The sequence below is a fragment of the Homo sapiens genome, chromosome X (genome assembly GCF_000001405.40).
Source record: "Homo sapiens chromosome X, GRCh38.p14 Primary Assembly".
NCBI lineage: Eukaryota > Metazoa > Chordata > Mammalia > Primates > Hominidae > Homo > Homo sapiens.
In genome coordinates, this window is record NC_000023.11 from 120603529 (window position 1) to 120675617 (window position 72089).

Below are 72089 nucleotides of genomic sequence, written 5' to 3' on the forward strand. Positions count from 1 at the left end.
ACAGGATGCTCAATTAAATTCAGCTAAACAAGCGCTGTATATTTTTAGTGTAAGTATATCCAAAATATTAATGAGGTATACTTACACTAAAACAAATATTCATTGTTTACCTGAAATGCAAATTTAAATAGGCATCCTGTATTTTCATTTGCTAAACCTGGCAATCCTACCAGCACTTTAACATGAAGCCATGAGGGTTGCCTGGATTCATGCTGGTAGGTAAGCACCAATCCATTCGGTTGCCTCAGACAGGACAGAAACCATTCCCTCTAAAAAAATCGTTTACTTTGACGATAGGTAGCAACGAAGCACGGAAGAATCTTGACCCTTTGAGGAACCCGTAACTGACGCAAGTGCCATAAATGCTACTTTGATTGATTCTCCGCCCCCTCCATTCTTCTCTTCCTGCAATTGCTCTATCACTTCTTCCCTCTCAAGTCCCGCCCTTTCAGCTACCTCCAACTGCTGAGGAACCGGTTGCCTAAAAGGAGCCGGCAAAAGCGCCTACGTGGAGTCCAGAGGAGCGGAAGTAGTCAGATTTGACTGAGAGCCGTAAAGCGCGGCTGGCTCTCGTTTTCCGGATAACGACTACAGCTCCGACTGTCAGTGCCGGCCTTCCTCGTGTGAGGGGATCTGCCGGACCCCTGCAAATTCAATTTCTTTCCCATTCCGGGCCCTTCCCTATCGTCGCCCCCTTCACCTTGGATCATGTTCAAGAAGTAAGGACATGCTGTGGCCTCCATCGGCTGCTCACAAAGGCGGTGGGGTGGGGGTGGGGAAGAGGGCGAGAGCTAAGATCCTCTTTCTCTCTCCCCCGCCCCTGCCATCCTGACTCCCTAAGGTTTTCTATAGTACTATGCTCTCACTCCCAACTTGAACACTTCTTTAAGCTTTCCATCCGTAGTCCTTAATTGGGTTTCAGTCCCTCCACTCCCATTGTTTTTTCTCCTTACCCCTCTTTCTCTTTTGCCCCCTCCCCCAATTCTGTCTCCATTCCTAGGGTTCTACCAATCACATCCGTGCACTGTGATTTAGAGGCATATTCTCTGTAGCTGAGAGGGGAGCCCTGCGCTCACTGCCATATGTTTATTAGTTATGAACTGAATAAAGGAAGGCTTGACTTCCTGGGTCATGGGAGTGAAGGAGTCTGGGTGACAGGAAGCAAGCGGCCTGTCATGCCTATTGCCTAGCTGCCAGATTAACCTTGCCTTGAAAATAACGATTGCCCCATAGGCTATTCAGTGTAAGGAAGACAAAAATTCCTTGGGAACCTACTAGTGGGTTTGCCTTCCAGATTTGGTAGACGCAAAAAGCAAAGGGGGAACATGGGCAAAGGAAGGTGGGTTTTGTGCATGAAATTTTGAGCAAAAACGAATAGGGATCTTAGAAATCATTATTATCATCACTTAAAAAAAATCTCAGCAGATTACATAGCCTAGCAGGGGCCGATTTTCTATGTTATGCTTGGGTTGGTCTTTTGTATCTCAAGAATTGAGGGTTTTGTTTTCTGATCTCAGGTTTTATTATTGGTGGGAGCCTGTGTTTCTTCCTGGGTAGAATTGAATAAGATTTTCCAGGAAAGGCATTTGTGTAGCTAATTACAGATTATGGTGCAAAGTATGTCTCATATTCCTCCCCCTAACCCCAGCTAATTGCTGTATACTTGACAGTTTATTTCAATATTGTATTAAGACATTGGTTTTGTGCTGGACAGAGTAAAAGGGAGATGGTATTTTTTTTTAAAAGAACAATTTATTTCATAATTAAGTATCTAAATACTTGGTTGGGAATAAATGACTAATTAGAACAGTACCTTTAGGTATTCTGATACCTCTACTTAGAAATGCCTTTTCTTTTCTTGCAAAAATTACTTGGCAGATTTGATGAAAAAGAAAATGTGTCCAACTGCATCCAGTTGAAAACTTCAGTTATTAAGGGTATTAAGAATCAATTGATAGAGCAATTTCCAGGTATTGAACCATGGCTTAATCAAATCATGCCTAAGAAAGATCCTGTCAAAATAGTCCGATGGTAAGTCTTTGTTTTTGTCTGTGTAAAGCTCGGTATAGCTGAATATTTAATGATTAGATTGCACTCATACTAAATGGAATTATTTTCAGATTAACTATTGATAGATTAATAATGGGGTAGACACAGAATAACTCTAAAACTCCAATATTTGTATTTTCAAAGATTTTCTATGTCCCTGAAAAAATGTGGCTTTGTGTATTGATTGTTCTAGTAAAGAGTTAAATGTTTTAGTTCAGAGTTGGATTTAATTTATTTCAGTTTGTTGTTTAGAGAATTGTTTTATTGAATTACCTAACAATGGAATTAATAAAATGTGAAATAAAATTGGTTGTAGCAGGTAATATTTTTCTTTTTTTCTCTACTGGACTTGCATGATAGGAAAAACAATGTAAACAATATTTTTTGGCCAGGATTTTTACTGACTTTTTAAGAAAGTTTATCACTGTATATGCGTGTTTTATATTGTGAATTTTTGAAAGAAAATATCTAACTTGGTACTTTGTGACATTTGTCTTACAGCCATGAACATATAGAAATCCTTACAGTAAATGGAGAATTACTCTTTTTTAGACAAAGAGAAGGGCCTTTTTATCCAACCCTAAGATTACTTCACAAATGTAAGGTTTTTTTATTTTTATTTTTTGAAATTTTACTCCTATTGCAATATTCAAATGTAAAGTCTTGTAAGAAATATGCATTTAATCAGATAAGACACTGCTGGGGGAGAAAAACAGAAATATGCATTTGGGAATACTGAAAGACACAAAAAGAGTTTAGAGTGACTTCTGATAATTGACTCATTATTTATTAGTACTAGGTAATAATGGATGTAAAACTAAAATGAATGCCCATCTTGTGGTAAATCTGAAAAATGCAGATTCTCTCATGCATTCCAGAAAGCCCAAGAAAGATCATTTATTAATTCATTCAACAAATATTTATTGCCGGGCACGGAGGCTCACGCCTGTAATCCCAGCACTTTGGGAGGCCAAGGCGGGTGGATCACCTGAGATCAGGAGTTCGAGACCAGCCTGGCCAACATGGTGAAACCCCGTCTCTACTAAACATACAAAAGTTAGCCGGGCGTGGTCACAGGTGCCTGTAATCCCAGCTACTCGGGAGGCTGAGGCAGGAGAATCACTTCAACCCGCGAGGCGGAGGTTGCAGTGAGCAGAGATCACGCCATTGCACTCTAGCCTGGGGAACAAGAGCGAGACTTAGTCTCAAAAAAAAAAAAAAAAAAAAAAAGACAAATATTTATTGAACTTACTATGTGCTAGGCATTCAGCTAGGTGCTGAGAATACAATGGGAAGCAAAGACATTGTCTCTGTCCTTAAGAAACTAATAGTCTAGTTTGGAGAATAAACAACAATTAGATAATTACGCAAATATGTATTTACAAACTGTGATAAGCATTGTGAGCATTTTCATCTTTTATATTTGTATCTATTTGCCTAATAGAGAAAAGTCTATATATGGGAAAGCATTGACTAAGTGTCCTTCCGTCCAGGTATTTCCTGTGATGTGTGTAAATGCATTTTTTTTTAAAATTGGGCTCTCTGTTACATAGTTTTTAAAAATTGATACGTCATAGCTGTACATTGTCTGCTGTTGTGGTGCCTGTATCCCCCACCACCTATATATATTTATAATAGTTGTACATATTTTAGGGGTACATGTGATATTTGATACCTTTATACAGCGTGTAATGATCAAATCAGGGTAATTAGGGTATCTGTCACCTCAAACGTTTATCTTTGTGTTGAGAAGATTACAATTCTTCTAGCTATTTTGAAATATAGAGTAAATCATTGTTAAATATAATTTCCTTATTGTACTCTCGAATACTAGAACTTATCGACCTGTATTTTTATACCCCTTAACCAACTTCTCCTCATCCCCTTGTAGTTTTTTTTTAAATTAACAGGCTTTTATTTTTTAGAGCAGTTTTAGGTTTCCAGAAAAAGTAAGCAGAAAGAATAGAGTTCCCTCTCCCCAGTTCAGATTCCCCTATGAATAACATCTTGTTTTGGAATGATACATTTGTAACAATTGAACCAGCATTGATACATTATTATTAACGCAAGTCCTTAGTTTACATTAGGGTTTACTCTTTGTATTCTACAGTTTTATGGTTTTTCCCAAATACATGTCAAGTATCTACTGTTAAAGTATCATACAGAATGGTTTTACTGGCCTAACATCCTTTGTGCTCCACCTATTCATCCTTCCTCCCCCCACTTCCCCAACCCCAGGTAACCACTGATCTTTTTAATCGTTTTTTTACTCTGCGTTTTTCACTTAACATTATATCACAAAAATTTCCCAGGGCATATTAAGTAGTCTCCAAAAACCATAGTTTTGAAATTACGGTTTTTGGAGAATACTTGGGATGCTGAGGCGGGAAGATTGCATGAGTCCAAGAGTTCAAGGTTATTGTGAGGTATTGATTGCTCCACTGTACTCCAGCCTGGGTGGCAGAGCAAGACCCTGTCTCAAAAAAACAAACAAAAAAGATTACCAATTTGGTAAACAAATGATAGTGTTTCAGAGTTTTCTTTTGTATCTGTCAGATTAATTTGGGGAAATACTGTTCAGATCCTTTGCCTTTTTCTGTTGAGTCATTAGTCTTATTATTAATATATTGTATATCTTTTCTTACAGATCCTTTTATCCTGCCACACCAGCAGGTTGATAAAGGAGCCATCAAATTTGTACTCAGTGGAGCAAATATCATGTGTCCAGGCTTAACTTCTCCTGGAGCTAAGCTTTACCCTGCTGCAGTAGATACCATTGTTGTATCCTTCCCAGGCTAAAACTGCTGAAAAATGTATTCATTGTGCTCTTATCATTACTGCGAAAGGTGTACCATCCAAGAGAACATTAGATGTACTTTTTTGAAGGTTACTGTTACTCTTATCTCATGCCTTTCTGGTTACATTTGAAGTTGTACAAAGTAATTTTATTTGTTGCTACTAAATTATCTCATCTTAGGTCGTTTCTTAGAAGTTAAATGAGAACAAGTTACAGAAGAGTCTCAGCTGCATTTCAGCCCAGTCAGGGCCTACTGTTATCAGACTTAGGACACAATAGGGAATTCTTGATTACTAGGGGAAAGGATATAGATGATATAATTGGATCAGCTTTTTGGATATCAACTTGCCACTGTAATGTTCATTTTGACTTACTGACATACGTTGGAGTGAAAGCTCTCAAAAGGGAAAAGAATTTAGGCACCAGGTATAGGTATCTCTTACCAAGCAACAATTTTGTGTTAGGAGTGAATAGTGGGAAATATTGGCAACCTCCAACTTTTATTTTGAAAATTAATTATTTGAAAAGTTGAGTTTGGGGGCCTCAGAGCACGTTTTCTCAAAGAGAAATGTCAGAGTCCCAGATGGTCCTTAAAGATCGATTCAACTCATGACATAGCTGAATAATTCTGCATTATTTCCATTTCTACCATGCTGTTTCAGCTATTTTCTGGATTAAATAGATTTTTGTGACTATTCTGGACAGGAGAACATCTTCTCCTTTATCATAGCTAAAGTAGCCATTTGCCTCGGGTATAGAAAAGGAATGGTACTTGGTGGGAATAGGGAAACTACTTTTAGAGTGTGTTTATCTTATTTTAGTTTTTGAGATGGAGTCTCGCTCTGTCGTCCAAGCTGGAGTGCAGTGGCACGATCTTGTCTCACTGCAACATCTGCCTCCTGGGTTCAAGCAATTCTCCTGCCTCAGCCCCTCGAGTAGCTGAGGTTACAGGCACCCACTACCACGCCCGGCTCATTTTTGTATTTTTAGTAGAGACAGGGTTTCACCATGTTGGTCAGGCTAGTCTCAAACTCCTGACCTCAGGTGATCCACCCGCTTTGGCCTCCCAAAGTGCTGGGATTACAGGTGTGAGCCACCACACCTGGCCAGGGGTGTGTTTAAGAAGAATAAGAAAAAAAAATGATATTCTCTGTTGGGGCAGTTATAGCGAAGAGGTAGTATAAGTAGTATGTTTATATTCTAGGAACAGCTTATGTTGACATGCTTTTTGCCTAATAGGTGCTCACATATTTGGAACACTGAGTGAATTGAAAATCAAGGGAGAAAAGTGAGGACGGGTTTTTTGTTGTTGTTGTTTGTTTTTAATATTTATTAAGTGTTGGTAAATTTATAGTTCTGGAGTTAACCTTAAATGGAAAATTTCCTTAGTACCTAGTCTTTACTTTTAAAAATAATTTTTATTTTGAAACAGTTACAGATTTAGAGAAAGTTGTTAAAGAAAATGGTACAGAGAGGTCTTGTGTACCCTGAATCTTGACTTTTTAAAATATGTACTGCAGTGTTTAACATTCCAGAAACTTCATATGTTAACCAAGACCACTCTGGTTTTTCTAGAAAGGTTGAAACTGTTATATCAGGCTCTTAAAGATAGACTGGGAATTTACCTATTATTTTAAAACAGCCTTTACATAAAACCACCATTCAGGCCGGGTGTGGTGGCTCATGCCTGTAATCCCAGCACTTTAGGAGGCTGAGGCGGGCAGATCACCTGAGGTCAGGAGTTCGAGACAAGCCTGGCCAACATGACGAAACCCTGTCTGTACTAAAAATACAAAAATTAGCTGGGTGGGGTGGCATGCGCCTGTAATCCCATCTACTAGGGAGGTTGAGGCAGGAGAATTGCTTGAACTCAGGAGGCAGAAGTTGCAGTGAGCTGAGATCATGCCACTGCACTCCAGCCGGGTGACAAAGCAAGACTCCATCTCAAAAAAACAAACGGCCGGCTATGGTGGCTCACGCCTATAATGCCACCACTTTGGGAGGCTGAGGCAGGCGGATCATGAGGTCAGGAGTTCAAGACCAGCCTGGCCAACATGGTGAAATCCCATCTCTACTAAAAATACAAAAATTAGCTGGGTGTGGTGGCACACGCCTGTAGCACCAGCTACTCGGGAGGCTGAGGCAGGAGAATTGCTTGAACCCGGGAGGCAGAGGTTGCAATGAGCCAAGACTGCGCCATTGCACTCCAGCCTGGGCAACAGAGTGAGACTCTGTCTCAAGAACAAACAAAAATCCCCACTAGTCAGTGATCAGAATAATTAATCAGAACAATTAATATTTATTGATTTCACAGTTTTTAGTATTTATGTGCAAGAAATTTTACTCCTTTTTTGTGTGACTTATTCTGGTTTTGTTAGCATGGGGTTATAGTATTAACATTTGACTTGAAAGAAAAGGGGTTATTAGATTTATTCATTTAGCATTTACTGAGTATTTACAGTGTACCCACAGACTCTGCTAGGTCTCTGCTCTCAAGGAGTTAATGGTCTAGGAGAAGACACAAGAGGGGTTCCAAGTGGCTTAACTAGTAACATGATCATTATTTGACACCCTTCCCTTGATGGGGAGGCCCCAAGGCATTTTGATAAATAGTTTTCTTAGCTGTGTTCTTTCAGGCTATCATGGCAGAAGGAAAACAGCATGCTCTATGTGTTGGAGTCATGAAGATGTCTGCAGAAGACATGTAAGTCTTACTTTAGGCCCCCTTAACTTTTGATATATGGGTAACCAACCCAGGAAGCATCAGAATTACAGGTGAAATTTGCTATCATGCATACCACATTACACAAATATCCAAGCACAGAAGCTTCATTTCTGATATTTCCTAACACTTAGGAAGCCAATGAAACCTATTTTGTCTTCAGGATTGTAGTCTTTCTTAAGCACTGAAAAGAACCCATGTGCCAACACAGCTGTTTTATATGTGTGTACGTGGTACTTTAGGAATCTTATTTAGTATCATTTAAATTGGGGGAGGAGGGAAGATGTTTTACTGCTAGCTTCATTTTATTTATTTTTATTTTTATTTTTTTAAGTTTTTTTGAGATGGAGTCTCACTCTGTTGCCCAGGCTGGAGTGCAGTGGCGCGATCCCGCCTCACTGCAACCTCTGCCTCCCAGGTTCAAGCGATTCTTGTGCCTCAGCCTTCCAAGTAGTTGGGATTACAGGTGTGCGCCATAATGTCCAGCTAATTTTTGTATTTTTAGTAGAGATGGGGTTTCACCATGTTGGCCAGGCCAGTCTCGAACTCCTGACCTCAAGTGATCCACCCACCTCGGCCTCCCAAAGTGTTGGGATTACAGGTGTGAGCCACTGCACCTGGTCATTACTGCTAGTTTTAAAAACAGTGATATATCTCACCACCACACAGTATCTTATATCCTGACCTGGTAATACAAGAAATGTAGAATATTTAGAGAACTAGTAAAGATATATTATCAAAACATAGGCAGTATATTTAAAAATTTTAGAACCCATTTGATGACCAAATTAGTGGTATTAATTTTGTTTCAGGGTTAATGTAGCACTTTGATATTCCCCTAGTCTTGTGACATTGTTACTCTGGTTCTATAGACCCACTAGTTAGATCACTAAAATCACTTTTAGATATGAGCTGCCACAGAGTAATGTAGTTTAATATAAACAACAATGTAATTGTGATGTCAATAAGTTCTTTACTTGTGGCTTAATAATTAAAAAATAACAATATACTTTGAATTATATTTATCACGAGTAAGACTATAAAAATGCATAAAAGTATGTTTATGTGTTTTTTTTCCTTCTACAGTGAGAAAGTCAACAAAGGAATTGGCATTGAAAATATCCATTATTTAAATGATGGGCTGTGGCATATGAAGACATATAAATGAGCCTCAGAAGGAATGCACTTGGGCTAAATATGGATATTGTGCTGTATCTGTGTTTGTGTCTGTGTGTGACAGCATGAAGATAATGCCTGTGGTTATGCTGAATAAATTCACCAGATGCTAAAATTCTGTTAGCTTCAGAAATTATTTTAAGTTTTCTTAAACTCAAGTTAAAATTGGGTAGCAAACTTGGACATTAAAAGGTATCTGGTAAGTAAGCAAACTCATACAACTAATGTCCTTTCTTAGGCTAATGATATAAGAGTGAAGAGCAGGACTTGGTCAATGGATTGCCATTTTATGGTAGACCTCTAGAGAAACTGTCTAGTTAAATGGGGCTAGAAACTAGACTAGGAATTTTATTCTATTACTCCAGGGGACCCAGCAGTGCTCATTCTCGTGTGTGTGTGTGTGTGTGTGTGTGTATGTGTGTGTGTGTGTGTGTGTGTGTTTTGTTGATTGTTTTTTTAAAAAAAACTTCAATGGAAAATTCTAAACATATTAAGAAGTCTGGAGAATAGTATAATGGACCTCTCCATATCCATCACCCAGTTTCAGTTTATGGTCAGTCTTATTTCATCTATACCTCAATTATTTCTCCCCACCCCCCAATTATTTTGAAGCAAATCCCAGACATCCTATCATTTCATCCATAACTACTTTATTCTTTTTTTTTTTTTTTTGAAACAGGGTCTTGCTCTGTTGCCCAGGCTGGAGTGCAGTGGTACGATCTTGGCTCACTGTAACCTCCACCTCCCGGGTTCAAGCGATTCTTGTGCCTCAGCCTCCTGAGTAGCTGGGATTACAGGCACGTGCCACCATGCCCGGCTAATTTTGTATTTTTGGTAGAGATGGGGTTTCGCTATGTTGGCCAGACTGGTCTTGAACTCTTGGCCTCAAGTGATCCGTCCCCCTCTGCCTCCCAAAGTGCTGGGATTACAGGCATGAGCCACCGTGCCCAGCTAATTTTTATATATTTTATAGTTGGCCAGGCTGGTCTTGAACTCCTGGCCTCAAGTGATCAGCCTCCCAAAGTGCTGGGATTATAGGCATGAGTCACCATGCCTGGCGTCATAACTACTTTAGTGTGTATCTTTAAAAATTAGAAAAACCCCACAATACCATTATCACACCTAAAAAGTTGAACTGTTTCTTAATATGATCAACTGTCTAGACTGTTAATTCTCTTTAACTGTTGGTTTGCTTGAAATAGGTACCACACAAGGTTCATACATTGCATTTGGTTGTTATTTATTGAAGTCTGTTTAATTTATAAGTTACCTTTTCTTTTCCCCCTTAAATTATTTAAGAAATCTAGTTGTTTTGTCTTTAAAGTTTCCACACATATTCTGGATTTTGTTGATTGTATCACTGTGAAGTCATTAACTTGTTTTTATGCCTCCTGTATATCCTGTAAACAAATAAGATTGATCAGATTCAGGTTCAGTTTTTTTAGTGCCTTCTTTTGAGTAAAGTCATACCAAACAGATGCCCAGAACATCTGGATTTGGGTCCCCACTAGACTCCTTAAATAATGTATATCTTCTATAAGTGGAATATGAGGGACATGGACCTGCTTTAGTAAGAACAGTAATCTGTTTGGGGAGTTAAAAGAGCAGTTGTGGATTTATTTATTGATAAAGACCATTTTTCTTCCTAATAACCTTGCTGTTATTCTAGTGTCTTAGCCATCTTCATTTGGTTGTTTACCAATATATGACATGTGATTTTATTTTTCAGATGGATACAGACATATACAAGATTGTGGTGACCTGTGTTACAGTTAGAAGTTGGTGAGAAAGGTGAGGGTGGATAGCAAAAAGAGAGAGATCATTTGGCTGGCTGTTCCAGCTGGGTCTCCCAGGATGTAACATAGGTGGACATAGATCCAGGGTCTGACCCTCAGCTTGAGAAACCATTTCCCACTGATGAAACTTGAGAGACTTGGAGATTCCCCAGTTAGAATATAAATGTATTAATTCATAGTGATAGGTCTGCCTATGGTAAACAATTAGGAAACAGGAAGTTACTTGGTAAACACAGGTATGAGCAAAGGAAGATTGATAAATTGGGGTAATATTTCAGTTGTGCTGAGGTAAGACTTGGAGAATTTTTCCTGCTTCATCATTAATTAGAATGCTTATCTCTGCCAAAATCTCATCTCTTTCCTAGCCCATAGAGGTGCCCTGATATTTTATTTCCTATATCCTTTTCAAGTTCCATGTAGTTTTCCTTATGTTATGACAGTTTTATTCTGCAGCTTACCATATTATTTATTCCTGGTCCACGAAAGTATAAATAGTCTCATCAGGAACTCATTTGTAAGTCATCTCCCAGGGGGGTTTCTTCAACAGATAGTTTAATTTTTTGCTGACTTACTGGCTTCAAATTCAGATGTCTCCCTATTTGGGGGAGGAGGCACCCTATTTGAGGCCTGTAGCTCCTTATGTTCTTAAAAAGAATATACAAGTCATTTATGTCAGAATCAAACTTTGAACCTTTATTTTTGTTGCTAAGAGAATGTTTTTTGACCAAGACTGCCTATGGAGTATTAGCAATGAAAAACAAAGCACACATATACATACATTAGAGAAGTAAAAACTTTTAATAGCTTGGTTTTTGAAATAATTCATCTTTGTGTCTAACCACTGTTACAGTGGGTGTAAGGAACACTTTTTAAATATTCAACATCAACATCTGTGCTTGTTTTTCTACTGTGCTGAGGTACACTGTGTTGCCTTGGTGATATGGACTAAATATGTATGTTCTCTGCTTCCCCTGGGTCTGAGGCCTCTGCTCATCACTGTTAATCAGGGATGTCACTCTACATGTGTGATCCTTGTCATTTTCTAAACATTAGGTCATACATGAAAGGCAATTCAAAGAGATTAAACTAGCAGATGTGTCAGCATCTTTAGATACTGTGCTTAATGGAAACTTAGTTTACCTATATTCGTGAGAATAGGAATACAGGGATAGAGAGCCTGCTTCTCTCAGGCAGTGTGTCTTTAGTTCATTTTTAGTTTCAAAATTAAGTTTGTGTCAAACCAACCTACAATCTAGTAACTTGTGTATTGGACTCACTTTTACTCAGACAAGGTCAGTTCAGCTCAATAGGTATTTATTGAGTATCTACTAGGTTCTAAGTGACGTGGCATGAAGATGAATAATACAGAAGTAGCCCTTGCTCTTAAGGAGCTTCCAATCTAGTGAGTAAAGAAAATTTACATTTTAAATAATCTGGGTAATGGTGACAGCCCAATACTAATATGTAAAGCCAGTAGGAATGTACTAATCCTTTTCCAATTTTAGTCATCAAAAATTGTAAATTACAAATGAACTAAATGTAGTAATATTCCATAGATTGTATCCAATGTGAGGGTAAAAAAAAAATCCCAGATGTCTTGGAGTTGCCGTGATTCAGCATCCCAACTCAGATGATTGTCCTGTTGTCCGGTGACATAATGGCCTGATCAGTTCTCTTCTAGCAGACTGTCTGTTATGGTGGTTTGGTAGTGGTCTGTTGGGAAGCTGCATTTTTCCTTTTCTGTTTTTATGCTCTGGACCCCAAACAAAAACAGCTGGATTTATCCCATGGGTAGTCATGAACATTTCCAATTTGAGGGATTTTATATTCCCCAAACAGAAGGTTATATGGCATATATCAAATAATAATGATATCCAGCCAGGTTCCCTGTCGTACCCAAATCAGTAACTGAAGATACGTATTTCTAAGTATAATACTTCAGAGGAAGAGATAAGAATTACAATTCACTAAATTCGTGGAGGTGTTTCATTATAATAAATATGTCACTTATTAATAATGTAGCAATTATATATTAATGGAAATATGAATGTATGCCCAAGCAAAATGTCATAAATATTTTAACTTTGTTTGTCTAGGTTCCTTAATTTTGAGACTATAATTATCAAGGCTCTTCAAGAAACTCAAAATGATTCTAATTTCTAAGTAGTATGCATTAAAACTGATATATAATGAAAGAAAAACAGTGAAAATGTATGCATCAGTTTCTAAAGAAATCATACTTGTCATTGTAGAGATGCATGTAAATTAAATGTATTATACATTTTTATACTTGTATGTATTTTATACTTTGTATGAATACTTTTATTACACTTTTTAAGGCAGGTAAAAGAATGAGTAGATGTTATCAACTATAACAACAATTTGTTGAATACTGTGTTAAAACCAAGTAAAGGACCACAACTCCACGAGATCAGGAATGAATGAAGAAAATTGAGGGCCAGTTTTTAAATCATTGTTGAGACTATTAGGTTCATCTGTCTGTTTAAGAGTCTGGCCTTAGGGAATATAATTTATGCATGTAAAAAAATACAGGAGATGATTCACTGGAATGTCTCTTAATAATACCATGTTCATTAAGAATAGGTCATTGGGAGGAAAAATAAATAAAAACATCTGAACTCATTAGTATAATTAATACTTGCCTCTTAGAATGAAAATTAAAGAACTCCAAATTTTAGCCTTGAATACTTTGAGAAATAAAAGATGAATTAGTGAAATAATTTCTACTTAAAATCTTAGTTGTTACAGAGAATGACATGCCTCACTATTAATGTCCAATTCTAATTAATGGATTGTTTTAGAAATGTATTTGTGAAATATAGCAAACATAGCTAGTAATACTAACAGGTGAAAACTGATATTTCAAATGACTAAATAGACTTAAGATTAGAGGAAGGTAGGAAAAGGTGTGCAACTAACAGAAGCAGTTAACCAAAAAATGAGCTTCAGGCATCAGTCTTATTTGGAAGACTGTAAATCAACAGGCTAACGTTCAAAATATGGCAGACATCTTAATATCAATATATGCTAAATTGGTTTATCTTTAGGCAGAAACAGAAAGCAAAAAATTAAACTCATCCAACTCATACATTTGTTGTTGTTGTTGTTGTTGTTGTTTTTGAGATGGAGTCTTGCTTCATTGCCCAGGCTGGAGTGCAATGGCACGATCTCGGCTCACTGCAACCTCTGTCTTCCGGGTTCAAGCGATTCTCCTGCCTCAGCCTCCCGAGTAGCTGGGATCCCATGCGTGTGCCACCACACCTAGCTAATTTTTGTATTTTTAGTAGAGACAGGGTTTCACCATGTTGGCCAGGCTGGTCTCAAACTCCTGACCTCAGGTGATGCACCCGCCTTGGCCTCCCAAAGTGCTGGGATTACAGGTGTGAACCACCACACCCGACCCAACTAATACATTTTTAAAATCCCATTTTAAAAGTAAAACCACAGTTTTCATATAACAAATGTTATTGCTCTTCATTTCATTCTCCAATTTTAAAATGCTTTACTTTCAGCCAATATGTGAATATAGGAGACTTCAAAAGCATAATCAATTACTCCCTTAAAGTTCATTGTAAGTGTTCTCAGAACTCTACCACCTAGAATTTAAAGACGGGAAGATTTACTTTATAATTTTAATTTCTTATCACAAGACTCGATTGTCAATAACTGTTAACGTCCATTTAATAATCTATGGTGAAATAGGTAATTTCTTCTTATTTTCACAAGCGTGTGAGTAAAAGACTGGGTTTTAAGCAATAAATCATTTGTTCTAACTAAGCACATGCTTGGAAAAAGTGCTATTTTTCCAAACGTATGCCTTGAAAACAAATACAATTCAATTGCCTTTTTGGTTCATGGGAAGCCATACTGCGGTGGCTTCCAAGGTTGGCCAACCTGTTTTTATTCTTACCACCTCTTTCAAAAAGGGATGTTGTCTTTGTCCCCAAATTCTGGTGTTGTCCTATGCTGATGCATAATGAAGCCCTGAGGCTTGGAAACTTGCAAACCAATAAGATGATTTAATGATGAAACGGCATGTCAGTTTGACACTGTCTATTAATAGTCCTTGAGTGAGCTTAAATTTGAGACACTTTTAAAAGCGGCATGTAGTTCCAGTTTTGCTTCCCTTATCAGTGGAGCTTGAGATGTCTGTTCCTGCCGACTGATGTTTTAACAAATTTTTAGTTTCTCATGATGTGAAAGATTTTGTATGCACGTCTTAGTCTGGATACTGTTTTCATTAGTTCTAATGCTGCTGCATGCAAATTTTGTTTAAAACCAAAATTGACTCTTCACATCTGGACTAGATTGGACATGGTGAGGAGGCTGGAAGGAAAGTCCTTTTTGCTCTGTAGGCTCTGGACAGCTTTCTTAGAGTTGACTTATCCAGGATTAAGAAAAAGTTTTCTTTTGCGTGACTAAATTCTTTCCACAGTTTGCTTGTGTAAGCATTTTAGATTTAAGCAAGTTCAACTTGAAATATATTTGAATATGAAGTAGAAACAGCTTCATTTAATGGGATAATAGCAATCTCTAACCCATCAAATTAATATCTACTAAATAGCTTCCAAAAAGCACTGACTGGAAAATATTTTTCACTATCATGGCTTTATTCAGTTTCAAAAACAGTAGGGGCTAAAATGTTTGGACATTTATCCTGCATTTATTTTGTGTTTCACAAGGTTAAAATTTTGTATTTTGTAAAGTGTCTGAAAAGGAGTCCACAAAGTATTTCTGCTTTCTTGCTCCTGAATGCAAAGGTCTGAGAGAAGGCACATCCTCATTAGCTTCTGGGTGTTGTCAAACCCAATCCTCTCTCAAGTACCAAATGCCCAGATACATTTATTGGGATGCAGGAATCTCACTTAAGTAGCGGTTTTTGCTGATATAAAGACAAACATCTTGATTAAAGTGTAGGGAGATAGAAACTATACCAATTTGGGCAATTTTGGCTCTAATGTCTAATTTGTTGTGAAAGGGGAAGATGTTCTAAGCTAATGTTCTTAAAAGTAACTTATGAATTTCTTAAAAATAGTTTTTAAAAAGCTGTTTCAGGAAAAGCTGTTTTATTGCATGGCACAGATTAAATGTACAGATGTTATCTTAAAACAATGAAAGAGTTCCCCTAATTTGAATATTCAATACCAGCTGTTATTCACATCAATATTTTAACATTTTACCATCAAGATATTTAATACAAAGGATTGATACATATTTAACTGTTTAGAATTCTAGTTAAACTTGTCCAGATGAGTAAGAGGGAAGGAGAAATAACATTCTCCAAGTACCTACCATGTGCACAAGCTCTACTTATATATCTTGCTTAATCTTAGCAATGATTCCATGAGGTAGATTTTAACTCTCATTTTACAAACGAGGAGACTAAGGCTCAGAGAGGTCATACAACTTCAGGAAAGTTGTATGACCTCTCTGAGGTAATAAATGGCAGAACTGGAATTTGAACCTAAGTCTCCTTGTCTGCAAATCCTGTGTTTTGCAGAAAACTCTCCTCTTGTATTTCATAAAATGTTAAATCTTGGCCCAAATTCAAATCACCATCTTTATGGGTTATTGGAGAGAGGTATAAGTTGGCAAGACTCTGTTCCACGATGGGAAAAAATGGGTAGGATTTGAATGAGTAAGAGTGGGATACTTGCACAGTATCATATTTGTGTGGCTGGAGTAATGTTTTTCTGTTTCCCTCTTAGCAAAGTGGAGTGGGAGAATCTTGAAATTGAACTCAGTCCTGAGGTCTGATTTTCCTATTATTAGTCACTTTCAAGCCAGGTGATTTGTGACCATTTAAATGTTATGCTATTTCAAAGTCTTCTACATCTTTAGAAAAGGACATGAGGGAGGGTTAGTTAAGTGGGGCAATGAGAATGTAGAGTGTAATGTGCAAAAGCAGGACTAGCAGTTGCTTTGAAGATATCTGGGGAAGGCCGGGCACGGTGGTTCACGCCTGTAATCCCAGTACTTTGGGAGGCCAAGGTGGGCGGATCACGAGGTCAGGAGATCGAGACCATCCTGGCTAACGTGAAACCCCGTCTATACTAAAAATACAAAAAATTAACCGGACGCAGTGGTGGGCGCCTGTAGTCCCAGCTACTCGGGAGGCTGAGGCAGGAGAGTGGCATGAACCCGGGAGGCGGAGCTTGCAGTGAGCTGAGATCGCACCACTGCATTCCAGCCTGGACAACAGAGCGAAACTCCGTCTCAAAAACCAACCAAACAAAAAACAAAAATTAGCTGGGCATGGTGGCGCGTGCCTGTAATCCCAGCACTTTGGGAGCCAAGGTGGGTGGATCATGAGGTCAGAAGATTGAGACCACCCTGGCCAACATGGTGAAATCCTGTCTCTACTAAAAATACAAAAAAAAAAAAAAAAAAAAAAATTAGCCGGGCGTGGTGGCGCGTGCCTGTAATCCCAGCTACACAGGAGGCTGAGGCAGGAGATTTGCTTGAACCTGGGAGGCGGAGGTTGCAGTGAGCCGAGATTGTGCCACTGCACTCCAGCCTGGGCGACAGAGCAAGACTCCGTCTAAAAAAAAAAAAAAGATATTAAAATTAATGACAGGAAGAGTTTGGGTTCAGTTATAATTTAAGGGAAAAAACATTGAGGGGCCTAATCTACATTTTGCTCCGGATCCAATGATTTAATTTTTGGGAAGAAAAATCCAGTGATTAAAGTCATGCAAGGAGATGGCCTGGGGCTTGCTAAAAGTCAGGTTGCAGTTTCCATTGCATTCAAGAAAATCAGAAAAATAAATACAACTTTTAGAAGAAACTAAGTTTTCTCCCATTCATGTTTAGCTATTGGGGGGTCTCATACTTCTGGACTTGCTTAGACCTATGCTATCTAATATGGTAGCCTCTGCCCATCCATATGTGGCCACTGAGAACTTGAAATGTGACTAGTTTGAATTAAGATGTGCTGTAACTAAAATACACCCTGGATTTCAAAGACTTAATAAATAATGTAAATTATCTATTCTTTCCTGTTGATTATATATTGAAATGATAATATTTTGGATATGTTTGGGTTAAATAAAATATATTACTAAAAGTAATTTCACCTGTGTCTTTACTTTTTAAATGTGACTATTAGAAAATGTGAAATTAAAGGCTGGGCGCGGTGGCTCACGCCTGTAATCCCAGCACTTTGAGAGACCGAGGCGGGCGGATCACGAGGTCAGGAGATCGAGACCATCCTGGCTAACACGGTGAAACCCCGTCTCTACTAAAAATACAAAAAATGAGCCGGGCGCGGTGGCGGGTGCCTGTAGTCCCAGCTACTCGGGAGGCTGAGGCAGGAGAATGGCATGAACCCGGGAGGCGGAGCTTGCAGTGAGCCGAGATTGCGCCACTGCACTCCAGCCTGGGCGACAGAGTGAGACTCCATCTCAAAAGAAAGAAAGAATATGTGAAATTATATATGGCTCATGTTTTATCTATTGGACGGCGATGGGTTGGAGAAAAGGCAGTATTCCCTGAAGCTTCGTGCTAGAGGCAAGTGCTTTAAAGTGGTAAGTATGAAAAAGATTCTCAGTGCCAGCATTCAGTCTTCCATCAAGCCAGGAAGTTTTTCCCTCTTCCCCTCAGATGGTACAGGGGTGGTATTTTGACTATTAGAATATTTCCATTAATTCAACACTTTGGGTAACTAGGTGGATGTCTGTATCATTCACTCACTAGATCAAAGCATTTTTTTTTTCTAATGGAAGTCTGTCACTCATTAAAGGCAGTTATCCTATTTATCTCTCTAAAACCTGAGTCTTATTTTTAAGTCCTGCTCTTTCTGCTAGGGTTTTTGCCAAATTTCCAAAGCAATGGCATAACCAATGTGGCTATTCTTGCATGTAATCAGTAGAAACCTAAAGAAATGGGAACTATGTGGGTTAGAAGAAATAGCATTTATCAGGCAGGGCGCAGTGGCTCATGCCTGTATTCCCAGCACTTTGGGAGGCCAAGACGGGTGGATTACTTGAGGTCAGGAGTTTGAGACCAGCCTGGCCAACATGGTGAAATCCCGTCTCTACTAAAAATACAAAAATTAGCCGAGTGTGGTGGTGTATGCCTGTAATCCCAGCTATTTGGGAGGCTGAGGCAGGAGAAACGCTTGAACTCGGGAGGCAGAGGTTGCGGTGAGCCAAGACCGTGCCACTGCACTCCAGCCTGGGCAAAAAAAAAAAAAAAAAAAAGCATTGATCAAATCCAGGAATTTTAAGACAAAAGGGCTGACCACTATATTCTAGTACTACATTATTAAATTACAGTTTGTCTTATTGCTCATGCAAAGCTTATGTGAAATGATTATTTGACTATGATGAATTATGAGTTTGGGCTCTTTCTGCTTTCCACAAAGTACCAGGCCTACTGCCTACTGTTGACCTCATAGATACCCAATATATACAAAGAAAATTATAGTGTATGGATGCCACACTAGTAAAGCTGGATTTTTTTTATTATGGTAGAGACCCTAGAGATACACTATGTCATCATTTTATACTTTCCAAACAAGTCATTTTCCCATTACCCTTTAAATGCTTTATAGTATTCTATTTTTGGTTATATTAGAGTTATTGACTATAGTTATTTTTTGTCATTTTTTTCAAACTTGTAAAAACTGTCAAGTATAGTTATTTTTAAAATTTGGGGCAATATTTTTTTGGGGGGGAGTTGATAAACATTGCTGAATGTCTTTGTATGCCAAAAGAAAGCTAACTTCTATAAACATATGCTTCTCACATAACCACTCAGGCAAGTACTGAGTGCATCAAAGTCAGCCCATACCAAAAGGAACACAATATTGTTTTTTTTTTTTTTGAGATGGAGTCTCGCTCTTGTCCCCCAGGCTGCAGTGCAATGGCACGATTTTGGCTCACTGCAACCTCCACCTCCCAGGTTCAAGCAATTCTTCTGCCTCAGCCTCCCGAGTAGCTGGGATTACAGGTGCCCGCCACCACGCCCAGCTAGTTTTTCTATTTTTAGTAGACACAGGGTTTCACCATGTTGGCCAGGCTGGTCTTGAATTCCTGACCTCAGGTGATCTGCCAGCCTCAGCCTCCCAAAGTGCTGGGATTACAGGCATGAGCCACTGTGCCCAGCCAGAACACAATATTCTTAACAAATGAAAGGGAAATTAGCGGTACATCATCATTAGACTATATTTTCAGCAACTTTTCTATTACAGGTATGCCCTGCTTTAAGAACACCCAATAACTGAGTTTGTTTAAATGCATTATAGAAAAATCTGGGCATTATGAATCAGATTTGATACACAAGCAACCTTTTAGCTTACTCCCCTGCCAGCCCACCGCCCCAGAAAATAGCCAAGGGGTCTAAATCTATATTTTGCTCCAGATCCAATGTTTTACTTTTGAAAAGGAAGATTCAGTGATTGAACTCACACAAGGCAATGGTCTGGGGCCTGCTAAAAGTCATGCTGTGGTTTCCATTGCATTTGAGACAACCAGACAAACAAATACAACTTTTAGAGGAAACTTCAAGTTTTCTCTTATTCACATCTCAGCCAGGAGTGGGATCTTACACTTAGAATTGCTTAGACCTGTGCTGTCCAATATGACAGCCACTAGCCGTATGTAGAGTATATTCACAATCCCGATCAATTTCCATCAGACCTCCATTTTTTCCAACTCTCTCATCATGAGTGGGGTTAGGGTTATTGTTTTCGGTTACTGAATATATTATTTTTCTATGTAAAGCTAACAGACATATATGGTGATCAAATCTGTAACCACAACCTCAGTAGTACTATTTTCTGTTATTGATTCAGATTTTATCTGCAAGACTGGCTGCAAGTAAGTTCAGAGAGACAGCATATTATTTGAGACACCTAACATTTCGTTAAAAAAATACTCAGTATCGGCCGGGCGCAGTGACTCACGCCTGTAATCCCAGTACTTTGGGAGGCCGAGGCGGGCGGATCACCTGAGGCCAGGAGCTTGAGAACAGCCTGATCAACGTGGAGAAACCCTGTCTCTACTAAAAATACAAAATTAGCTGGGCGTGGTGGCACATACCTGTAATCCCAGCTACTCGGGAGGCTGAGGCAGGAGAATTGCTTGAACCCGGGAGGTGGAGGTTGGGATGAGCCGAGATCACGCCATTGCACTCCAACCTGGGCAACAAGAGCGAAACTCCGTCTCAAAAAAAAAAAATATGTATAAAGATACAATCAAGAGCATCAATTTGGCTTAAAAGGCAATGTTACCTTAGTACTCATTAGCAAAACACACAATGCAATGCATTCTGACATGTTTATGATGATACTCTGATGTACTAATGTAAGTGAAGATGATAAATGCAATAGAAAAATTTTAAATATACTGGTGTTGGGGGCAAGGTGACAGATAAGCTGTGTCACACTCTGAGAGATACTGTTTATTACTGTACTCACATTGAACATGATTTGATTGTAGTAATTGCATCTGAGACCACATATTAGGGGGCTTCATAAAGGGGTTTTGTTATTCTTCAAAACTAATAACGCTTCATCTTAACCAAAACCCTCAATGAGAATAATCAGAAATAAAGCAAAGTTTTACACACTACCCTGAGGATCAATAACTTCAAGCCCAAGGCCATCTTAAGGAAATTTTCTTTCTGGTTTGCTAAAGCTGTGGGAGACCATTACCATCATGAGGCCAGTTACAAGAAATATTGATCTCTAAAATGTCATGCTCTAACACTCTATGCGGACTCACAGCATGTGCTGGCCAGATTGCAGAACAAGTCAGCTCTAAGTATTTCACACATTTATCAGTACAGGAGCTATTGCATTTACCACTGGATTAAGTTTCTGAGTAGCCATTGAAATTTGGGAAAAGGTATGGTAATGCAAAGTAGATAGGTTAGGACCTCCACACTGAAAACAGATATGGTACAGCTGTGAACATGGGAAAATTCCCTGAACTTGTACAAGGAAACAAAATCCAGAACAGGCTGGGCGCAGGGACTCATGCCTGTAATCTCAGAACTTTGGGAGGCCGAGGCGGGTGATCACCTGAGGTCAGGAGTTCGAGACCAGCCTGGCCAACATGGCAAAACCCCATCTCTACTAAAAATACAAAAAATTAGCCAGGTGTGGTGGTGGGCACCTGTAATCCCAGCTACTTGGAAGGCTGAGGCAAGGGAACTGCTTGAAACCAGGAGGCAGAGGTTGCAGTGAGCCGAGATTGTGCCATTGCACTCCAGTCTGGGCGACAGAGCAAAACTCTGTGTCAAAAAAACAAAACAAAACAAAACAAAATACAGAACAGATTCAACTCAGGTAAGTGAAACTGCCAGATGGCCAAAACAAGTTCTTCAAATTTCCACAGAACTCATTGACCCAGCAGGACTACATTTTTATCCAAATTGCAGCTGGGAGCTTGATTAACTGAGAAACAACACAATTAAATGACATGACATTCTTCATAGGCACCAATCCAATGTCAGTATCTGCAGGCTGAAGTACAGACAGTTACACTGAAATTGCGTATGCTCTGAGGAATGACACTAAATTCGCTTCCAGGAAAATTACTCAATTTTGTAAGTAATTTTCAGTTTTTTTTCTCAGGGATATTTTTCAACTTTCACTTTAATTTTCTTTAGTTGCTTAGTTGTACATTTTGAGAAGGCAAATCCATTGGAACTTGGGGAGGCTTAGAACATAAATCAGTATTAGAAGTAAAGGGAACACACAGCTAAAAGTTTTACTTTAATCACAAATTCACAACTAGAGATATCATTTGCATATCTTAGAACGCTAAAGACCTGTTAAAATTTTTTAACCAATCAGCAAAAATATGTGCCCCACAGATTTCTAATGTTCATAATTTAGAATTTATCACATATAATATTTATTAATAGTTTATTTGCAAAATTATTATTCTTAAAACACTTCTTTCCAACACATTTACAATGTTCATGTGTTTTAAAGAAAAAAACCACCCTCATTTAAAAATGTACTACTGACTTTAATGTGTGGTTATACCAGTGCCACCAAATTAGAAAAGAAAAAGAAACATACAGCTGTATTGGATATGTAGTTACTACTACAAATAATGACAACACACGTCCTATACAAAGATCATATTCACGCTTTTCTACCACTTCTCAGTCATTGTCAGAACCATTTGGAGGTAAGAAAACCAATGCATCATTGAAAATATGCCCAAATGCCCTAAGGCGGTATACCCCATACATCATCACATGCATCTGATTTGGAGTCAGTCCATTAAAAGTAACAGCCATATCTGAACAACAGCCTTCTACTACCTGGTTGGGGTGATAAGTCATTGCCTCTTTAATAGAAAGCCCAACAGATTTGGTATTAAATACATCTTTTCCATCAGCATCTTCTGCATTTTCTGCAAATACTCCAGCATATTTCAGGCAAACTGCTAGCTGTTTATCTTCAGATATCTTCCAAATCATCCCTCCCTGTTCAGGACACTTTTCTGGGATATTGAGAAGGCTGTTAAGTCTTTTCATTGATTCTACACTTAAGACAATTCCTCCTTCCATACCCACATATTCAAGGTCTCCAGATTTTATAGTGTGGCCTAGATAGAAAGGCTGTGATGGATCCTTTTTTAACAAAAAATACTTTAGGTTTTCAATGATAGCAAACGTAGTGGGGCGTGCAAGGAAGAACCAGTTGTATTGGTCTCTATACTTATCAAAGGCGTATTTGTAAGCTTTTCTCATCATTAACCACATGTCATTTGTGTCCATATTAATTGACTCAAACACTTTAACATTTTCAGAACTGAAGAACTCTGCTTTGTCACAGTGTTTGGTCCAAGTCTCCTTTACTGCAGCCCAAAGACTCACATCTTTGGGTTTTACAAGGATAATACAGTATACTCGAAAGCTCTTACTGAGCTCCATGCGCTCATCCTCTGAAATTTTCAAGATATCTTCTTTGTTAGGAGCTTGTAGGTGATGATGCTCATGGTGGTGCATTCTATTTCCATGACCAATCCTAATGTGTCCTAGCATAGTGATCAAAGCACAGAAAATGCTTCCAAGCATCACACCCTTCAAAAAGGAGCTGCTTTCAGAAAGCATTTTTCCTATAAAGAAGAAAAAGACTCTTAAAATACTTAATAGAAAAAGATTAGTCTATAAATTTGATTTGGTATTCCTTATATACTTACATTTTGCTTTTAATGTTTTTTTTAAAAGGTTCCCAAGCTTGAAATCAAGTTAGTTGCATATAGTACAAAAGGCTCTCAAAATCTTTAGCTTCCAATGGAATCTGATTACTGTTTGGTATAAACTGGAACTTTGCAACAACTCCTCTATGGAGAAGTTTGTTTTGCACTTCATCTATGGGGATTTAATAAACCCTTGAAACCAGTGTTACAGAGGTTATCCATCCACCATTCTCTTTAAAGAATTTCACATCACAAGCTTGCATTATTTAAATACCTCTAAAAATATAGTGAACTTTTACACCAAAACCTTGGGTTGAACAGATAAAACCACCTATAAATGGCAAATCACCAATGGTATTGTGCTGACATTTCTGTTCTCAACATAGTGCTTTCTTTAACTGATGGCTGCTGTCCTTAAGTGTTTTGAGTAAATCTAAACCAAGTTTCTTGAGAATAACACCATATAGGTTAATATTTACCCTTTTGTTCCTAAAACTAAATGGTTTCCAATACAGTATCCCAACTATTGATGTAATAGAAGCCCATAATAAAAAGTTACATCTTTTGGATCAAAAAGGAATATTGATAGATATATCTGGGGCCCATTAATAAACATTTTCATTTCCTCAAAAGGAATTTTCTTCTTCTTTGGGGAAGTAAAAATGGAAAAATTTACACTTTTATTTCAATTAGAAATTAAGAGGCAGGTGCAGTGGCTCATGGCTGTTATCTCAGCACTTTGGGAGGCTGAGGTGGGTGGATCCCTTGAGTTCAGGAGTTCGAGACCAGCCTGGGCAACATGGTGAAACCTTGTCTCTACCCAAAATCCAAAAAATTAGCCAGACGTGGTGGTGGGTGCCTGTAATCCCAGCTACTCGGGAGGCTGAGGCACAAGAGTCTCTTGAACTTGGGAAGCGGAGGCTGTAGTGAGCTGTGATCTCACCACGGCACTCCAGCCAGGGCATCAGAGTGAGACTCTGTCTCAGAAAAAATAAATAAATAAAAGAAATTAAAAGCTGACATTAAATAAACTTGTTGAAAAAAATTGTATGTTAACCATTTATTCTAGTAAAGGCTGAATTTTCCAATCTTCCCTCCATCTTCAGAAAAAAGCAATCTATTGAGCTACTTAGACTTCCCAGTTTTCTCTTATGGTTGAAAGGAGCCTTAGAAAACTACCCAATGTCAGTCACTTCTCTCATTTTACAGAGAGGAAATGGAAGTCCACAGAGGTTAAATAACTGACTCAGTCACACAGTTAGACAGTGGTATAAGTGGACTAGAAACCACATTTCTCAATATCAGTTTAATGGTTTTTTTCCATTACAGAAGAATAATTGCCATAGTGCTTCTACCACATTAGAGTTTAATAAATGGGTTACTGAATATCCTTGTTTTCATACAAATGGGAAAAAAGTGGGATCTGTTGACCATAACTGATATTTTGCACCCAACAGCACCATATTGCTACAAGGAAACCACTCCTGTGGTTTTCTGCTAGAGGAAATGGAATTTTGACTTCTACCAGAAAGACAAGGTGTGGAATAGCTTGGCAGATGTAATTTCTGAGCGGTGGGTGGGGCAAGAGGCAGGAAGACTTTCCTGTGTCACTCACAGAACTTGGTCAATAAACACAGTTCCAAGAAGAGAAGTGACAGAAAACAAGCTCGGCATAATATTAGAATTGTCGGCTGTGTGCGGTGGCTCACGCCTGTAATCCCAGCACTTTGGGAGGCCGAGGCAGGTGGATCACCTGAGGTAGGGAGTTCAAGACCAGCCTGGCCAACATGGTGAGACCCTGTCTCGACTAAAAATACAAAAATTAGCCGGGCATGGTGGCATATGACTGTAATCCCAGCTACTCAGGAGGCTGAGGCAGGAGAATTGCTTGAACCCGGGAGGCGGAGGTTGCAGGCAGTGAGCCAAGATCGCACCACAGCACTCCGGCCTGGGCAACAAGAGCGAGACTCTGTTTCAAAAAAAAAAAAGAAAGAAAGAAAGAAAAAAGAAAAAGAATTGTCAGGTGCACTCTAAGATTAATTTATATAGGATTTTTGTATTTCATGTCACGCAGTTTTCATTATTTCTGGCCAATACATAATTCACATGTTTCTTTGCTCAATTATGGCATATGTGTCAGAATTCTTCCTGATGGTGATCCTACTCCTGGCTGCAAAAATAGTGATCAAAACTCAGTAAGTCTACACATTTTAAATAAAATAATTTGCAAAAATTATTCTAAGGAGATTTTTTCCCCATCACAGAGGCAAAAAATATAACACTAGGGATGCATATGATAGGATACTTTGTGCAGAAGGAAACAAAACTGCACACGAGCACAAATGAAACAGAAACTACCCCAATGGTTTTTAGATGAACCTTTTTGGGTGAAGGTAGTTGGGGTGAAGTACGGAAAACGAAGACGAAATAGGGAAGAGAAGTGAGAGGGAGGACATGGTAACCTCGATATCCCTCTGAGGGACCAAGAGAGCGCCCCCAGGAAGAAGACTCTCGGTCTCCTGTGCTGACAATCCTCCCGCTGCACCTGCCCAAGCATCCCGCGTGGAGCATGCTGGGAGAGGGCTGGGGCCCAGGCCTCCCCCAAGAGAGGGAGGGGAGTCAGGGTGCGCTTGGGGTGGGGGTCGAGGCCCCGCCACTCACCCGCGTCTAGAACGGCTTGGGGACAGGAAAGCGCAGCCGCGCACGGGTTTCCTCTCACGTTGGCGCACCACTCCGTTACGCTCCTGACCAGGCTGTTCTAGCTGCAGGCGGTGTTCTCTCGTTGGTCTCGCTAAAGGTGGGGAGCGCCAGGAAACGAGCGCCGCGAAGGCGGGGGTAGTGGGGCGGGGTAAAGGAGCCGGCGGCTGGGCGGAGCCGTCCGTTTGCCCGCCCGCGCAGGCGTCGGAAGGGCCGGCGCGCCCGCTGCGCGCACACTGCGTGCCCTTTCTCCCCGCCCCCTGCCGAGTTCAGAGACTTGCTATAGGCCTGCGTGACCCGGACGCTCTCCTTTACCCAACGGGCGTCCAGAGAAGAGGCCGTGCGTACGACTCGCTGACACCTCCCATTTCACCTTCCTGGCATGGAAATTGCGAGAGCGAGAGATTCTTGCTCCCGGTGTCGCTTTTTATCAGACCTCTTGATGGTTTCTCTGATGTACCCCTGCGTCCTTGAACCCTCATATTGCCCACCCCCCCAGTACTCCTGGGCTGAGACCAAAACGCAAGCCACTGAAATAGTCACGTAATTATGACACCAACGGTTTCCTATTATTACTGGAATGAGATCTGAAGCCCCACTGCCTGGAATCCAATCCTGTCTTCACCACACCTTTTGATATCCCAGGAAAGTTATTTCACCTCGCTGTGCCTCAGTTCCCTCATTTGTAAAGTACAGAAAATGTCACAGTAGTGCCTATTTCATAGAAAATTAGATGAGATAGTGCATATGACTCCCTTAGCAAAATTTCAAGCCTAGAGTAAGCATTTACTAAAAAGTACTGGCTGTTATTATTCACCCCAGTATTTCTAGTACTTAACCACAGTGCCAGCACGCAGTGGACAGTAAATATTAGTGGAATTAATGAATATTAGAACTACAGCTGAGGAACCAGGCCTAAAAAGGATAAGGAAATTTCAAAAGTCCACACAGCAAGTTAATGGCAGAGGTGGGACTGGAATCCAGGTCTCTTTTTTTTTTTTTTTTGAGACGGAGTTTCACTCTTGTTGCCCAGGCTGGAGTGCAATGGCACGATCTCGGCTCACTGCAACCTCTGCCTCCCGGGTTCAAGCGATTCTTCTACCTCAGCCTCCCTAGCAGCTGGGATTACAGACGCCCGCCACCACGCCCGGCTAATTTTTGTATTATTAGTAGAGACGGGGTTGGCCAGGCTGGTCTTGAATTCCTGACCTCAGGTGATCCACCCGCCTCGGCCTCCCAAAGTGCTGGGATTACAGGCTTGAGCCACTGCGCACGGCCCCCAGGTCTTCTAATTAAGAGTGCAGAGCTCTCTTTCCACGAAATATTTGATGTGTCTCTTTTTTTTTTTTTTTTTTTTGAGACCGAGTTTCGTTCTTTTTGCCCAGGCTGGAGTGCAATGGCGGGATCTCGGTTCACTGCAGCCTCTGCCTCCCGGGTTCAAGTGATTCTCCTGCCTCAGCCTCCCTAGTGGCTAGGATTACAGGTGTGCGCCACCACGTCTGGTTATTATTATTTTTTTTTTTAGTAGAGACGGGGTTTCGCCGTGTTGGCCAGGCTGGTCTCGAACTCCTGACCTCAGGTGTTCCACCCGCCTCGGCCTTCCACAGTGCTGGGATTACAGGTGTGAGCCACCGATCTGTCTTTTAAAATTCATTTTTGGCCAGGCGCAGTGGCTCACGCCTGTAATCCCAAAACTGTGGGAGGCCGAGGCAGGTGGATCACCTGAGGTCAGGAGATCAAGACCATCCTGGCTAACACGGTGAAACCCTGTCTCTACTAAAAATACAAAAAATTAGCCGGGCGCGGTGGCATGCGCCTGTAGTCCCAGCTACTCGGGAGGCTGAGGCAGGAGAATGCCGTGAACCCGGGAGGCGGAGCTTGCAGTGAGCCGAGATAGCGCCACTGCAGTCTGGCCTGGGCGAAAGAGCGAGACTCCGAGGCGGGCGGATCACGAGGTCAGGAGATCGAGACCATCCTGGCTAACACAGTGAAACCCCGTCTCTACTAAAAATACAAAAAATTAGCCGGGCGAGGTGGCGGGCGCCTGTAGTCCCAGCTACTCGGGAGGCTGAGGCAGGAGAATGGCGTGAACCCCGGGGCAGAGCCTGCAGTGAGCCCAGATAGCGCCACTGCACTCCAGCCTGGGCGACAGAACGAGACTCCATCTCAAAAAAAAAAAATAAAATAAAATAAAATAAAATAAAATAAAATAAAATAAAAATTAGTCGGGCGTGGTGGCTCATGCTTGTAATCCCAGCTACTCGGGAGGCTGAGGCAGAAGAATTGCTTGAACCTGGGAGGTGGAGGTTGCAGTGAGCCGAGATCGTGCCACTGCACTCCAGCCTGGGAGAGTGAGCAAGACTCCATCTCAAAAAAAAAAAAAAAATTCATTTTTGTGGCAGAAGGCTTTTTGCTAAAAAGCCCAAATTTTTACAATTATTTAAAGTGTATTGTTACTAGGTTCCATTAAGATAAAATTGAGTGGTGACTTACTCGGGCCTGAGTTCCTAAAGACACACATGTATTTGAGTGTTGTCAGTGACCTAGTTTAAGTAGACTGAAGGTTTCAGGGAACTCTGAAACAATGAACAAATATATTGTAGGTAGTTACTATCCTGGCAACACTATCTTAAAATCTGGAGATACAGTGGTGAGCAAAATAAGTACCCTGACTTCATGGAGCTGTCAGTCAAGTGGGGAAGAAAGACATTAAACAATTTATTACAAATAATTATAATGGTGGTATGTTTTCTAAAGGAATACCAAAATGAATTTTATTTCTGACAGTGGGCCCGCTGGAAAAGAAAAAATGAATTTTAGAACTGGAAAAGAATTTAAGACCGTGGAATATTTTCATTATATTTTGTTAAGTAATATAGTCTATTTCACATATTATATAAAATATATATGTATGTATGTATATATACCTATATAGTTAAGTGAAACAAATTGCAGAATACTGCATATTATATGATTATGTTTTGGTGGAAACAAACGTGCACATAGGTTTGATCTGTTCGTATGAACAAAGAGAGTTATGGAAGAATACTCAGCAAGCTCTTAATATTGATTACATCAGGAGGTTGAGGTGGGGATGATTAGCTTTGTCTTTATACATCCTTGTATTGCATTGTTTCACTGGTTATAAACAAGCACCTATTTTGAATTTGAAGACCAGCAAATAAAAGGACCTTAAAATTACAGGGACAAAAAGAAAAAAAAGAAAAGATACCAATAAAAATATCTTTTAAAGAATGCAGAGAACCACTCTGTCCTCGCAAAAAGGGACCAGGAAGGACAGAAATGACACTCAGAATTCAGACTGTGATGAAGAGGCAATATAAAATGTTTCTCCTAGAAAATAAGGGCACCTATTTGAGATGATGAATATGTTCATTAGCTTGATTGTGGTAATCATTTCACAGTGTATACATATAGCAAATCATCACATTGTGCACTTTAATTGTATACATTTATTTGTCAAACATACCTCAATAAAGCTGGAAAAAAATAAAATGATTCTTCTTTTAGTATAGAAAAGTACTGTATACCAAACTGGAAGTATTAATAATATAAGAGCAGCGCTTCTTATAGTGGTTGGTAATTTTAAAAAATATTATTTAAAAAATGACACAAGAGACCAGGCATGGTGGCTCACACCTGTAATCCCAGCACTTTGGGAGGCCGAGGCAGGCGGATCACCTGAGGTCAGGAGATCGAGACCATCCTGGCTAACACGGTGAAACCCCGTCTCTACTAAAAATACAAAAAATTAGCCAGGCGTGGTGGCGCACGCCTGTAATCCCAGCTACTTGGAAGGCTGAGGCAGGAGAATCGCTTGAAACTGGGAAGCGGAGATTGTAGTGAGCCGAGATCATGCCATTGCACTGCAGCTTGGGTGACAGAGCGAGACTCCGTCTCACACACACACACACAAAATTGACATAAGATGCTCTGAGACAGAATAAACCATGGGATTTTCAACACCAAAAGCTCTGTTAATAAGAAATTGTCTAAGAACCCAGTTCTTTACTTGACAAATAACTTACATATACTTAGCATTTTAAATAAAGTTAGTGAGATGATTGACTTATGGCTTTTTTTTTTTTTTGAGACAGAGTCTCACTCTGTCACTCAGGCTGGAGTGCAGTGATGTGATCTTGGCTCACTGTAACCTCCATCTCCCAGGTTCAAGTAATTCTCCTGTCTCAGCCTCTCGAGCAGCTGGGACTACAGGCGCATGCCACCACGCCTGGCTAATTTTTGTATTTTTAGTAGAAACAGGGTTTCACTACATTGGTCAGGCTGGTCTCCAACTCTCAACCTCAGGTGATCCACCTGCCTTGGCCTCCCAAAGTGCTGAGATTACAGGCGTGAACCACCACGCCCAGCCAGTAATGGCGTTTTTTTTAAAACAACATTCCATATCTCAGCCTTAATTTAAAAAACATGTGCAATTAGTATCTATTAAAATTAAGATGTTCATACTTTTTGGCCCAGCAAACCCATTCTAGTGATCTCTCCCACAGAAATAGGGGCAAATGCATTATTGTTTTTCTGTTTTTGTTTTTGTTTTTGTTTTTTGTTTTTGTTTAGAGACAGGGTCTCACTCTGACACCCAGGCTGGAGTGTAGTGGTGCAATCATGGCTCACTACAGCCTCCAACTCCTAGGCTCAAGCAATCCTCCTGCCTCAGCCTTCCAAATATGGGGTCTACAGGCAGGCACCACCACCCTGGATAATGTTTTGTAGAGACAGGGGCTTGCTGTGTTGCCCAGGCTGGTCTTGAGCTCTGGCCTCAAGTAATTCTCCAGCCTCGGACTCACAAAGTGCTGAGATTACAGGCGTATGCCACTGTGTCAAGCCAGCAGTTTTTTTTTTTTTTTTAACTTTCATTTTAGGTTAAGGGGTAATGTGCAGGTTTGTTATATAGGTAAACTGCATGTCTTGGGGGTTTGGCATACAAATTATTTTGTCACCCAGGTAATAAGCATAGTTCCCAATAGTTAGTTTTTTAATCTTCTCCTTCTCCCACCCTCCACGCTCAAGTAATCTCTGGTGTCTGTTGTTCCCCTCTTTGTGTCATGTGTTCTCATTGTTTAACTCTCACTTATAAATGAGAGTGCGGGTGTGGTGGCTCACGCCTGTAATCCCAGCACTTTGGGAGGCCAAAGCGGGCAGATCACCTGAGGTCAAGAGTTCGAAACCAGCCTGACCAACATGGTGAAACCCCGTCTCTACTAAAAATACAAAATTAGCTGGGTGTGGTGGCACACACCTGTAATCACAGCTACCCGGGAGGCTGAAGCAGGAGAATTGCTTGAACCTGGGAGGCAGAGGTTGCAGTGAGCCAAGATCACACCATTGCATTCCAGCCTGGGCGACAAGAGCAAAACTCTGTCTCAAAAAAAGAAAAAAAAAAGGCATGGCGCAGTGGCTCACGCCTGTAATCCCAGCACTTTGGGAGGCCAAGGCAGGCAGATTGCCTGAGGTCAGGAGTTTGAGACCAACCTGGCCAACATGGTGAAACCCCATCTCTACTAAAAATAAAAAAAATTAGCCAGGCATGGTGGCACACAACTGTAGTCCCAGCTACTCGGGAGGCTGAGGCAAGAGAATCACTTGAGCCTGGGAGGCAGAGGTTGCAGTGAGCCGAGATCGCACCACTGCACTCCAGCCTGGGTGACAGAGCGAGACTCTGTCTCAAAAAATAAAAAACAGAACATGTGGTATTTTTTTCTTTGTTCCTATGTTAGTTTGCTTATGAGAATGACTTCAGCTCCATCCATGTTGCTGCAAAGGACATGGTCTCATTCTTTTTTATGGCTGCATAGTATTCCATGGTACATACATGCCACATTTTCTTTAGCCAGTCTACCATTGATGGGCATTTAGGTTGATACTATGTTTTTGGTATTGTGAACAGTGCTGCAATAAACATATGCATGCATATGTCTTTATGGTAGAATGACTTATATTCCTTTGGGTATATTCTCAATAATGGGATGGCTATGTCAAATGATAATTCTGTTTTAAGCCCTTTGTGGAATCACCACACTGCTTTCCACAATTGCTGAACTAATTACATTTTCACCAGAAGTGTATAAACATTACCTTTTCTCCACAACCTTACCAGCATCTGCTATTTTTGACTTTTTAATAATAGCCATTCTGACTGGCACAAGATGGTATCCCACTGTGGTTGCGATCTACATTTCTCTAAAGATTAGTGATGATGAGCATTTTTTCATATATTTGTTGGCCACATGTATGTCTTCTTTTGAGAAGTGCCTGTTCATGTCTGTATTAGTCTGTTTTCACACTGCTATAAAGATACTACCTGAGACTGGATAATTTATAAAGGAAAGAGGTTTAATTGACTCACACTTATTCTTTTCCTTCTTCTTTTTTTTTTTTTTTGAGACAGTCTCACTCTTTTGCCCAGGCTGCAGTGCAGTGGCACAATCTCGGCTCACTGCAACATCTGCCTGCCAGGTTCAAGCAATTCTCCCACCTCAGCCTCCCGAGTAGCTTGGACTACAGCCGCATGCAACCACACCCAGCTAATTTTTGTATTTTTAGTAGAGACAGGGTTTCACCATGTTGGCCCAGATGGTCTTGAACCCCTGACGTCAGGTGATCCACCCACCTCGGCCTCCCAAAGTGCTGGGGTTACAGGCTTGAGCCACTGTGCCGGAACTGACTCACAGTTCTGCATGGCTAGAGAAGCCTCAGGAAACGTACAATCATAGTGGAAGGTGAAGGGGAAGCAAGGCATGTCTCCTCATGGTGGCAGGAGAGAGAGAGAGGAAGAGTGAGGAAGTGCTACACTTAAAACAATCAGCTCTAGTGAGAAGTCCCTCACTATCATGAGAGCAGCTTGGGAGAAACCGTCCTCATGATCCATTCACCTTTCACTGGGTCTCTCCCTGGACACGTGGGGATTACAATTCGAGATGAGATTTGGGTGGAGACACAAAGCCAAACAATATCATTGTCCTTTGCCCACTTTTTAATGGTGCTGTTTTTTGCTTGTACATTCATTTAAGTTCCTTATAGATTCTGGATATTAGACCTTTGTTGGATACATAGTTTGCAAATATTTTCTCCCATTTTGTAGGTTGTCTGTTTACTCTGTTGAGAGTTTCTTTTGCTGTGCAGAAGCTCTTTGGATAATTAGGTCCCATTTGTCAATTTTTGTTTTTGTTGCAATTGCTTTTGGCATCTTTGTCATGAAATCTTTGCCAGGGCCTATGCCATTTAGTATTTTCTAGGTTATCTTTCAGGGTTTTTATAGTTTTAGGTTTTACATTTAAGTCTTTAATTTATCTGGAGTTTATTTTTTTATTTTTTATTTTTATTTTTTTGAGACGGAGTCTCGCTCCGTCGCCCAGGCTGGAGTGCAGTGGTGCAATCTTGGCTCACTGCAACCTCCGCCTCCCGGGTTCAAGCGATTCTCCTGCCTCAGCCTCCTGAGTAGCTGGGATTACAGGCATGCACCAGCATGCCCGGCTGATTTTTGTATTTTTAGTAGAGACGGGGTTTCACCATGTTGGTCAGGCTGGCCTCAGACTCCTGACATTGTGATCTGCCTGCCTTGGTCTCCCACAGTGCTGGGATTACATTGAGTTGATTTTTGTGTATGGTGTAAGGAAGAGGAACATACTTCAAAATAATAAGAGCCATATGTGACAGCCCCACAGCCAACATAATACTGAATGGGCAGAAGCTGGAAGCATTCGCCCTTGAAAACTGGCACAAGACAAGGATGCCTTCTTTCATCGCTCCTATTCAACATAGTATTGGAAGTCCTGGGCAGGGCAATCAGGCAAGAGAAAGAAATAAATGACATCCAAATAGGAAGAGAGGAAGTCAAACTGTCCCTGTTTGTGGATGATATGATTCTACATCTAGGAAACCCCATAGTCTCTGCCCAAAAGCTCCTTGATCTGATAACTTCAGCAGAGTTTCAGGATACAAAATCAATGTACAAAAATCGGTAGTATTCCTATATGCCAACAACATCCAATTGAGAGCCAAATCAGGAACACAGTCTCATTCACAATAGCCACAAAAGAATGAAATACCTAGGAATACAGCAACCAGGGAGGTGAAAGAACTCTACAAAGAGAACTACAAAACACTGCTCAAAGACATCAGAGATGACACAAACAAATGGAAAAACATTCCATGCTCATAGATAGGAAGAGTCAATATGTTAAAATGGCCATACTGCCCAAAGAAATTTACAGATTCAATGTCATTCCTATCAAACTACCAGTGACATTCTTCAGATAATTAGAAAAAACAATTTAAAAATGCATATGGAACCAAAAGAGAGCCTGAATAGCCAAGGCAATTCTAAGCAAAAGAACAAAGCTGCAGGCACCAAGTTACCTGACTTCAAACGATACTACAGGCCTACAGTGACCAAAACAGCATGGTACTGGTACAAAAACAGGCACATAGACAAATGAAATAGAATAGAGAGCTCAGAAATAATGCTTCACACCTACAGCCATCTGATTTTTGACAAAGTTAAAAAAAAAAAGCAATGGGGAAAGGACTCCCTATTCAATAAATGGTGCTGGGATAACTGGCTAGCCGTATGCAGAAAATTGAAACTGGATATTCTTGTTTATAATAGCAAAAGTGGGAAATAGCCATTAATAAGGGAATGTTTGAGTTCATTATGGTACATCCATATAATGGAATATTAAGCATAAAATAGAGAGCTTATTTCACTAACCTATACTAAACACTTCCTTAAACACAGTAAGCTACACCTTGTGTGGGAGAGTTGCTTTGAATTTGGTTGCATTCATGTACACAGCAGGCAAGGCAAGAATGCATTAAAAACTGACGACACTGCATTTTGGGTAAGGCTCTTCTATCAAATGCATGCATTATTCAGCATGAGAGGTCATTAATTTCTAGTAATTAGTGATTCACTTGCACGTGAGCACTCAAATCTGCCCAAAGGCCTTTGGGAAATTAAGACAGCTTTCCACAAGAGTTCGCTGGAATAAAAAATATTGAAGGACATCTACAGTGAATTTTCCGCATAACATCTTTTTGAAGGGTTAAAAATGTTTTCTGTGATTACCTTAATAAAGTGCCTATAATATATGTATCTCTTCTGCCCAGAGTTTCTCAACTGTTCATGTTCAATAAACAAACTCTCTTGTCTGAACAAATGTATTGTTTCCATTTGTGTATGGTGTAATCTTTAAATGAATCTCATTTGTGTGTTCAGGCATATTCATGCTTGTAATTTCATTTCAAAAATTTTTTTTATTTGATGGCCATCTGAGGGTTTTTTTTTTTTCTTGAGTCAGAGTCTCACTCTGTTGCCCAGTCTGGAGTGCAGTGGCGCCATCTCAGCTCACTGCAACCTCCACCTCCTGGATTCAAGCGATTCTTGAACCTCAGCCTCCCAAGTAGCTGGGATTACAGGTGCACACTACCACGCCTGGCTAATTTTTTTGTATTTTGAGTAGAGACAGGGTTTCACCATATTGGCCAGGCTGGTCTCAAACTCCTGACCTCAAGTGATCCACCCTCCTCGGCCTCCCAAAGTGCTAGGATTACAAGCGTGAGCCACAGCGCCCAACCAGAGCTTTCTTTTTTTTAAATTAACAAACCCATTCACCCTCCAGCAAACATATATTAAGTGTTTGCAATACATCCGGCATTGTGTTAATCATTATTTAAACTTTTTTATTATGGGTAATTTCAAACATATACAAAAGTAGAAAAAAAACTATAATGAAATCACTTTTTATGTAGATTTAACATCATCAACTCAAAGCCAGTCTAGTTATACCTGTACCCGTATTTCATTCCTTTCTAGATTATTCAAAAGTGTCTCCTGGACATTATATAATTTTATATAATTTCGCCGGGCGCGGTGGCTCACGCCTGTAATCCCAGCACTTTGGGAGGCCGAGGCGGGCGGATCACGAGGTCAGGGGATCGAGACCATCCTGGCTAACACAGTGAAACCCCATCTCTACTAAAAATACAAAAAATTATCCGGGCATGGTGGCGGGCGCCTGTAGTCCCAGCTACTCGGGAGGCTGAGGCAGGAGAATGGCATGAACCCCGGGGGGCGGAGCCTGCAGTGAGCCGAGATCGCGCCACTGCACTCTAGCCTGGGCGACAGCGAGATTCGGTCTCAAAAAAAAAAATTTATATAATTTCATCCACAAACATTTCTGTATATCTCTATAAGACATAAGGAGTTCTTAAGAAAAACCCACAATACCACTAGAACAACTAAAAAATTCCTTAATATGATCAAACATCCAGTCTGTGTTCAAATTACCAATATCACAAATGTGATTTTTTAATAGTCTGAATCAGAATCCAAATAGTCTTCACATTGTGATTGTTTATGTGTCTCTTAGTTCTCTGTTGTCTATAGGTTTCTTCTCTCTCTTTCTCCCCTTGATATTTATTTATTGAAGAAATCTGGTTGTTTGTCTTTTTTGTTTGTTTTAGAGACAGGGTTTCACTCTGTCACCCAGTCGGGAGTGCAGTGGTGCAATCATAGCTCACTGCAGCTTCAAACTCCTGGGCTCAAGTGATTCTCCTGCCTCAGCATCCCAAGTAACTGGGACTACAGGCTCATGCCACTGCACCCAGATGTTTTTTTTTTAATTTTTTGTAAAAATGCACTTTGTTGCCCAGAGTGGTTCTTGAACTCCTGGCTTGAAGTGATCTTCCTGCCTTGGCATCCCAAAGTGCTGGGATTACAGTCATGAGCCACTGCACCCAGCCTTATTTTCTTGTACCTTTACCTAGTCTGGTGCTGATTGCCTCATCCTGGTTCCTTTAATATATTTCTCTGTCTTTTGTGTTCCTCATAAACAGGTAGTTGGATCTTAAGTAGGGCTGGGCTGGGTGTGATGGTGGCTCACGCCTGGAATCCCAACACTTTGGGAGCCTGAGGTGGGAGGGTTGCCTGAGCCCAGGAGGTGGAGGCTGCAGTGAGCTAACTTCAGCCTATGATCGCGTCACTGCACTCCATTGTGGCGACAGAGTGAGACCCCATTTCAAAAAAACAAAAATAAAATAAAAAGTAAAGTAGGGTTGCCAGATTCAGAAAGATAAATGCAGGACTCCCAGTTAAATTTAATTTCAGATAAACAATGAATGGTTTTGTAGTATAAGCATGTCCCAAATATAATGTATGGGACATACTAAATATTGCATGGGACGTGCTTACATGAATATATATATATATTTATATAAATATATATTTATATAAATTTCACATATATAGTTCACATATAAACATATAATTTATATATATAATATATACAAATAAATAAACTATATATATATGTATATATATAGTTGTGTTTTTTTTTTAGGTGGAGTCTCGCTCTGTCGCCCAGGCTGGAGTGCAGTGGCGCCATCTCTGCTCACTGCAAGCTCCGCCTCCCGGGTTCATGCCATTCTCCTGCCTCAGCCTCCCGAGTAGCTGGGACTACAGGTGCCCACCACGATGCCCGGCTAATTTTTTGTATTTTTAGTAGAGACGGGGTTTCACCATGCTAGCCAGGGTGGTCTCAATCTCCTGACTTCGTGATCTGCCCGCCTCGGCCTCCCAAAGTGCTGGGATTACAGGCGTGAGCCACTGCGCCCGGCCTATATATAGTTGTTTATTTGAAATTCACTTTTCACTGGGCATCCTGAATTTTACCTGGCAACACTAAGCTTAATCTCAAGGCTATGCTAGATTCAAGATCAATATTTTTTTGAGACAGGGTCTCACTTTGCTGCCCATGCTGGAGTACAGTGGCACAATCATGGCTCACTGAAGCCTCAAATTCCTGGGCTCAAGCAATCCTCCCGCCTCAGCCTCCCAAGTGGCTGTAACTACAAGTATGTGCCAACACACCCGCCTATTTTTTTACTTTTATTTTTTGTAGAGACGAAGTCTCCCTGGTCTCACTATACTGCCCAGACTGGTCTCGAACTCCTGGGCTCAAGGGATCCTCCTGCCTCAGCATTCCAAAGTGCTGGGATTACAGGCGTGAGCCACCGAGCTTGGCCCAGGTTTTTTTTTTTTTTTTGAGATGGAGTCTTGCTCTGTCTCCCAGGCTGGAGTGCAGTGGCATGATCTTGGCTCACTGCGACCTCTGCCTCCCAGGTTCAAGTGATGATTCTCCTGCCTCAGTCTCCTGAGTAGCTGGGATTACAGGTGCCCGCCATCATGCTGGGCTAATTTTTTGTATTTTTAGTAGAGATGGGGTTTCACCATGTTGGCCAGGCTGGTCTTGAACTCCTGACCTCAAGTGATCCACCGGCCTAGGACTCCCAAAGTGCTGGGATTACTGGCGTGAGCCACCGCGCATGGTCTTTTTTTTTTTTTTTTTAAGGCAAAACTGTTTCATAGGGGGTGGTGCTTGTTTCACTCAGGAGACACATAATGTCTGGTTGTCTCTCTTTGTGATGATAGCTGTCTTTGATGCTCAATATCTAGATTGGTAATTCACTAGAGTTGCAATATGGTGATCTAATTTTCCAAGGCATATTTTAAAGAGGAAACTTAGTGTTGTGATTAAGAGATCCTGCTCTGAGATGGGAAAGACTTGGTTTTGAGATTTGGTCCTACCACTTCCTAGCTGTGTGACCTGGGACAAATCAGTTCGCTTCTCTCAACCGCAGCTTCCTCATCTGTAAAACAAGATTAATAATAGTACCTATTATTACTCATAAAGTTTTCGTGAGGATTAAATAAGGTAGGGTATGTAGGGGGTTTAAAACAGTGCCTAGCACATGGTAGATGCTCAATAAAAGCCAACTATTGTATCTCATGAGATTCTTGAAGAATTACGGCCTCTCAAATTCAGAATTTTCCAATATTCAAATCCTCCATTCAACAGTTAAATTACATTTTCACATTGTTTATAAAAATAATAATAAAGATTAACGAATGAACAGTCTCTCATATTTGTCCAGTGCTTTATAGCCAACAAGGGCCTTCTTCACATGCATTCTTACTTGATCCTCATAGCTGCATTTTAACCAGAAAGACTGGTTTTATTCATTTTTTACATCTGAAGAATCTTGGCCTTAGGGAGGCAATTTGCTACACACAACACATCCAGAAAGTCACACAATAGAGCAGGGAGTAAGTCCTAGCCCAAGGCTCTTTAGATGGAAAACAGGTCTTCCCTCCTGCAAAGATTTCATTTCTTGGTTTCAGTTACAACACCAATGTCTTGTTTTCTTTTTCGACTTTTCTTCTTTTCTTTTCTTCCTCAATCATTTACTTGTTTGTTTATAGTTTTTTTTTTTGGTAGAGACACTATGTTGTCCAGGCTGGTCTCAAACTCCTGGCCTCAAGCCATCCTCCCACCATGGCCTCCCAAAGTGCTGGAATTAACCGGCGTGAGCCACTGCACCCAATCCAACCTTTCAACTTCTCATTTCTTTCAAATTATTCCCTCCTTATCCCCATTCTTGGTGTCTCTTTCTCTTCTTCCCAAATACAGTCATTCTAAATTTCTTTCCTTGGGTCATTTTAATTGCTATATTCTCCCCCTATGATATCTACTCAATAGCTTCATCTAGTCAAATAGCTTCAACTACTCCCTCTGGGAGGATGATTTCCAAATCCATATTTCTGGCCTCTATGTCTTCCTTGAGTTTTGGACCTGAAATTTCAATTGCCTGCTTGATATCTCCATATGACTGCTTCAGATAGAATCCAACGTTCAGTGAATCTGCTTATTTGGATCCTGATTTCAAACAATCAACTGTAAACAAACAAGTAAATGATTGAGAACATTTAAATGCTTAATGGATATTTGATTACGTTACAGGCTTAATGTTGATTTTTTAGGTGGCCAAGCATGGTGGCTCATGCCTGTAATCTCAGCATTTTGAGAGGCCATGGCAGGAGGATTGCCTGAGCCTAGGAGTTTGAGGCCAGCCTGGGCAACATGGCAAGACTCTGTCTCTGCAGAAAATTTAAAAAATTAGCATGCACCTGAGGTCCCAGCTACTCAATAGGCTGAAGCGAGAGGATCACTTGAGCTTAGGAGGTCGGGGCTGCAGTGAGCTGTGTTTTTGCCACTGCACTCCAGTCTGGGCATCAAAGTAACACTGTGTCTCAAAAAAAATGTTTTTAGTTGAGATAATTGTATGTAATTGTAATTAGAAATATATAGTGAATTGTTTGTGGATTATATCATATGATGTCTGGGATTTACTTCAAAATAATTCAATTCAGAAAACAGTATGGAAGTCCTTCAAGAAATTAAAAATAGAGTTACTACAGGATCTAGCAATCCCACTACTGGGTATTTATCCAAGAAAAATCAAATTAGTATGTTGAGGAGATATTTGAACATCCATGTCCATTTCAGTACTATTCACAATAGCCAAGATATGGAACCAATCTAAGTGTCCAACAGTGAATGAATGGGTCAAGTGTAGTATGTATACACAATGGAATACTATTCAGCCACCAAAAAGAAGGCAATTCTGTTATTTGTGACAGTATGGATGAATCTGGAGGACATTATATTAAGTGAAATAATCCAGGCACAGGAAGACAAATGGATCCCTTAGAAGTAGAGTAGAATAGTGGTTGCCAGGGCTGGGGGTATTAACAGGGAGAAGGGTTGGGGGGTGGTCGGTCAAAGGATACATATTTACAGTTAGATAGGAGGAATATGTTCACGAGATCTATGATACAGCAAGGTTACTATAGTTAATAAGGATATATTGTATCCTTGAAAAACGTAAAGAGAGTTGAAGTTATGTGCTTTCACTGCAAGAAAAAATGATTAACCGTGAGATACTGTAGTTGTTAATTAGCTGGATTTAACCATTCTACAATGTATATATACTTCAAAAACATCATGTTGTACATGATAAATATAAACAATTTTACATGTCAATTTAAAAAATAAATAAATTTGAGGCCAGACGCTGTGGCTCACGCCTGTAATCTCAGCACTTTGGGAGACTGAGGCCGGTGGATCACGAGGTCAGGAGTTCCAGACCAGCCTGGCCAACATGGTGGAACCCTGTCTCTACTAAAAATACAAAAAATTAGCCAGGTGTGGCTGGGCACGGTGGCTCACGCCTGTAATCCCAGCACTTTGGGAGGCCGAGGCGGGCGAATCACGAGGTCAGGAGATCAAGACCATCCTGGCTAACACGGTGAAACCCTGTCTCTACTAAAAATACAAAAAATTAGCCGGGCGTGGCAGTGTGCGTCTGTGGTCCCAGCTACTCGGGAGGCTGAGGCAGGAGAATGGCATGAACCTGGTAGGTGGAGCTTATAGTGAGCCGAGATCGCGCCACTGCACTCCAGCCTGGGCAACAGAGCGAGATTCATCTCAAAAAAAAAAAATTAGCCAGGTGTTGTGGCGTGCACCTGTAATCCCAGCAACTCGGGAGGCTGAGGCAGGAGAATCGCTTGAACCCGGAAGGCGGAGGTTGCAGTGAGCTGAGATCGCACCACTGCACTCCAGCCTGGGTGAAAGAGCAAGACTCCATCTCATAAAACAAAACAAAACAAAACAAAACAAAACAAAAAAAACCATACATTTGAAAAAATAAAAAAAAGTTCCAAGTTTAATTCAGGAAGGGGAGGAATAGGTAAGATTGATAAAACAAAATTGACCTTGAGGTGACAATTGTTGAGCTAGGTAATGGGTATATAGGGCTTCAATATCCTATTCTCTCTATTTTTCTCTCTGTTTGAAAACTTGCATAATAAAGATTTAAAAATATTAAATAGATCCAAAATCAAATTGATCAACCTCACCTACATCCATCTCCTGACAATTGTTTTCTCATTAATGTCCTCTTATCTTTCCAGTTACTTATTGTGAACATGCAAAGTTCTCTTGGTTTTCTCCTTCTCCCTAACTTCTACATCCAGTCAGTTGCTGTCAGGTCAATGCTCCCTTCACAGCGAATCTTGCATCCATTTTTTTTCTTTTCAAACTGCCACCACTTTATTAAGTCCTTCATCACTTCTTGCCTTAAATAGTGTAATAGCATACATACATTCCTCCCCATTTCCAGTCCCTCCTTACTTTATGCATATCAAACATCTAGCATAGTGCTTGGTACTTAGTTTTTTTTTTTGGAGTGCTGTGGTGCCATCTCGGGTCACTACAACCTCCACCTCCTGGGCTCAAGTGATTCTCGTGCCTCAGCCTCCCAAGTAGCTGGGACTACAGGCATGCGCCACCACGCCTGGCTAATTTTTTGTATTTTAGTAGAGATGGGGTTTCACCATGTTGCCCAGGTTGGTCTCGAACTCCTGAGCTCGGGCAATCTGCCCATCTCTGCCTCCCAAAGTGCTGGGATTACAGGCATGAGCCACCGCGCCTGGCCAATACTTAGTTCTTTCTCCCTTTCTCCTCAACCATGAATTTATCTTTCTCACTAGTGCCTGCTTAACCCTCTGATTGCACCTTCTGTCTTCCCTGAGAGACATGCATAGACACTAGGTATGCTTTCATTTTTCATTTTTATTTATTTATTTATTTATTTATTTATTTATTTATTTATTTATTGAGACACAGTCTCACTCTGTCACCCAGGCTGGAGTGCAATGGCACAATCTCAGCTCACTGCAACCTCCGCCTCCTGGGTTCAAGAAATTCTCCTGCTTCAGCCTCCCGAGTAGCTGGGATTACAGGCGTGAGCCACCACTCCTGGCTAATTTTTGTATTTTTAGTAGAGACAGGGTTTCACTACCTTGGCCAGGCTGGTCTCGAACTTCTGGGCTCAGTTGATCCATTCACATCAGCCTTCTCTGAGAGAGACTGCCCTTCACTTCCTTTCAGCATTGCTTTTCTCTCTGTCCTTGCTTGATCCTCAGTAGGCTTCACTGCTGCCTTCATTCCACCCTAACTGCCATGCTTTGTGGAGGAAACGTGTGTATTTGAATAAAGACTGACTTCTCAGTTCCAAAGTTAGATGTGAGAGCAGTATTTTTCCTAGCTCTGGATGAACGGGCCTTTACATTTTGAGAAAATAGTCATACTGAATGTGAGTAAAAGAGAAGCAAGTTTTAAATCTCCTTCTTGTCCCCCCACTCGGTTGGGAAGAAAAGGGAAGATCTTTAGTTCAGAGGGATCAGCTTCTAGATCCAGGCAGGATAGGGTAAATGCTAATGTTGAAGAAGGAAATGAGCGGATGTTATTCCAGTAAGCTGGGGGCTTCTTGAGGAAATATTTCTTGCCTAGCGATGAACAGCAAGAGCTGCCACCAGTGGGTCTCATAGAATCAACATCAGCAGTGTAGATTGGGTGAAGGTGCTGTGGCCCAGGGATGTCTCAGGGAAATGACTATAGAACCCTTGTTTTTTGAGGTCTGTCTGGTGTAGTTCTGTTTGTTATGGACAGCAGCCAAGCCATCAGGGGTTGGGCTGACCATGCACAAAGAACCGTCCTATCCTTCAAAAAGAAAATGCCATAAGTCAATCACATTCTACCATTTTAAGCATAACACTTGTAACTAAATCAAACTGCTGTATTATAACCAAAATGCATCCTCCCGTTTTATATTTAAGGCCCACAGGCTTCAACTAATTTAGGGGACCATCTGGTAAGAGAGACAGAAAGTCTCATTACAAAGTGGCATTTGTTTTCAGGCTCAGACCTCAAAAGGGATTGTCCTGAAGACCCCAACCAATTCCCTGTGTGAGGGTCTAGCGCTCCTGACCTTACCACTTAGGTAGAAAGAACATGACTTTGGAGTCAGATAAGATTCAATTCTCTCCTTCAACTCTCCCAAGCTGGGTGCTTTGAGCCACAGGACTCCTGAGGTTTGAGTTTTCTCAGTTTCCTCATATGTAATATGGGAATTAGATTATACCTGAAGTTGTTTGGAAGATTAGAGGAGACATAGGCTCCCAGAGGGACCCTAGAGCTATTGGTCCCCTTCCCAATATCTATAACTTAATCCTCCTTCATTGTATTCACTCTGAGTCTTGCTATTCTGGCCTTGTTTGCCTAACATCCACTTTTACATACATAGACACTAGGCATGCTTTTATTTTTCTTTTATTTATTTATTTATTTTTTGAGATGCAGTCTCACTCTGTCACCCAGGCTGGAGTGCAATGGCACGATCTCAGCTCACTGCAACCTCCACCTCCTGGGTTCAAGCGATTCTCCTGCCTCAGTCTCCCGAGTAGCTGGGATTACAGGCGTGAGCCACCACACCTGGCTAATTTTTGTATTTTTAGTAGAGATGAGGTTTCGCTATGTTGGCCAGGCTGGCCTCGAACTCCTGAGCTCAGGTGATCCACCTGTCTCAGCCTCCCAAAGTGCTAGGATTACAGGCGTGAGCCACCACGTCAGGCCTAGGCATGCTTTTAAACAGATCTTTGAACTAAAGGGCTAAAAATAAGTTTTGTACTAATCCTGTTATTTGTTCACTTTTCTAGGAAGTAAAGAATTGAAATTGGGATTACCCTGATATAAACTTGTCAGAAGGCAATTTTGCCTCTTATGTAGTGTGCTGAGCAAATCTATTCTCAAAGTCCTCCTCTCCTATATTTACATAGTTGAAAGGGTTAGATTAGTTGGTTGGGACAAATCTTGGTTGCAGCTCAGGGGTGGGGAGGAGAGGGAGTGAAGAGTAGGTTGGTTAGAGATGGAAAATATGGGAATAGGGATGTTTTTAGACTCTATCTAGATAACTGTTATGTAGGTTACAGCTTTATTTCAAGTGAGAATGTGAATATGGCCATCTTCCTAGTTAGAGCCTAATGCTCAAAATTTCCTTGAAACCAAGAAACAAAATAAAAAAATGATGATTAATATTGGCAGAATGTAATTGCTGAAGCTGAGTCATGGATATGTGGAACTTCATTGTGTGATTCTCTATACTTTTGTGTGTGTGTTTGAAAATATCCATAATTAAAAGATTTTTATGTGACAATAGAGGTCAAGAACTGAGGAGTTTGACTGTCATGTCAGAAAAGCTAGTAGAGCATATCTGAACCAGTATAATTTGTTAAAGGAAATTATGGTGATTTCTGTAATGCTTATTTAGTTAACTGGATTTACTTGAAAGATTATATAGCATATGGCAAACAGATAAAACATTCAGTGGATATAATATAAATTGATCTCAAAAAAGTTTTTTTTTTTTTTTGGCCTGGTGCTGTGGCTCATGCCTGTAATCCCAGCAACTTGGGAGGTTGTGGGCAGATCACTTGAGGCCAGGAGTTCAAGAGCAGCCTGGCCAACATGGTGAAACCCCATCTCTACTAAAAATACAAAAAAAATCAGCCACGCATGGTGCCGTGCACCTGTAGTCCCAGCTACTTGGGTGGCTGAGGCAGGAGAATTGCTTGAACCCGGGAGGCAGAGGTTGCAGTGAGCTGAGATCATGCCACTGCACTCCAGCCTGGGCAACAGAGGGAGACTCTGCCTCAAAAAAAAAAGTGTGTTTTTGTTTTTGTTTTAATTCAGACGGGATTTGCAGGTCACCAAAAGGCTTCTGACAGGATGTCACAACCACTGGTTCTGTTTTTTTTTTTTTTTACGAGACAGTGTCTTGCTCTGTCACCCAGGCTGGAATGCAGTGGCATGATCATGGCTAACTGCTGCTTCAACCTCTTGGACCCAAAGGATTCTCCTGCCTCAACATCCTGAGTAGTTGGAACTACAGGCATCAAGCACAAGCCACCATACCTAGTAAATATGTTTTATTTTATTTTTGTAGAATGGGGTCTCACTATGTTGCCCAGGCTGATTTCAAACCCCGGCGATCCCTCCCACCTTGGCTTCCCAAAGTGTTGGGATTACAGGCATGAGCCACCACTCCCAGCTGTGCATAACATCTGTTTTTAAGGGAATTAAGTCACCATAGGATTGTAACCCACTTTCCTCTGAGTAGATATTGCCTGAGAAGTAGGAAACAAAGATAAAGATAAAGGAGGTTAAAGGATTGTTTTGACATTTCAAAAGCATGATTCCTTAGGGATAGGATTGGGTGGAGCAACATTTTTTAATAAATGTATTTCTATAAAAGAGCTGAAGGAATGCACAGTGAAATCTCTGAGTTGATTACATTAAACTCTTCTTGAGCCATGAATTACTTTTATTTTTTATAAACCAGGAAGAAGCCAAATACCTGAATAGGCCAATAACAAGTTCTGATATTGAGGCAGTAATTAATAGCCTACCAACCAAAAAAAAGTCCAGGACCAGACAGATTCACAGCTGAATTCTACAAGAGGTACAAAGAGGAGATGATACCATTCCTTCTAAAACTATTCTAAACAATAGAAAAAGAAGAACTCCTCCCTAACTCATTTTATAAGGCCAGCATCATCCTGATACCAAAACCTGGCAGAGACACAACAAAAAAAAAAAAAAAAAGAAAATTTCAGGCCAATATCCCTGATAAGATCGATGCAAAAACCCTCAATAAGATACTGGCAAACCGAATCCAGCAGCACATTAACAAGCTTTTCCACCAAGATCAAATCAGCTTCATCTCTGGGATGCAAGGCTGGTTCAACATACAGAAATCAATAAATGTAATCAATCACATAAACAGAACCAATGACAAAAACCACATGATTATCTCAAAAGATGCAGAAATGGCCTTTGACAAAATTTAACACCCCGTCATGCTGAAAACACTCAATAAACTAGGTATCGATGGAACGTATCTCAAAATAATAAGAGCTATTTATGACAAACCCACAGCCAGTATCATACAGAGTGGGCAAAAGCTGGAAGCATTCCCTTTGAAAACCGGCACAAGACAAGGATGCCCTCTCTCACCACTCCTATTCAACATAGTATCGGAAGTCCTGGGCAGGGCAATCAGGCAAGAGAAAGAAATAAAGGGTATTCAAACAGGAAGAGAGGAAGTCAAATTGTCTCTGTTTGCAGATGACATGATTGTATAATTAGAAAACCCCATTATCTCAGCCCCAAATCTCCTTAAGCTGATAAGCAACTTCAGCAAAGTCTCAGGATATAAAATCAATGTGCAAAAATCACAAGCATTCCTATACACCAATAAACAGACAAACAGAGAACCAAATCATGAGTAAACTCCCATTCACAATTGCTACAGAGAGAATAAAATACCTAGGAATACAACTTACAAGGGATGTGAAGGACCTTTTCAAGGAGAACAACAGACCACTGCTCAAGGAAATAACAGAGGGCAGAAACAAATGGAAAAACATTCCACGCTCATGGATAATAAGAATCAATATCATGAAAATGGCCATACTGCCCAAAGTAATTTATAGATTCAATGCTATTCCCATCAAGCTACCATTGACTTTCTTCACAGCATTAGAAAAAACTACTTTAAATTTCATATGGAACCAAAAAATAGCCCACATAGCCAAGACAAGCCTAAACAAAAAGAACAAAGCTGGAGGCATCACACTACCTGACTTCAAACTATACTACAAGGCTACAGTAACCAAAACAGCATGGTACTGGTACCAAAACAGATATATAGACCAATGGAACAGAACAGAAGCCTCAGCAATAACACCACACATCCATAACCATCTGATCTTTGACAAACTTGACAAAAACAAGCTATGGGGAAAGTTTCCCTATTTAATAAACGGTGATGGGAAAACTGGTTAGCCATACCATATGCAGAAAACTGAAACTGGGCCCCTTCTTTACACATTATTCAAAAATTAACTCAAGATGGATTAAAGATTTAAATGAAAGACCTAAAACCATGAAAAACCCTAGAAGAAAACCTAGGCAATACCATTCAGGACATAGGCATGGGCAAAGACTTCACAACTAAAACACCAAAAGCAATGGCAACAAAAGCCAAAATTGACAAATGGGATCTAATTACTAAAGAGCTTCTGCACAGCAAAAGAAACTACCATCAGAGTGAACAGGCAGCCTACAGAATGGGAGAAAATTTTTGCAATCTATCCATCTGACAAAGGGCTAATATGCAGGATCTACAAGGAACTTAAACAAATTTACAAGAAAAAAACAAACAACCCCATCAAAAAGTGGGTGAAGGATATGAACAGACACTTTTCAAAAGAAGACATTTATGTGGCAAACAAACATATGAAAAAAAGCTCATCATCACTGGTCATTAGAGAAATGCAAATCAAAATCACAGTGAGATACCATCTCACTCCAGTTAGAATGACAATCATTTAAAAGTCAGGAAACAACAGATGCTGGAGAGGATGTGGAGAAATAGGAACACTTTTACACTGTTGGTGGGAGTGTAAATTAGTTCAACCATTGTGGAAGACAGTGTGGCGATTCCTCAAGGATCTAGAACTAGAAATACCATTTGACCCAATAATCCCATTACTAGGCATATACCCAAAGGATTATAAATCATTCTACTATAAAGACACATGCATACCTATGTTTATTGCAGTGCTATTCACAATAGCAAAGGCTTGGAACCAACCCAAATGGCCATCAATGATAGACTGGATAAAGAAAATGTGGCACACATACACCAGGAAATACTATGCAGCCATAAAAAAGGATGAGTTCATGTCCTTTGCAGGGCATGGATGAAGCTGGAAACCTTCATTCTCAGCAAACTATCATGGGAACAGAAAACCAAATACCTCATATTCTCACTCTTAAGTGGGAGTTGAACAATGAAAACATATGGTGCAGGGAGGGAAACATCACACACCAGGGCCTGTCGGTGGGTAGGGGGCAAGGGGAGAGATAGCATTAGGAGAAATACCTAATGTAGATGATGGGTTGATGGGTGCAGCAAACCACCATGGCACATGTATACCTACATAACAAACCTGCACGTTCTGCACATTTATCCCAGAACTTAAAGTATAATTAAAAAAAAAACGCAAATAAAATTGTCAGTAATAAACATCAGTATCAGCAGATTTGTAAATTATATGTATCTCAAATTCTTTTTTTATACATGTACTTCATTTTTTATTTAAAAATATTTGTCAAATAAAGATTGAGTATATTTTGAAACACAAAAAAAGAAGAAATTACTTAGGCAGATAGTGAGGGAACGGAAGTCCTCTGTAAGGTTTTACTTTTAATAAAAAGCAGCCCTAAATTATTTTCCTTTTTAACAAAAAGCAGCCTGTAAAATCAAGCTGCAGACATAGATGCCAGCAGTTGTGCCAATCATGCTCAAGATGTTGGCTCCATCTTCCCTTCTCTTCGTCAGCCACGTGTACAGTAAGGAGCAGACCAGATGGTGTCTGCCAAGGGGAAAGTTCATTTGCATAATAAGATTAGGGTGGGGCAGCCCACATCCCTGTGCGCTATGTAAACATCATACCTGATCCAACCAATCTGTGAGCCCTATGTAAATCAGACACTGCCTCCTCAAGCCTGACTATAAAATCTGGGGCATCCACCAAGGCTGGTGGCCTTTCCTCTGGGAAGTCCCCTGTCTTCTCACTAGAGAGAGAGCAGTTTTCCTTTCTTTTTCCTTGGCTATTAAACCTCCACTCCTAAACTCCTTGTGTGTGTCCGTGTCCTAAATTTTCCTGGTGTGAGACAACGAACCTGGGGTATATACCCTGGACAACGTAGCTGCTTCACGACTGAAGAGAAATTGAGTTGCAGATACATTTACTTGGGGCTAATGGAATATATTTATGTGGTGTGGTGTCACTTCTGTGTATAGTTAAGTTATTGCTGGCCGTATCAGTGCAGTAATGACTTATGGGAACCCTTCTAAAGTAGTCAATTCAAAGCTTTTTAAGTATTAGTCATTACATAAAAGACCTGACATATCCTAAAATCTTACAGCTTGTATATAAAAGAAATAATAGAGGTTTGATAGAGGTTTTCTTAAATTTGACAACAATCCAGAACTTTACATCACATTAGCCAGTAATGGGTTGCCATGCTGAAAGAGGCTTTTCTAAACTCTTGGGAAAAACTAAATTGTTTTTCTATTCTCTCCATAGAAATTACACTACAAAAGTAGTATTGGATGAAGAGGTAATCAAAAGATATGCAGACAAAAATATAGGAAAAAAGGTAGCGTGGAGGTGCGTCAGCTAATATAATGAAAATATTATATTATTTTTCCTGATTTTGTGATGTTTGTGGTATTTGCCAGTTTTAAAACTTGTAGTTTCTTGTGATTTGTTTTCTCATTCTAAATAAATGTTCAGGGTTTTACCTAACTTTATTCTTTAAAAATAAACTTATTTAACCCAAATGATATAAGCTTCTGCCCCACAAAACTTGGATCTGCCACTACTGATGGGGTAAATAGTGATGGTCATTTGGAGTGTGCCATGTTATAGATAAGGACACTGGTTTGCCCAAGCTAGCATAGATAGGGGTACAGCCAGGATGCAATGTTGAGTCTTCTGGATTCAAAGCTTATGTTTTCTTCACTATCCGAAACTATCCTCTTCCAAATGAAAATTTATGGTAATCAACACAAATTGTAGTAATAACAACAATCTATCAAGTGCTTAGTAGGTGTCAGGCATCAATAAATATTAATTTCATTTAAACTGCACAATGACTGTCTGTATTATCATCCTTATTTTACAGTTGGGAATACTAAGATTGAGAGAAGTGAATTAAATTGTTCAGGCTCACACAGCTAACAAAGGATGAAAGCCAGGATTTGAATTCGTGTCTAAATGAGTCTAAAGCCTCTACTATGTTACAAACTGCCTGGGGAGAAAATCCTGGAGATCCCTACAAGGGAAGACTGGCTTATTGTTTCCTTCCATCAACCTCCAGTTGAGTACAGAAGAGGACAGTGCCTTCTCTGACCTAGATGTGAGCAGATCAAATCCTTCCCCCAAAATTTTGGCACACCAATATGAACCAAATGCCCTAGGTGTCTCTTTCCGCAAATCCTAGACAGTGTTCTGTCATTGCTTTTGCCCACACCTATCCTCTCAAAAGCTAATCTTGGCTGCTCAATTGTGGTGTTCCTGATAGACAGGAGGCCTAAATATGATCAACCAAAGAACTTTCTGGCCTCTTCTTCAGGGTTATACTCACAGTTACCATTGAGGGCCCACAGGCACTGCATTAACACTGAAGCAACCTTGTACTTCCTCCTTTGCTATCACCAATCCTGCTTTTGGCAACACTATTACCTTTTTCAACCTTTTTGTTTTTCTTTTTTTTTTTTTTGAGACGGAGTCTCGCTCTGTCGCCCAGGCTGGAGTGCAGTGGCGTGATCTCCGCTCACTGCAAGCTCCGCCTCCCGGGTTCACGCCATTCTTCTGCCTCAGCCTCCCGAGTAGCTGGGACTACACGTGCCGGCCACAACGCCCGGCTAATTTTTTGTATTTTTAGTAGAGACGGGGTTTCACCGTGTTAGCCAGGATGGTCTCGATCTCCTGACCTCGTGATTCGCCCGCCTAGGCCTCCCAAAGTGCTGGGATTACAGGCGTGAGCCACCGCGCCGGGCCTACCTTTTTCAACTATTTAAGTGATGTCAAATATGGTTGTGAGAACCTGGGCTGCCAGGATTCCTTTGATTCCTCTTAAAGTCTTCAAGAAAGGGAGATGCTGTCCCCAGGGCACATACCTGAATCCTATTAGTTCTCACCTCACTTCTCAGCTTGGGGGACAACAAAAGACCTCTGTGTCACAGCCTTTCCATGTTCCAATATGAGATTTCAACCTGACCCTCTCAGTAGGGCAGCAGGAGACTGAAATAAGCATCCCTGCCTTCCAGGGCACCAAGTACCTGAGGATGTTTCTGTACTTGTCTACTTTTGTGCTGCAAACTCGAATTTTTGAACTTGATTCCAAGTCTCACCAGCTGACCTATTCTAGTTGTCAAAAATCAGTAGTTATTTTCTCCTCTGTATTTTTATGACATAGCACTGCTTCTAAGTCATCAAAATTGGCATCTATTTGTCAAAGGTCTTGGAGGTAGTGGACAGCATATGCTAAAACAGAACCTTGAGCCAAGCAGGTTGACAATTTCCAAAATGTTGAAGTAAGAGGAGGAGCACATGAGAGAAGTTTGCCCAGGTGAAAACTCCTTCGTCTGTTAGTTTGCTTTCTGGGGGATCCCTCAGTAAGGGCAGCTTTATTTTGATAGGCCACGTAGTTGAGCCGCAAACACTCTTCCTCACTGTCAGGCCCTGGCATTTTGTACCTGCTTCTCCCTTCCTCTTCAACTCCACAGCCCTTTCTAATGTGTGCTCCAATTCTGACCTGACCATCCTGAATCAACTCATTGATGAGCTTTGCAATCTTTGAACAGTCCTTCAAACAGCTCCTGTGGTATCTGCTGAATCTCCCAAATGTCTTTAAATGTTGAACACTGGCCATTCAGTGATCTTTTCAGGGTCTATGCCCAGCCTCTGCTGTGATTTTATATATCCAACGTATTATTTTTTGTTCCAAAGTTTGTTTGAACTGATTTTTAAAAATATCTACCCAAAATATTTTAATGAGGTCTTGCAGAACTGGCATTTGTCAAGGGACAGTTTCAGGCTGTGTTTCCCAAGTGATCCAGTAAAATGAGGAGCAATTGCTCCTCTCCTCCAAAGTGCCACCAAATATAATTATGTCATCTAAACAAGCAAGTACCTCCAGGTAATTCATATCACCAATTGCCCTTCCATAAAACCCTGGAAGGTGTCTGGGGCTGAAAAGATGTATGGGGCAGTCTTTCAAATAGGTAAAACCCCACAGAGCAGATGAAAGCTGTCTTTTCTTTATTTCAGTCAGCCATAGGGATTTAATAATAGCACTTCTCAAACACAGAATTGGAAATCACTGATTCCCTACCATACAGTCTAGAGGGTAATCTGTCCAAAAAACTCGCTATCTTAGGTGAAAAATGATAATAGGACATCTATATTCCCGGCCCTGTGTCTGCCCTCTCCTACAGTGAGCTTTGCTTCTTCCTCTTTATGAATTTGTTTATTCAGCTAAATTAACTCTGACTGCACATTATAATCTATGGAGTTTGTTATAAAACATCTATCCCTGGATCCCACCCACCCCTAGAGATCCTAACATTTTCTAAATACCTACTCTATGCTATGCCCCATGCCTTGCTCTAGGTGTAAAGGAAATCCAGTCATGGACCCTGCCCCTCAATTCATAGTTGAGGGGCAAAGATGGATAAATAAAAAACTATAATTCATCAAGAAAATACAGTATAATTCCATGTTCTTTTCTTAATCTAGATTGTTTCTCATAAAATTGTGCCAGTATGGGTAAGGTAAACATGGATTTGTTCAACAAGTCCTTGTATATAGGAGGAGGAGTGTTTCCTGGGATCTTGGGTGACATAAATTGAGGATTTTTAAAAAATAGTAAGATGAGGCTGGGTACAGTGGCTCATGCCTGTAATCACAGTGCTTTGGGAGGCTGAGGCAGGCAGGTCACTTGAGGTCAGGAGTTCAAGACCAGCCTGGGGCAACATGGCAAAATTCAGTCTCTACTAAAAATACAAAAATTAGCTGGGCATGGTGGCGGCCACCTGTAATCTCAGCTACTCAGAAGGCTGAGGCAGGAGAAACGCTTGAATCTGGGAGGCAGAGGTTGCAGTGAGCTGAGATCATGCCACTGCACTCCAACCTGGGCGACTCTGTCTCAAATATATATATATATATATATATATATATATATATATATATATATACACACACATATATATACACACATATATATTTATATATATACACATATATATTTATATATATACACATATATATTTATATATATACACACATATATATTTATATATATATATTTTTATATATATATGTATAGTAAAGTAAGATATATATGAATGTCCATAGAAGTTTCATTTGTAATAGCCAAAAATGAAACAGCCCAAACATCCTTCAAACGATGAATAATTGAATAAACTGTGGTACATCCATAACTTGGAATACTACTCAGTAAGAAAAAGGAATGAATTATCGATACACATGACAACATGGATGAATCTCCAGACTATGCTGATTATGTTGAGTGAAAAAGGCTAATCCCCAAAGGTGACATACTGTATGATCCCATCTGTGTAATCTTCGTGAAATGACAAAATTATAGAGATGGAAGAGTGATTAGTGGTTGTTAGGGGTTAGGGAAGTTGAGAGGGAGTGAGGGAGGGAGGTGTGGTTATGAAACAATAACAAGAGGGATCCTTGTGGTGACTGAAATGTTCTATGTCTTGATTGATTGTAGTGATGGTGATGCAAGGCTATACTATGGTAAAATTATATAGAACTAAACACTCACCCACACACCACATGCAAATATACATGTAGAGCTGCTGAAATCTGAATAAGCACTGTGGATTGTACCAATGTCAATTTCTTGGTTTTGATATTGCACTATAGTTGTATAAGATGCTAACATTGGAGGATACTGAGGAAAAGGTATACATGCCTTGTAATCTTCTGTGAATCTATAATTGGTTCAAAAAATAATAGTCTGAGAAGCTGCTAACCAGAAATCAAAAGGATTAAAAATGTCAGACACATTTGTAAATGCAAAACTACAAATGGTGTCATTAGGAGAACCTGGGAATATAGTTAATCTTCGATGTTACAAGGAGGACAAACTGTCTCAGGGAATATTACATTTTATTTTTATTTTATTTTATTTTGCTTTGGACACACAGTCTTACTCTGTAGCCCAGGCTGGAGTGCATTGGCACCATCTCAGCTCACTTCAACCTCCACCTCCCAGACTCAGGAGATTCTCCTGCCTCAGTCTCCTGAGTAGCTGGGACTACAGGCATGCACCACCATGCCAGGCTAATTTTTTTTTTGTACTTTTAGTAGAGATGGGGTTTTGCCATGTTGGCCAGGCTGGTCTCAAACTCCTTACCTCAGGTGATCTGCCTGCCTTGTCCTCCCAAAGTACTAGCATTACAGGCGTGAGCCACAGAGCCTGGCCAGGAATATTACATTTAAAAACAGATAAGTTTCATTGTTTTTCCAATTATAAAAGAATGTTTCTTGTGGAAAATTTAGAACATGTAGCCCCAAAAACATTATTAATAATCCTACCAATTTGAGATAACCATTATTTTTCGACATTTAGAGTGGGATTTTTTTTGTTTGTTTGTTTTGTTTTTAGCCATAGAGTCTCTCTATTGCCCAGGCTGGAGTGCACTGGTTTGATCATAGCTCACTGCAGCCTCAAACTCCTGGGCTCCAGAGATCCTCCTGACTCAGCCTCCCCAGTAGCTGGAACTACAGGCACGTGCCACCACACTCAGCTAGTTTTCTTTTTAGTAGAGATGAGGTCTTGCTATGTTGCCCAGGCTGGTTGTGAACTCAAGCTCCTGCCTCGACCTCCTAAAGTGTTGGGATTACAGGCATGAGCAACCATACACGGTCTTTTTTTTTTCTGTGTATAAAATTAAAACAAAAATTTTCATACTCAGCAATACATTTGTTTCTCGTCTTTAAAGAATAATTTATTTTGAGCCAGGCTGGATAAAATGATCATTTATTAATATAACTTTAATGAACATATAGTATTCTATCATATGGATGCAGAATTAATGATTTACCTAACCCCCTATTTTGAACATTCAGGTTGTTTTCAAGTTTTTGGTATTATAGATACTGCTGCAATACATATCATCGTACATACATCTTTGTATATATCCCTGATTACTTCCTTAGTATAAATTCTCTGGAGAAAAATTATTGGGTCAAAGATTATATACATTTTTAAAGTTTTTGCTACATCTGGCTAAATTGCCTGTCAGAAAGTTTATATTAACGTTCCACCTATTTTTTTTTTCCAGAGCACATTCCCGGTTGCTGATGTCAGCAACAAGGCTGGATAGACCCACTGTACCAATTTGTTTGCTCCTTAGTCCAGTGCTATAGAATCTAGCACAAGGCTGAGTACATACTAGGCCCTCAGAAATATTTGTTGATTTAATATCTTTCATAATGTATTCTTTGAAATTTGCATCTGGAACTGGTGAGAAACAACATAACCAAAATATTAGCATGCTTTAACCCCAAATTATATTACTGACATCTAGTGAAGAGTGAGGTCTTGAGGGAATAGGACAGGCATGTTTTTATAGAGAGGAAGGATCGGGGAAAAATCTGGAGGCTCTAAAGTAGAAAGCAGAAATCACCGGAGGTTTCTGGGAGTAGACTGAGGGAGTGTAAAAGGAGGAGAGAGAGGGCACTTGTGAAGTGCACCCACTCCATCAGTTTGCTGGAAAGGGAAAAGTGTCTGAGGCATCAGGGTGGTTGTTGGGGAGATGGGAAAAAGGCTCCCTGCTTCCTGCTACTCACTCCTGTAAGCACTCGGGATGCTAATTGACCTGGTAGCTTGGATATAAAAGTATCTAGTGTGCAAACTTCTCCCAGCAGAAGTCTGGGCAGAATTATGCTCAACTGTGCTTTTATTTTTTATTTTTTTATTTTATTATTATTATTATTTTTCCAAGACGGAGTCTTGGTCTGTCACCCAGGCTGGAGTGCAGTAGCGCGATCTCAGCTCACTGCAACTTCTGCCACCCAGGTTCAAGCAATTTTCCTGCCTCAGCCTCCTGAGTAGCTGGGATTACAAGCACCCACCACCACATCCAGCTAATTTTTGTATTTTTTTTTTTATTAGAGATGGGGTTTCACCATGTTGGCCAGGCTGGTCTCGAACTCCTGACCTCGTAATCCACCCGCCTCAGCCTCCCAAAGTGCTAGGATTACAGGCATAAGCCACCGCACCGGGTCGTGCTTTTGTTTTTTATCTGGGGGAGGGAAGGCACAGGTTTCATCTGTCTTTCCAAGTTTTCCCCTTTATGTCCTGCATGTGGATGTTACCAGTTACGTGGGACCAATGGTCTGGGCTCCTGATCATTGCAGCTCCTTTCACTCTTGGTCTGAAATGCAAACAGGGCGGGGACCATAAATGTCCCAGGGCTGTTTGGGAGGAGCCCTCCGTGGTTTCGGAAAAGAAGAGGCAACAGCCAGCTCTATTTAATCACCAGACGTGATTAAATAATAAAAATATGTGAGCACTTAAAAAATTATGCCAGGCTCTTCTTGAATGACTGTATGTTACCACATTTAATCTTCATAACAACCTTGTAAGACAGGTCCTTCTTATCCTTGTTTTACAGTTGAGGAAACTGAATTAACTTACCTTGATCACCCTGCCAATATGTTGCAGAGCTAGGATTTGCAATTGGATCTGAAAGCCCACTTATGTGATTTCAAACACCTGCTCCTAACCACTGCCTGAGTTAAACCACACAGGGCAATGGGCATTCCTGAACCTATTTCCTGCATTGCATGTCTTAATTTCTCAGATTCCACCATTTGAGATTCAATCCCTTGGATCATGAAGGCTTTCCTAGCCAAAGATCTTTTTTAAAAATAAATCTGGTACCTGGCATGGTGATTCACGCCTATAATCCCAGTGCTGTGGGAAGCCGAGGCAGGAGGATAGCTTGAGCCAGGAGTTTGAGACCAGCCAAGGCAACAGAGTGAGACCTTGTCTCTACAAAAAAAATTTTTAAATTAGCTGGGTGTGGAGGTGTGCACGTGTAGGCCTAGCTACCTGGGAGGCTGCGGTGGAGGAGGATCAATTGTGCCCAGGAAGCGTAGGCTGCAGTGAGCTATGATTGTGTCACTGTACCCTAGCCTGGGTGACAGATCAAGACCCTGTCTCTAAAATAAAAAAAAAATTAAAAACTGAATCTATCTAAACGAGCAGCAATGATTTATCATCAGCTAGCACATCAGATAACATTTGAGTGGAGAAAAATGGGCTGTTATCTAAATCCTTCAAACAGGCTAGGTGCAATGGCTCACACCTGTAATCCCAGCACTTTGGGAGGCCAAGGCGGGCGGATCACCTGAGGTCATGAGTTCAAGACCAGCCTGGCCACCATGGGGAAACCCCATCTCTACTAAAAAATACAAAAATTAGCAGGGCGTGGTGGCAGGCACCTGGAATCCCAGCTACTGGGGAGGCTGAGGCAGGGAGAATCACTTGAACCCGGGAGGTGGAGGTTGCAGTGAGCCGAGATCCCACCACTGAACTCCAGCCTGGGTGATAGAGCGAGACTCCATCTCAAAAAAAAAAAAAAAAAAAAAAAAAAAAGGCCAGGCGCAGTGGCTTAGACCTGTCATCCCAGTACTTTGGGAGGCCGAGGCAGGTGGATCACGAGGTCAAGAGATCGAGACCATCTTGGCCAACATGGTGAAACCCCATCTCTACTAAAAATACAAAAAATTAGCTGGGTGTGGTGGCGCACGTCTGTAGTCCCAACTACTCGGGAAGCTGGGGCAGGAGAATCACTTGAACCTGGGAGGCAGAGGTTGCAGTGAGCCGAGATCGCGCCACTGCACTCCAGCCTGGCACTGGAGATTCCGTCTCAAAAAAAATAAAATAAAATAAAAATAAATAAATAAATAAAAAATAAAAAAAATCCTTCAAACAAAGGACATGCGTAATTAATTCAGTTTCCTCAAAGTGATCAGTTTTGGAGAATCAGGACACAAAAGTCCAAAAAGGATAGATTAACTTTTTAAAATATTTTTCCCCGCTAGCAAAGAATAAATTTTATATTGGTACCCTTGAGGTTTACTACCGTTTAGAAAGCCAATCATTTGGGGCCTTGTCCATTGTTTTTGCATGCCAGATGACGTTGCCAGCACGTTTAGTAAACAATACATTGTAATTCTCAGAAGGTTGACTGCAACCTTCTTCTGTAGCCTTTCTTACCTCCCTGAAAGTTCCCTTTGTTTTTCAAGATTACACGAAGACTCAATCGCAATCACGTATCATGATGGAGTTTTATTTCTTCTCAGCATGCTGTAACAGGCTGTTTGATTTTCTGGGTTTGGGCTATCTCCTCTACAAAACTATAAGTTCCGGGGAAGGGATCTTGTTTGTCTTGTTTATCTCTCTATTCCCAATGACTAACATAGGGCTTAGCATATTGTAAGTGTGATGGTAATTTTATGTGTCAATTTGATTAGCTTAAGGGATGCCCAGAGAGCAGGTAAAACATTATTTTTGGGTGTGCCTGTGAGGGCGTTTCCAGAAGAGATTAGCATTTGAATTGGTAGAGTGTAAAAAGAAGGTTATCCTCATTAATGTGGGTGGCCATCATACAATTTATTGAAGACCTGAATTTGGAGGAAGAGTCAATTCACTCTCTTGAGCTGGGACATCCGTCTTCTCTCACACATCAGAGCTCCTTGGTTCTCAGGCCTTCAGATGCAGACTGAATTATCCCACTGGCTTTTCTGGTTCTCCAGCTTGCAGAAAGCTAACCATGGGACTCTTTGACCTCCATAATTGTGTGAGCCAATTCCTACAACTGAGTCTCTCTTCCTATTAATACATACATAGATATAAATATATTTTATTGTTTCTGTTTCTCTGGAGTACCCTGACTAACACAGTAAGGTGTTACATACATATTTGTTGAATGAATGAGTGAAACTTATAAAGGCTAAGCTAACTTGCCTATTGTTAAATAGCTATTAAGTGACTGATCCAAGACTTGAACTAGGCTAGCTAATAGTAGACCCCAAGTTGTAACCACCATACCAGACTATCACTGTTCTTTTTTGCAACTGAACCATGTCAAAGGCCATAGAGTAATTGCTAGGGAACTTAGAATCAGCTTTTCCCTCTCCTCTCTTTTCCCCTTTCTTTCCCTCCCTCCCTCCCTCCCTTCCTTCCTTCCTTCCCTCCCTCCCTCCCTCCTTTTCTTCTAAGATCTGGAAGGGCTATTTGAGGTCATCTTGTTCAACCTGCACATTTTACAAAGGAGAACCCTAGAGTTGAATCAGTCACGCGGCTTGCCTAAAGGCAATAAGTTAGTGGCAGACTTAATAGATAAGTTTAGCTTTCGTGGTGGGCATCATTCTAACAAAATCAATGGAGATCTAATTTATTTCATTCTTGTTTACCCAATATCTGTTTATTATAACTAGATTAGTCATGCCACTAACCTGGGACTGTGTCTTGCTCATTTCTACCTAAGTGGCATAGACCACACTGGTTCCTTTGCTGGGGATTTATTCTTTTTTCCTACATCGATCTATTTTATTCATCCTTCAAGCCCTAGCTCTGTTCTCCCCTCCTCCATACAGACTTCTCTGGCTCATTGCAAACTCATACAGCACTCTGCATTTGGTCTTTAATCACACATTACCATGTATTTTCATTTAAATGTTCTCAGGTATGTCTTTCCCACAGGCTCCCCCCACCACAAGCTCATCAAGAGCAGGATCTATATCACATGTAAACCTCTTTTGTAATCCTCTAGACTCCTAGAAAAGCACTAGACACATAGTAGACACTCAGGGAATAATTCTTGAATGAATGAATGAATAAATGATATAAACAAGAAAAAAAATGAAATGGTAAACTCTGCCATCTTGTGGTTATTCATCTTTGGTGTTGTCATTTTCACTGTATTTTTTTAGTGTTGAAATTAGAAAAGCATCACATGGTAAGAAACTAAGGTGATGATGGTGAAATTGGGAAGGTTTCTTTTTCTTTTGCTCAACGTACCAACAGCATGGTTACTGAAATATTTCATAAGAAAAACTAGAGGTGGAGGGAAACAAAAACCCAAAACAAATCGTGTACCTGAGGATTGAATATAGACCTGGGAAATATTTATTGGATTTCCTCAGGTACAATCCATGCTTCGAATGGGTCAAGTAAGAGAAATTGTCCCAACATGTTCAACAATTCAGAACTCTGATCAGATAACCAATCTACTTATTTAAGGGGAGCTATTAATAGACCTTTTATAACAGTCATCTGGTGAAGAGAAGCACTGTTTTATTTATTTATTTATTTATTTATTTATTTATTTATTTATTTATTTTGAGACAGGGTCTTGTGCTGTCACCCAGGCTGGAGTGCAGTGGCGCAATCTTAGCTCACCACAGCCTCAACTTCCTGGGCTCAAGCGATCCTCTCACCTCAGCCTCCTGAGTAGCTGGGACTATAGGTGCGTGCCACCATGACTGGCTAATTTTTAATATATATATATTTTTGTAGAGGTGGGGTTTTGCCATGTTGCCCAGGCTGGTCTATGAACTACTGAGCTCAAACCGTCTGCCCGCCTCGGCCTCCCAAAGTGCTGGGATTACAGGCGTGAGCCACTGTGCCTGGCTAAGAATCACTGCTTTTGATTTAACAGTCCTGGGATCCAGTCTTAGTTTTGCTGAACAACCTTGCGCAGATCACACAACCTCTCTTATCTCAGTTTTCTTACCAGTTAACTTGATGCCTAATTTACTTCCCAGGGCTCTCATGACACTCTATAGGACCACAGGCATGAAGGTTCTTCAAAACATTTTAAAAAAGTGATATACATGTTTAACAATACTACAAAAGAAAAATAATGTTTATCCTTTTCATTTGTACAGCACCTGAGCATTTTAAAATGCAGTCATGACAGCGGGTGGGGGCTCACTCTTGTAATCCCAGCATTTTGGGAGGCCAAAGCAGGAGGATTGTTTGAAGTCAGGCATTTGAGACCAGCCTGGGCAACAAAGTGAGACCCTGTCTTATGAAAAGAAAAATTTAAAAATTAGCTGGATGAGGTGGTGCTCACCTGTAGTCCCAGCTACTCAGGAGGCTGAGATGGGAGGATCTCTTCAGCCCAGAAATCTCTTGAGGCTTCAGTAGGCCATGATCATGCCACTGTACTCCAGCCTGGGTGACAGAGTGAGGCTCTGTCTCTCTAAAAAAAAAATAATAATAAAAAGTAAATAAAAACATCATTTTTTTTAAAAAAAGTGCCTTCGTGCCCATTATCTATTTTCAGTCTCACAGCAACCCCAGGATGCAGGCAGGCATTATTACACTCAACTTACAGATGGAATTCAGAGGTTCATATACAGAGTCAATAAAAATATATTGAGGACCTGTTATATGCCAGGCATACTGATAGGTACTTTCCCATGTTAGAGAAGTTAAGTTAGTTGTCCAAAATCATCTGGTGGTTAAGTGGCAGAGTCTGCACTCCAACTCAGATCATCTGATTTAGGAATCTAGGGCTCAAACCCTACTATCTTTAGGTCAGTCTAATTCCTCTCCTGAGGGTATTCACATTTGATTTTTCCCTTTCTTTTATGGAATGAAATATTTTGTTTTCTGTTAGATATTTAAGGTCTCAAGAGCAGGTGCACCAAAAAACACTGGGTGCAGGCTACAAGCCTATACTTTATTTAATGCAGTGGTTCTCAGCCCTGGATGTAAAATAACATCACCTGGGGAGTTAGAAAACAATTACCCACATTCTGGCCCCACAAGAAAGTGATTAAATCAGAGCCTCCAGCAGTGGAGCCTGAGAAAAAGTTTTTTTTTTTTCCTTTTAAAAGTTAATTCTAATGTACAGTTAGGGTTGAGAACCACATTGCTATAGGAGAAAAGTCAGTGACCCAACATCTTAACATAGTCAATTCAACTTTTCTAGAGACTGTTCCTAGCAAATACCAAGAAAATTCAATGAGGAAAAAGGAAGAGGAGTAAATAAATATCTTAGAAATGTCATTTGTTCAATCTGATTTAGTAGTGCAAGTAAGTTGGATGGCAGTTGATGGAAGTAAACCATTAGAGATGAAGAACCAGGAAAGAAAAGGACATGGATCCCACTTTGAGGTAGGGAGAGAGATGGCAGACACATCTTTCTTACCTCATAAGAGTAGACACTATAAACCCCTATTCATTCATTTATTCCTAGATCAAATATTTACTGAGCATCTAGTATGTGCCAGACGCTATTCTAGGTACCGTCAGTATAGCAAGCCAGATACAGACATTAGACTCATGGAACTTTCATTCTAGTTGTGAGTGTAGAGGAATGAATGGTTCTGCTGTGATGCCCTGGTGACCTTGAACACCTTCACCTATGTCACACAGCCAAGGTTCAACCATGGTCTGACTCAAATCTTGGAGGAATACTCTGTGATCTCTCTGCAACATGGCAAGATAAGAAATATTGTGATAAGTTGTCACAAGCTCATTTCTCAACTGCCTCCTTATCTTGTGGGAGGGTGCCATGAGGTAGTTTCTTATTTGCCTCCCTGGTTCCAGTGAAACATAGAGCTTTGTACCATCACACACATACACACACACAGCCCACTTCAGTAGAGCTGTAGCATAAACTGCTTGGCTATAATTTAGAGTTGGCTTCTGCACACCAGAGTGACCCATTGCTTGTGTCATCTGCCATCTGACATCTCTAATTCAGTGTCATCCTGTGGGATTAGCAACATCATACTGATCTTGTTTTGCTGCCTGTGTTAGTAATAAACTGTATCCATTTGGGCTAGTTGTCTTCTTATTGGCTGAATCTATGGAAGTGTGCTAAGCTAACCTAGCAGCTACCAATGCACTGTTGCTTAAGGGGCTTGACTGTTTGAAAAATTGGGACAGATCTGATCCATACCAGTTAGATAGAAAAACAAAATTATTTCAAATTGTGATAAATACAATGAACCCTAAAATATCAACCCTACGTGGGCTTAGAAATCACCTAAACACTGGGGAGAATGTGCAGGTTTAATTGAATAATTTCAATAAACAAACATGTAAGAAATGAGAAAAACACAAAATCATTGAAGAAACACCGTAATTGTTGTGGGCAAAATGGATGTTAAAATTAGTGGGAGAAAAAAAAGAAGCAAAAAAAAAAATTAGTGGGAGAAAGTTTGAGAAGAAGTAGGGCTTCAAAGTATCTCTCCCATGATATTTATTAATTACAAGGGAAAAATGATAACTTTCCAGTAGAGAAACTCAGCTCCCTCTGTTTGAGTGGGAACATATGAGAGACAGGAAATAAATGAATAGAGTCCTGGCCCAAGAACAGGTCACTGTGGGTCTGCTGGGTCTATGGACTTATCTGATGGTCATTTCCCTAGTTCCAGAACGTATAATTGGACTGGCAAAACTGAGAAGTTTGCAGAACCCCTATATTGATTATTTAAACAGCAGAGTAAAATCTGTTGTAGGAGGAAAGGCAAGCAAAAGCCTCAGAAATTTCTCATCCCCTCTTACCAACATAGTAAGTAAATAAATAAATGAAATTGACAAACCACATTACATCCCAGGGAGAATTGCAGAATTTAGTGCCTTCAAAGACTTATATAATGCAGTCCCCATCAGATACCTATTTAATTCACCAGTGTGGCTCCTGAGAAAACCAGATAAATCACGGCAAATGACAATGAAGTACCACAAATTTAACTAAGTAGTAGTAACGACTGTAACAGCTGTGTTAGATGTCATATCTTTACTGAAGTAGATTAATATACGTGTATATATGGCTACTGGTCAAGTGAATGTTTTATTTTCCATACCCCTTTGAAGGTGGATCAGAAAGAGTTTGCATTCACATAGTATGGACGTCAGCACATGTGGTGAATGCTGTAATGGGGCATCCAGATTTCCCTTCAGCAATGAAGATGTTATTACTCTAGCTGCTGAAAGCACATCTAAAAGATGGCCTTTGGGTGCCAGTTCTCTCTAGAGATTACCATAGCTAAAGAAAACTGCCTCACCCAATTGAAACCTCATACCTCTTTCCAAGGGCAGCCCACACTCAGTGATTAGTCAATGCAGGGATATAAAGGCCCAGCCCTCTCAACCTAATTTGGGACAAGCAGTCATTCTAGTTCCAGAGCCTCCCATGGGGTTGGCTGAGGCCTTCATTAGAACTACATCATGGCTTCACTTCTCCCTCTGACTAATCCTCTTTCTTTCACCTCCTTTCCACAAGTGTTGATCTCAAGGGGCACTCCCTAATAAACACCCTGCACACTGGTCTCCATCTCAGGGTCTGTTTCTTGGGGAACCCAGACTCTGTGACAGTTGATGACAAGAGTGGTCTGAGAAAGCAGGTACCTTGATGGGATTTTGGATCTGGATCAACCACTGCCTAGATGACATCGAGGACATCATTAATGTTGGTAGGTGGAGCACTGATATTCCCTGACATAGGTAGAAGTGCAGGTAAAACTTTCATTGGTGAAAGGGGATACAGTAGCTATTGGGATATATTAGGCATTTGAGAACTATGGGGAGAATAGTAATCTTAAAAAAGATGGAATTTAGTAGCTATTCTGAAGTTTGATTGCTACTCTGAACAAAGATAACACAAAGCTGAAAGTGATTAATTAGCAATTTTAAGTTAAGAGTGAAAGCCATGGAGCCTCTTTGGTAGCATATAAAGAGGCTCTTACTTCCTGCAGCAGGATGATAGAGAAAGCTAAGGACCAGGTCTAGGACTTAATTGTAAGAGTAGTCAAGCTCCAAAGGTGGCTAACATATCAACTAAGACAAGTGTGCTATGCCAGGGTCAAGGCTGTGGTTGAAAAAGAAAGAGATCTTGACACATGGGATAGGGACTTCTGGGCCTGAAAATCTTGAATTCCCAGATTTCCCTGAGACCTCTGAGCTTGTAGAAGTGGCCTGCACCTTCCTATTAAGAGCTAGCATGCCCTATTTGCTTGAAGACAATACAGAGGCCTCTCTCTTGCAAGACAACATGTGCCTGCACCCCCTCCTCCTGGACATAGGGTTTGATTTAACTAGGGTTAAATCACAATGTAACCCATATGGGGATATGCTATGCCTGCTAAGATGTGAACTGGATAAGACTCTGAAACTGCAGCATCTGGTCAACATGTACTAGCAGGAGCTGGGAAGTAGGTATGGGCAAGAATTTTGAGAGTGCTGATTTTTTTTACTTTACGATAGTGCAAAAGCTGTAAGCATTAAGTAGAAACTGCACTTCAAGTACCTATACATCTGATATGGTTAGGCTTTATGTCCCTGCTCAAATATCATCTTGAATTGTAATCCCCATACTTCCCACATGTCAAGGGTGGAGTGGAGGTAATTGAATCATGGGGTCATTTTCCCCCATACTGCTCTCGTGATAGTGAGTTTTCACGATATCTGATGGTTTTATAAGGAGTTCTTCCCCCTTCACTTGGCACTTCTCCTTCCTGCTGCCTTGTGAAGAAGGTGCCTTGTTTCTCTGCCTTCTGCTATGATTGTAACTTTCCTGAGGCCTCCCCAGCCATGCTGAACTGTGAGTCAATTAAACCTCTTTCCTTTATAAATTACCCAGTCTTAGTCAGTTCTTTATAGCATTTATAGCAGTATGAAAACAGACTAAAACAACATCCATTCTGTTTTTTTTTAACTTTCAGTACCATATTCAATAAATTACATGAAATATTCAACACTTTATTATAAAATTGACTTTGTGTTAGATGATTTTGTCTGTCTGTAGGCTGAAGTAAGTGTTCTGAGCACATTTAATGTAGGGTAGGCTAAGCTATGAGGTTAGGATGTTTAGGTGTATTAAGTGCATTTTTGACATAGTATTTTCAACTTACAATGGATTTATTAGGATGTAACCCAATCATGAATCAAGGAGCATCTTCACTTCCGAGTACGTGCCCTAAAAAATAGAAAGCAAGGACTCAAGGAGGTATTTCTATACCCAAGGTCATAGCAGCATTGTCCACAATAGCCAAAAAGTAGAAACAACCCAAATGTCCACTGGTGGATGAATGGGTAAGCAAAATGTGGTATATGCCTACAATGGAATCCTACTAATTCTACAACATGGATGAAACTTGGGAGGGCTTTACGCTAAGCAAAATAAGCCAGTCATAAAAGGACAAATCCTGTATGATTTCTTTTTTCTTTTCTTCTTTTTTTTTGAGACGGAGTCTTGCTCTGTTGCCCAGGTTGGAGTGCAGTGATGCAATCTCGGCTCACTGCAACCTCCACCTCCCTAGTTCAAGCGATTCTTCTGTCTCAGCCTCCCGAGTAGCTGGGATTACAGGCGCCTGCCATCATGCCCAGCTAATTTTTGTATTTTTAGTAGAGATGGGGTTTCGCCATGTTGGCCAGGCTGGTTTCGAACTCCTAACCTCAGGTGATCCACCTGTCTCGGCCTCCTAAAGTGCTGGGATTACAGGCGTGAGCCACACGTGCCCGGCCATGATTTCATTTACATGAGGTACGTGGAGTAGTCAAATTCGTAGAGACAGAAAGTAGAATAACAGTTGTTGGGGGTAGAGAAGAGGGTAATGAATAGTTATTGTTTAATGGAAACAGAGTTTTAGTTATGCAAGATGAAAAGAGTTCTGGAGATGGATGGTGTTGATGGTTGCACAATAATGTGTAGGTATTTAATGCCACTAAATTGTACACTTGAAAATGGCTAAGATGAGCCAGACATGGTGTCATGTGCCTGTAGTCCCAGCTATTTAGGAGGCAGAGGTGGGAAGATCGCTTGAGTCCAGGAGTTTGAGTCCAACCTGGGCAATATAGCAAGAGCCTGTCTCTAAACAAACAGACAAAAAACATTAAAAAATGGCTAAAATGGTAAATTTTATGTTATGTGTATTTTACAACAAGTTTTTAAATGTTAAAAAATTCAGCCTTATTCTCATGGGCCCTATATTCTATTATAAGAGGCATATAATACCAAAGTAACAAAATAATATAACAAAATTATGTATATCCAAAACAATTTAAAGTTTTCATTTATTCCTCCCTCTTCCCCTAAACTTCTTTCCTCTTCCCAAAGGTAATAATTGTTATCAGTTTGGAATTACCCCCCCACGCTTTTAAAAATGCATATGGGCTGATTTGATCTTTACAAATTATATGAATGTATTAAATTATCACATGTACCTTGAAATGATATACAACTATTATGCATCAATAAAACATGTGTGTATAATGCCTATATAAATATATACTGCTGTGTTTAAAAACAATTACATAAATAGTATCATACTGTATGTGTTTTTCTCTTACTTTTTCCTCTCAGCAATATATCCTGGGGATTTTTCATGTCCATTTATACATGAAACATTCATACTAATCCACAGATGGCTGTGTCCTGGTACATTTAGCCTTTCTCTAATGAGTAGACATTTGGTATTTATCTCGTCTTTTTCTATTACAAACAATGTTCCAGCAAACATCCTTGCATCTGACTCTATGCCTCAGTCTTCAAACTTCTTTGTATAACTTGTCATCAGAAATGTGAATCTAACACTTCAGGAAGTACCAAGATTGCTATGAATATTAGTTTTTTGGACTATGGCTATATTCCAGGAAACTAATTACTTAAGGTAAATCATGAAAGAGTCCATGAATTATGGAGCTACACAAAGATATTTCACAAAAGAGTTACAGATTAGGGAAATGGAAAGGATGAAGCATGGGTGGAGAAATGAGCTGAGATAGTGGGAATAGTCCAGATAAGCTTGACTATCTTGAGGAAGTGGTCAGATTTAAATAGCAATTAGCAGTGTTTTCACTAGAGGAAAAGTAGAATATTGAGGTAAGATAGGATTATGTGGCAAACACAGGTTTGAATGTTTTGATAAATTAGGAGACTGAAGAGATGAGGCAAGGGATTTAAGTGAGGGTCTTAATGTGCAATATTGGAAATTACAATCAAAATGCCCAAACTCAAGGGGTGCACTTAGGAATGATTTGTTAATACATACACAGGCCTAAGAATCATTTTTATGGAACTCATTTCCTGTAGGGCTTTTCTGAAAGAACACTGTGCTCCTTTCTAAGCTTATTTTTCTTTGTTCTGATCGTCATTCTGCCCTTACTCGCTATGTTTGTTGCCAAGATCTAGGAGGCAAAAAATAGGCAAGAGAGCATGTCACAGTCCATGACTAGACAAGCTGTGTGACTCAGGAGGCCAAACAAAGGTCAGGGCACGGAAACCTGCCTTGGCTGTGCTCTTAAGCAAATGAATGGGTCAGTTGGCCTATCTTTTACAAAAATTTATCTGTTTATATGGCAATGTGCATTTTGTAATTGTTCTTTTCTACATGATCTTATGACATGCTGATTCTACTTCCATTATACCACTGATTTTATTCTGACTTGTATTATAGTTACTTATAATTTGAGGATGCAAAATGGTGGTGTATAGGTCACTTCTAGCCTATAGATATGCTTCATTTGGCTAACACAAGCTCACATTAAAAAATAGTTGCCAATATTTCAAAAATAGGAAGGTTCATACAAAAATATGCATTCCTGATTTCTCCTGAAAAAATGAAATCTGGCACACAGGGCCTTCATTTCCTCATAGCAACAACTGACTGGAACTGAGCAGTAGCTGCCCTTATTATAATATCAACTTGATGTTGAATCTGAAAGTTGGTTACCATTTTTCATGGAACTGACATTGTTATTCTTACAGTGACATTAGGAAAAAAAAGTGAAATACTTTTCTATGCCCAGTTTTTATAAAAGTTGGGAAACAAAAGCTAGAGTAAGGGGAGAGGACTGTTGTGCTTTAAGAATTGAAATATAGAGATGGGTTGAAAAATAGGTGAGGCTAGGAATAGAGAGCTTGGGCGAAACTGCTGAGAAGGCAGAATGACACGCACAAGGAAGTAGTTAGGTCACTTCTCTTACTAGGCTTCTCATGGGGGGCATCACTCCTAGGGCACATTGTACTGCCTCTCTGCCTTCAATTGAAATTTTCATTGAGCATCTACATCATATCAGTCACTGGGGAGACCGTGGTGAACAAAGCAGACATAGCCTCTGTTCTCATGGAGCTCACAATTGAACGGGGGAGCCAGACATTAATAAACACCATGAGGGAAGATAGGAAAGTGCTAGAAAACAAACACTAAAGAAGATTTTTCTAATTTAGCGGATCAGGGAAGTCTTCCCCGAGGAAGTGACACTTAAAATGGGGCCTGAAGAGTAAGTAGGAGTTGGTTAGGCAAAGAGGAGGGGATCAAGTTTTAAGGCAAAAGGAATAGCATGTGCAAATATCACAAAACAGGCAGGAATGTGGGACTACCGTAGATCTGACAGAGGCCAAGTGGCTATTGTTAGATAATAGAGATAGTAGCTGGAAGGGTTAACAAGGCCATACCATGCAAGGCCTTGGAGGCTATGGAAAGGATTTGTATCTTCAGAGCAGTGAGAGTCACCAAAAAGTTTTAAGAAAAATCACCATGATTTGAATTTTGCTTTAACTTTTGCTTTGGCCACCCAGCAGTGAGCTCTTATCCACAGTTATAATTCTCATTTATGTGTGTGTGTGTGTGTGTGTGTGTGTGTGTGTGTGTGTGTGTGTGTGAGACAGGATCTCACTCTGCCACCCAGGCTGGTGTGCAGTCTAGTACAGACTAGGTGGCTTAAACAACAGAAATTAATTTTCTCACAATTCTGGAGACTAGAAGCCCAGGATCAGCAGGGTCTTGGCAGGGCTGCTTTCTTCTGAGGCCTCTTTCCTTGGCTTGCAGGTGGTTGTCTTCTCCCTGTGTCTTCACGTGGTCTTCCCTCTGTGTGTTTCTGTGTCCTAATCCCCTCTGCCTATGAGGACACCAGTCAAAGTGGATTAGGGTCCACTCTAGTGGCCTCATTTTAACTTAATCACCTCTTTAAAATCTCTATTTCCACATATAGTTACACTCTGAGGTACTAGTGGGTGGGAGTTCAATACATAAATTTGGTGGAGGTTGCGGCGGCAGGGGTGGGGCGCACAATTCAGTCCAAAACAATAAATCATGTGTACCAGAAGCATCTGAAGTGCCTTGTTAAGAGTGTTACGCCTCCTGTGATCCATCTCAGAGTGACAGTGATTTAGAATCTACTTGTCGTAAGTCTCGGGACACGTAGGTTGTTCAGCTCTAGAAGCCCTCAGATTGGCAGGACTTCACTCTTCTCACCAGAGAATGTATGTCTGAAGGGAAGTCATGCTTCTACCTTTGTTCCTATAAATCCTGGGATGGAGGAATTCCACTGCTTCATTCTTCTCCAATTAATCTCTTCGCACAGGTCAGGCCCTGGAATATGTACTACATTTGCTTTGTAACCCTGGACATATACTCCCATCCAGCTCTCACAAGAGCAGAAGGCATGTACTACTGTCCACTCTGGTTTTGGTTGTTTTAATGTACCTCACATTTTCACATATATGGGAACATCAATAATAATACCAATAGTAATATTAATAGAAATACTATTCAACATTTATTGAATGCTACTGTATTTCAGGAATTATGTTAAGCATTTTGTACTATTGCATCTAATCTTTACAACAAAGTTATGGGGGCAGGTATAGTTGTATTAGATTGTTCTCATGCTGCTATAAGGACATATCCAAGACTAGGTAATTTATAAAGAAAAGAGGTTTAATTGACTCACAGTTCTGTAGGGCTAGGGAAGCCTCAGGAAACTTACAATCATGGCAGAAGGGGAAGCAAACACATTCTTCTTCACAAGGTGGCAAGAGAGAGAAGAATGAGTCAAGCGAAGGGGGAAGCCCTTATAAATCCATCAGATCTTGTGAGAACTTACTCACTATCATGAGAATAGCATGGGGGAAACTGACCCCATAATTCAGTTACTTTCCACAGGGTCCCTCCCATGACACATGGGGTTTATGGTAGCTACAATTCAGGATGAGATTTGGGTGGGGACACAGCCAAATCACATCATTCCACTCCTGACCCCTCCCAAATCTCTTGTCCTCACATTTCAAAGCACAATCATGCCCTTCCAACAGTCCCCCAAAGTCTTAACTCATTTCAGCATTAACTCCAAGTCCAATTCCGAAGTCTCATCTGAGACAAGGCAAGTCCCTTCCACCTATGAGTCTGTAAAATCAAAAGCAAGTTAGTGACTTCTTAGATACAATGGGGCTAT

The 72089-nt window shown here is 40.4% G+C and overlaps 2 protein-coding genes across 4 annotated transcripts, besides 2 other annotated features; one reads left to right on the plus strand and one right to left on the minus strand.

Moving 5' to 3' along the window:
• Positions 1-572: 572 nt before the first annotated feature.
• Positions 573-17631, plus strand: MCTS1 (MCTS1 re-initiation and release factor). Of its 2 annotated transcripts, none has more exons than NM_014060.3 (6): positions 573-719; positions 1879-2031; positions 2551-2648; positions 4697-4830; positions 7483-7550; positions 8655-17631. In NM_014060.3, the coding sequence occupies exons 1-6, from the start codon at positions 709-711 to the stop codon at positions 8734-8736; spliced, it is 546 nt and encodes a 181-aa protein (NP_054779.1). In that variant the 5' UTR covers positions 573-708; the 3' UTR covers positions 8737-17631. The 2 variants fall into 2 exon arrangements, with proteins under 2 accessions (NP_054779.1, NP_001131026.1); NM_001137554.2 differs by lacking the exon at positions 573-719 and adding an exon at positions 1171-1339.
• C1GALT1C1 (C1GALT1 specific chaperone 1) lies at positions 22146-26526 on the minus strand. Of its 2 annotated transcripts, NM_152692.5 has the most exons (3): positions 26389-26526; positions 23728-23899; positions 22146-23643 (listed from the first exon to the last, which is right to left on the minus strand). In NM_152692.5, the coding sequence occupies exon 3, from the start codon at positions 23636-23638 to the stop codon at positions 22682-22684; it is 957 nt and encodes a 318-aa protein (NP_689905.1). In that variant the 5' UTR covers positions 23639-23643; positions 23728-23899; positions 26389-26526; the 3' UTR covers positions 22146-22681. The 2 variants fall into 2 exon arrangements, with proteins under 2 accessions (NP_689905.1, NP_001011551.1); NM_001011551.3 differs by lacking the exon at positions 23728-23899.
• Positions 25907-26834: an enhancer, noted in NCBI's record as "H3K27ac-H3K4me1 hESC enhancer chrX:119763290-119764217 (GRCh37/hg19 assembly coordinates)". NCBI's record gives its function as "activates a minimal SCP1, AML or CMV promoter by ChIP-STARR-seq in primed H9 embryonic stem cells {active_cell/tissue: H9 hESC(primed)}" and the evidence as "EXISTENCE:reporter gene assay evidence [ECO:0000049][PMID:30033119]".
• Positions 26494-26763: a silencer, noted in NCBI's record as "silent region_20969". NCBI's record gives its function as "represses an Ori minimal core promoter by ATAC-STARR-seq in GM12878 lymphoblastoid cells {active_cell/tissue: GM12878}" and the evidence as "EXISTENCE:reporter gene assay evidence [ECO:0000049][PMID:35858748]".

Excerpts from the sequence above, each read along its gene's own strand:
- C1GALT1C1 (NM_001011551.3), bottom strand. The coding sequence starts at position 23,638 with ATGCTTTCTGAAAGCAGCTCCTTTTTGAAGGGTGTGATGCTTGGAAGC.
- MCTS1 (NM_001137554.2), top strand. Across the intron at positions 2,032-2,550 it reads CCTGTCAAAATAGTCCGATG|CCATGAACATATAGAAATCC; the intron begins GTAAGTCTTTGT and ends TTTGTCTTACAG. Across the intron at positions 2,649-4,696 it reads CCTAAGATTACTTCACAAAT|ATCCTTTTATCCTGCCACAC; the intron begins GTAAGGTTTTTT and ends CTTTTCTTACAG.